Source organism: Mixophyes fleayi, chromosome 4 (assembly GCF_038048845.1).
Source record: "Mixophyes fleayi isolate aMixFle1 chromosome 4, aMixFle1.hap1, whole genome shotgun sequence".
Taxonomy (NCBI): domain Eukaryota; kingdom Metazoa; phylum Chordata; class Amphibia; order Anura; family Limnodynastidae; genus Mixophyes; species Mixophyes fleayi.
In genome coordinates, this window is record NC_134405.1 from 169,400,693 (window position 1) to 169,472,781 (window position 72,089).

General features: G+C 43.5%; 1 protein-coding gene and 1 long non-coding RNA gene across 2 annotated transcripts; one reads left to right on the forward strand and one right to left on the reverse strand.

Annotated features, from left to right (window-relative positions):
• Positions 1-20,133: 20,133 nt before the first annotated feature.
• On the forward strand, positions 20,134-20,904 carry LOC142150020 (uncharacterized). Its single transcript, XR_012690974.1, has 3 exons — positions 20,134-20,263; positions 20,354-20,471; positions 20,672-20,904. It is a non-coding gene; the product is annotated as an uncharacterized LOC142150020 (long non-coding RNA).
• LOC142150019 (uncharacterized) lies at positions 20,626-21,894 on the reverse strand. Its single transcript, XM_075205281.1, has 2 exons — positions 21,507-21,894; positions 20,626-21,040 (listed from the first exon to the last, which is right to left on the reverse strand). The coding sequence occupies exons 1-2, from the start codon at positions 21,850-21,852 to the stop codon at positions 20,712-20,714; spliced, it is 675 nt and encodes a 224-aa protein (XP_075061382.1). The 5' UTR covers positions 21,853-21,894; the 3' UTR covers positions 20,626-20,711.
• Positions 21,895-72,089: the final 50,195 nt, after the last annotated feature.

Consider the following 72,089-nt stretch of genomic DNA (forward strand, 5'->3'; position numbering starts at 1 on the left):
TAGTTTGGGATAAGAACCAAAATAGAGTTACCATAAATGGAAATAATCTTACCTGGGCACATTGAGCAGGTTTGAAGAAGATTACCAGCTTCTCCACAAAGCAAGCAAGTGACCTCCTATATATGTATAGGTTCTGGCTCTTTAGTTGTACTGGCAGGGGGTTGAATAGAAGTGGTAGATGATGAATAATATTCATTTGAACATTATCAGTCTATACCTTTGACTTTGTCCGCAATATCAGCTTTGTTTCATTTGCAGGACTTTGCTCGTGACCAGCTTAGTTATGCAACTTTGGAGCATGCATTTAAAAATGTGACTAAGGTGAATGGTGGACACTGCTTGAGAAAGTCTGCATTAAACGGATGAAACGCATCGCTATATGTATGTTTCAAGACTTTTAATCCAACCAAGATTGCGAGACGGTGGACAAACTGAATAGTGGCAATATCAGCACTTCTTCTGGCTAACTTGGATTTGCTGGCTATAAACCTTGTTAAGTGCGTATTGTCGCTAACCAATAACAATTGTCGAATCTCGATTTGCGTTTTCAACGCACAAAGATTTATTCTCTTAAGGTAGCAGAATATATTCAAGCAAAATAATAATAAGTACAGCCGTTACTTATCGCAGGCGCTCTGGATCCAGTGTACAGTCATTCAATCCTGAAGTCTGGGGACAAGATGTCTGAACACTAGATGAGGAGCTGCTGCTTATATGCACACAGAAATACAGTAAAACAATGCAGATGGTATAGCTTGCTTCTATTGGTCCAGGTTTCAGGAAGGTCCAAGGGGTTGTCAATCATTGGCTAGTTTAAGCTCAGGAATCCAAAGGAGGGGGTCATCTCTCCAGGGGATGAGCTCTGATCTTCCCGCCAAGATTAATCAGTCATAATAGTCCATAATTCCTTAACATTAATAGCTTGCGTATGCACTCTGCGATTCCTTTGCAGAGTGAACAAAAATGACTATGTGTTGCAACTACCTTTAATGTGTACTATTTTACAGGTGTGAGTGTTTCTGCGAATGTATGTAAAAGACTAAATACTGTTGTTGCCACGTGTTGCAGCTGCGTACGCCCTTCCACGCCGTAGCGTGCCCTTTCACGCCGTAGCGTACCGTATGCATCTTTTCAGACAAAGACAACCAAGTTTGCTCGATTTTAATTGAAATGACTTTATCCAATATGCTGACTTCGCAAGCTCCACCCTTTGATAGTATAATAAACTATCACCTAATCACCGTTTCAAGTTCAGGGTTATACAATACTTCTTCACATACCATGATCTCGGTGTCTTGCACCACCCTTTCTGTGTCGTTCTCAGTGTTTCTCCTAGAAGACTGTTTTCCACACTTCAACACAGTAGGAACACATTTGACAAATAAACCAATTGCTAAGATGACACCCAGTATAAGGAGAAGGAGCTTACCTACACTAGCAACCATTTCCTGTACCCATTCCCCCAAACCAGAGAACCATTTCACAGGGTTCAACCATGAGAACCAACCTGCCACCTTTTCCCCGACCTCATATAACGAAGAATTATGGTTCCTTCGAAATTCCCATTTCAGTTGCAGAATTTCATCCATCTTCCGGTCTATAACCTCCTTAGGGTCATCCGTATTATTGGTGATGTACGTGCAACATTTTACACCGAACTGGGTGGCCAGTGTCACACAGTACCCACCAGTAATAGAGGTGAGATAATTTAGTACCAGTCTATGTTGCACCAACTCCTTCTTGTACGCTTGTAGCTCCCTTCCAGTATACCTGAAAGTGTCATCATGCATCTCGGTGATATTGTCTATTAATTTAGCTAGGTCTTGGATATATTTAAAGTTTAATGTTCCCCGAGCGGTCCTGGTGAGATCTAGAGCAACCATAACTTGAAACCCAGCGGTTTCACTTATCAATTTTGTAGCTATGGGCTCCTCACCAGGAATCATATTTCTCTTGCCACGGTGTTCATACTGTGTGTGTATGTATGGTGGTGATGTAGTCTTGTGAATACCAACCATTTCTTCATGAGTAATAGTCATGATTTCAGGAACCAGTTTAGCTAAAAAACACAAGCCCTTGGAACTCGCAGTCACCCAGGAATAAGCTTTTCTTCCACAAACAAAATACACATCATCAGGGAGAACATAAGGAACAGTATGCCCATTAATTATATCACACAGAGTTTTGATAAAACTACCCATGCCAAGTGTCTTCATTTGCTCAAGACACGTGTCCGCATGGATGACATTCTTACAATTATCTATAGAGACTTTTCCAATGGATACCTTCTTATGTTTGGTTATACGCCCTAATTTGTGACTTCCATCAACATTCCTGCCTATTGGTGACCTTGTGAGTCTCCCTCTAAAATGAGTGTGGCGAGCCATTGTCTGATCTGATGGGTCAGCTTCCCAATTCTCCAGACGTTTTGCATGAGAGATATTCAGGCACAGCAAAGATCTGTCTACAGAGTATTGTCGAAGCGTTAGACTAGGGGACCTAGTGTTATTGTATCTTCCCTCTATGGGCCTCCCACCCCTCAATTCGAGTACTTCGGAGATGTTTAAAGGGAATGGCACTAGTCCTATGTTATGCTGCCCCTGTGGCACATGAGAGCACACCCAGCACTCGGTTTGGTTTAGCACCTTACCCACCAGGGAGTGATAATCCTCCAAAGGATGCCCGCCCACATTCAGATTACCGGTGGTCTGGCATCGCTGGATGCATCTCTCTTCATCTAGGGAGTCACAGAACTTGCAGATGCAATACTCATCAGACAATAGCCCCTCACACTTTCTCAGAGTTCCTGAGCTAGCAGACCTTTTCATAACCCCTGGACCAAGCTTGACAATGGGCTGCTCTGAGTATTCTAATAACTTTTCCTCTGCCTCCATCTCATCCGCTTCACTACCAGAACCCTCCTCCGTCCTCCATCCTCCTTCACAAAAATAGAATGTCCTAGAAAAAGTAAAAACAAGGAAAATCCTGGAACAAAAGAAAAACAAAAACCGCCACTCCATCGCTGGAAAGATAGTTCTGGGGCAACGTCTCTGGTTCAGGTGTCTCGACTACAGGCCGGATCAGACTCACAAGTGACAGATCTATGTAGTCGGTCTCAGTTTTATCTTGCACTTTCTCCGGATTACGGACTCTCCTGCAGTGGGTGGAATGGACCCAAGTGTCTCTCTCTGCAACCTTCAGTGATGTAGTACTGGTCAGCAGCACTTGCTACGGGCCTTCCCAACGGTCTGTTAAACAATCTGAACGTAAGAAATTGCGGATCATAACATAGTCTCCAGGTTTAACATCATGACAGTTCATTTCTGGCATACCAGGTGACAGCATTTTTAGTTTTTGTTGTTGTTGCTTTAGCTGTCTACTCATTCTTATAAGATATTGTACAGTCACTTCATTATTACACTTCAAGTCGTCTTGTGGACTCACGATCAAATGAGGTTGTCGTCCGAACAGTATTTCAAAGGGGGACAGATTAAGAGGAGGTCTAGGAGTGGTCCGAATGCTATGCAGGAACAATGGCAAAGCCTCAGGCCATGCCAACCCAGTTTCAGCCATTACCTTACCAAGCTTGTTCTTTATAGTACCATTTACTCTCTCCACCTTACCACTGGCTTGTGGTCGGTAAGGGGTGTGAAGTCTGCTACCGATTCCCATGAGTTTACACATATTTTGGAAGATATCACCAGTAAAGTGGGTACCCCTATCACTTTCAATGATTCTAGGGATACCGAACCTACATACAAAATCTTGTATAATTTTCTTTGCAGTGAACACAGCAGTATTAGTGGCTGCCGGATATGCTTCTACCCAACCGGAAAACACATGAATACACACTAACACATACTTTAGATTCCTGCACGGTGGTAATTGGATATAGTCAATTTGTATTACCTGAAAAGGTCCGTCTGTAGGAGGGATGTGGGATGGCTCAGTTGGAATAGTTTTCCCGACATTTTTCCTCAAACAAGTAAGACATGACATTGCTTTCTTACCAGCCTGAGAGGAAAATCCAGGAGCACACCAGTATGCTCTCACCAGTTTGCACATACCTTCTTTACCCAGGTGAGTCAGACCGTGTGCTGCTTCAGCCAGGCTTGGATAGTATGTTCGGGGAGCTACAGGCTTACCTTGTCCATCCCTCCAGAGTCCTGAGGACTCTTGACCACATCCCTTCGCCTTCCAGACCGCCTTTTCCTGCAGGGAAATCTTGCATTTCAATTAATTTCTGCATGTCTAATGTCTGAAAAACCATCATAGTCTCGGTCGATACAGTCATAGGTTGCCCTGCTGCCCATTTAGCAGCTTCGTCTGCCCTGTTGTTGCCCAATGACACTGGGTCTTCTTCAAAGGTATGGGCTTTACACTTTATGACGGCTACTGTCCTGGGTAACTGTATTGCTGTCAGAAGTCCTTTTATGTGTTGTGAGTGTGCCACTGGCGTACCTGCTGCTGTCGTGAAGTTTCTAAGACGCCAAAGGGCCCCAAAATCACGCACCACCCCGAAGGCGTACCCGGAGTCAGTATATATATTAGCTGATTTACCTTTTGCCAACTCACAAGCTCTCCTTAATGCTACTAGTTCCGCCACCTGGGCTGAGTGAGGTGGGCCAAGGGGTTCAGCTTCTACCACATCCTGATCATCTACAACAGCGCAACCAGTACATAGCTCTCCCATCTCTGTCTGTCTATGACAACTTCCGTCTGTATAAAACGTAAAATCTACATTTTCTAAAGGGGTGTGACGTATGTCGGGCCTTGCAGTAAAGGTCTGGTTCAGGTGTTCCATACAATCATGCATGTCAGTACTCTTGCCTAACTCATCATCGACCAGGGTCTGCTCACCTCCCACCCTTTGTGTCTCTAGAGACACATATGGAAGGTATGTAGCTGGATTGAAGGTGCTACATCGTTTGATGGTGATGTTTGAGGGTGCCATCAGGGCTAGTTCCCACTTTGTGAATCTAGCTGAAGAAACATGTCTGGTTTGGGCTGAATTTAACAGAGCTGATACAGCATGAGGTGTATAGACAGTTGAATTATGTCCTTATACTACGTCCTCGCTCTTACTTACCAGAAGAGCCGTTGCTGCTACACTTCTGAGACATGTTGGGAGTGTTCTTGCCACAGTGTCTAATTGTGCACTGTAGTATGCTACCGGTCTGCTAGCGTCACCATGTTTCTGTGTAAGGACACCTGCTGCACAACCATCAGCTTCCGTACAGTATAGCTCAAAACTCTTTTCATAATCAGTTATTCCCAATGCAGTTGCTCTAGTCAGACTATCTTTAAGATTAAAGAACGCTTGCTCTGACTCTTCTGTGTGTACAACACGTTCTGGTTTTGAGGAAGAGACTAGCTCCTGCAATGGTAATGCCAGAATAGAAAAACCTGGGATCCAGAATCTACAGTATCCACACATCCCCAGAAAAGTACGAATCTGCTTCTGGCTCTGCGGCAGAGTCATGTGTTGTATGGCCTCAATCCTGTCGGTTGTCAGGTGTCTTAGCCCCTTGGTGAGGCAGTGTCCTAAGTATTTGACCTTAGTCTGACATGGCTCTAATTTATCCTTTGCCACCTTGTGCCCTGTTTGTGAGAGATGAAGCAACAACAATTTAGTATCATGTAAACATGACATAAAAGAATCAGAGCACAACAACAAATCGTCCACATATTGAATTAGAACAGACCCATTGCGGGGTTGAAAGGATTGCAAACAGTCATGTAAGGCTTGGGAGAAAATACTGGGGCTGTCAATGAACCCCTGAGGTAGTCTGGTCCATGTGTATTGCACTCCCCAGTAGGAGAATGCAAAAAGGTATTGGCAGTCAGGGTGTAGAGGGACTGAGAAGAAGGCAGAACATAGATCAATGACAGAAAAATGACTAGCAGACGGTGGAATCTGCATGAGGATGACAGCTGGATTCGGCACTACGGGGAATTGGCTCTCAACAACTTTATTAATTCCCCTTAAGTCCTGGACTAATCTATAGCCCCTCCCCCCACTCTTCTTCACAGGGAAAATGGGACTATTTGATGTACGAATTAAAATCCCTTGTTGTAACAGCCTTTCAATAACAGGATATACCCCTAGTTCCACCTCTGGTTTTAATGGATACTGTGGGATTTTTGGAGCTATCCTACCACTCTTTAGATTTACCATGACAGGGGCTACGTTTGCTATCAGTCCAGTGTCTTGTCCATCTCTGGTCCATAGTGAACCTGGTATTTCCAGCAACATCCCCTTTACTTGAGATGGACTTGGTTCTATAACAGTAGAGTGTAACATTAACCTTTGAGGGGTGTCCAATATGTCCTGTACCTCATGAGCGACCTTCTCGGGTATATCTAGGAACACACCATCTGAAGTACAGTATATGACACATTCCATTTTATATAACAAGTCTCTCCCTAGCAAGTTAGTAGGAGCCGCTGCAGCCAAGAGAAACGAATGCTTAGTATGCAGAGGCCCGATAGTAACTTCAGCGAGTTTAGTTAGAGGATAATGTAACACTCTTCCCGTTACCCCCATAGCTGGAATAGTTTTACTGGTCACCTGTAGATTAAAAGGAGAGATTATCACAGAACCTCTAGCATATCTACAAGAAAAGTTTGTTTCCTACCAGCTATGTCAACTATCATTGTTGGTTCTTCTCTCTGACTCTCAGTTAACCTCACTGGCTGTAGACTACAGGTATGACCTGACCCCTAGCGCTGACTATTGCTTTCCCGCGCAGCATTTGCTGCTGTAACATGCGCGGGCAGGTGTGAGTCTTCTAGTCTATGTGACCCTTCATTAGGATTATACCTTCCCTTTGTACAATCTTTTCTCATATGTCCTTCTTCTTTGCAATTATAACATCTCAACATTCTGCGTTACCTGTTATGTGGGTTATATGCTGGTGGTCGTGTATGCATTCCCTCTAATGCTTGTATACTCACCGTCATCAACTTGTCACTCTTTTCTTCCCTTTTCCTAAAAATATTTTTGTCATGTTCCACAGCAATTTCTCTAAGAGAATCTACTGTGCTGCCTCTCCAACCAGGGGTTGAGGTTTGTACTCCCTTTTTTAGATTTTCCTTTAAACTATCCAACAGTACTGTTACCTCTACTTCCCTATGATGTGGGTTCTCCCTTATATCTGATACCCCAGTAAACTGTGTCATTGATGCAAGAGCTCTACCAAAATAGTCCGCTGCAGTTTCACTATCTTTTTGTTTTATGGTGAAAATCTTACTCCAATTTACCACTACTGGAAAATAGATGGCTAAATATTTGACAATTTGTTCTATATTCTCTTGGTTAATCTCATCAGTCAAGGTGTCATCTTCGTCCAACAAACAATCTTTAATAAATTTTTGGATGTCAGTATTGGGAGGAAGACACGCCCTCAACACTACACGCCAATCCTTATTGGTTGGTTCGTGTGCATTTCCTAAGTCTTTAACAAATTTCTGACACTTAGCCAACTCCTTTCTAGGGTCTGGGAATTCAGTCATAATGGAACGTAATTCTTATCTAGTCCAGGGACAATGCATTGTAACATTCTTTAAAGGGACTACACCATCCTTATCCGCTTTCCCATTGGGAACTGATATTGTGCGGACTGGGTACGCACCCACTGGTTCACTGGCTCCAGAAGTCACTACCGGATCTGCTGTTTCAAGACTTAGAACGCTATCACTCCTAGTGATCACACTACTCTCACCTATCTCAGCCATTGCTCCTTTCCCATACTTACGCTGAACCTCTAGCATATTAACAGCATGAGCAATGGCCGAAATCACAGTGGGTTCATCTTCATCTTCTAAAACACTTGTTTTAAACTGACTTAAAACAGGATATAACTTAGCAATTTCTCTTTTTTCAGTTTTAATAATGGCTGTACTTACCCCTCCCGCCACATAAGGTGGCGGGGGCGCGCTTGCGCTGAGTTCGCCACGCTTCTCAACGGCTTCTTCTGCCGTGCGCACGCTTTTCGCCACGCCTACTTCCGCTGTGCATTCGCTGCTCTGCCACGTGTTACCTTCCATTTGCCACAATTTTAAACAATCATTATGTCTATTTCTCTTTTTCGTTAACTTAATCAACCATACTTTATCTTTTACAGTATTTAGTACCTCAGCATTAAAACTCCCTATTTTTGGGAAAGGCCTATCACAATCTTTGGTCATCATGACCCACGTGTCGCAATACGCAGTTGCGTATGCACCATATTTCTTACACATGAGAAATCTCGCTGAACCAATAGGCCCTTCCTTAGGCAGTACCTTAGCCTTCTCTAGCGTTTGCTTAGCACCCATGTTGAACAATAGGGTCCCAGAAATATCACAATATCCTGCCACAAAATAGGGTTCCAGAAATAACACAATATCCTGCCACTAATTTCAATACTACCGCTAGAGATATTTTACCGGCCCGTGGACGTATTTGCTACAAGCCACGTCCACTCGCTTCCTCTCGTATTAAACGAGGACCCCTAATACAGAAATATCAATAACTAAAGGGTTATCCCCCAGCTCCCTGATCACCCCTGACTCTCCAACAAAATCTGTTGAGTTTATTACAACTGGTAGCATCCGGTAAAGTCAATTACCAGCCTTACCAACGTAATTCCTCCCCGTTACTCCCAAGTCACAATCAGGCTTTCCTTGCCGTGCGGCGCAATCGCAACGCTTAAAGGTTATCAGTAAGCGATGCGATTACCCTTGGGTGTACGTTGCGAAAACTAGCTTAGTTTCCACCCCCGGTATACCTGCCTTGTATACCGTACACCAGTGTGGCACCTGCCTCGTCAAACAGCAACTGACACTCTATTTTACAATAGATAAAACCTTAGTGTATTTAAAGTCAACAAATCACACGACATACACCTTTTCTGCGCAGAAAATCAAAGTTCCCAACAATAGTAATAATGTCCCTGAGGTTTTCACAAGTAATTATACTATGCACATATAATAACTGTCAAAACGATTGTTTAACCACGTGGAAAATCTACCGGAAGTTTGCGTATGCACCGCAGGAAATACACATACGCTAAGCAATGCAATACAGTTAAAACACACGACAGTAAAAAGAAACAGTTTTCTCTTTTGTCCCTAGGTTCTAGTTAGCGTGCCCTAGACAATGCAAAACGGACATTCGGTTTCACAACACAGAGTAAAATTCAGGTTTTGAACACATAGCGTCCTTACCCGTATATGACGCGTCTCCACCCTTTGTTGCGGAACCGAAATCCGTTGGTCTTGCATATCGTCCAGCAACAAAACCTCCAAAGCTCACGAGCCCCCAAATTGTTAAGTGCGTATTGTCGCTAACCAATAACGATTGTCGAATCTCGATTTGTGTTTCCAACGCACAAAGATTTATTCTCTTAAGGTAGCAGAAAATATTCAAGCAAAGTAATAATAAATAAGTACAGCCGTTACTTATCGCAGGCGCTCTGGATCCAGTGTACAGTCATTCAATCCTTAAGTCTGGGGACAAGATGTCTGAACACTAGATGAGGAGCTGCTGCTTATATGCACACAAAAATACAGTAAAACAATTCAGATGGTATAGCTTGCTTCTATTGGTCCAGGTTTCAGGAAGGTCCAAGGGGTTGTCAATCATTGGCTGTTTAAGCTCAGGAATCCAAAGGAGGGGGTCATTTCTCCAGGGGATGAGCTCTGATCTTCCCGCCAAGATTACTCAGTCATAATAGTCCATAATTCCTTAACATTAATAGCTTGCGTATGCACTCTGCGATTCCTTCGCAGAGTGAACCGGACAGTCGCAAATGCAAAGAGGATTAGTATGATACCACACATGACTAGATTCCTTCAACGTTTACCATATGTTTTACTGATATGCATATAATTTATATTATTACATATAAATACTACTATATTTCGACATAAATGACTATGTGTTGCAACTACCTTTAATGTGTACTATTTTACAAGTGTGAGTGTTTGTGCGAATGTATGTAAAAGACTAAATACTGTTGTTGCCACGTGTTGCAGCTGCGTACGCCTTTCCACGCCGTAGCGTGCCCTTTCACGCCGTAGCGTACCGTACGCATCTTTACAGACAAAGACAACCAAGTTTGCTCAATTTTAATTGAAATGACTTTATCCAATATGCTGACTTCGACAACCTCTATGCGGAGAAACTGACTTGTGGATATACCATCTTCTGTCCGGACAGTAAAGTTTGGTGTGCACCACAGAGGAAGTTTTGATTGGCTACTGCCAGTGAGCCGATACAATGCGAGAGGAGCATATAAATGGAAGATCTTTTTATCCAGCTCCTATCTCTGGGTGAGCTCTTAATAACAAGATACCGCATATTCATATTAACAGCAAACAATTGTGGTTGAGGTCTAGAGGGTGTGTGGATTTTGTCCATTTACTCACGCTCAATCCACCTGCTGTTGTCAGGAACTGTATTGCTCAATCTGAACATACTCACCCTCTATTGATTTGGAACTGTCTCTATTGGATTAAGTAAATCCAAACTAACTTCAAAGCTCTTAAAGTAGCCTATTACTGACTATTATTCACTCCATCTGGTTGGTTATTAGTGAAACAATACTCTCCCATTGGTGGTAATTATCTGTTGCTGCTAATCATCAATATGTTTTATGTTTTGTTTAATTTATTATTTACTATTAAATAATTTATGTTTTTTTTATATGTTTAATTGATTTTACTTGTGTATTTCTACCATTCATGGTGTTTCATGCATAGTTTAATATGAGATTTAGGTGGTATCTGTGCAGTTCATTGTTTTGTCTTATTTGTTATTTACGATGGAAGATTAACACTGCCTCCTTTGGACAGCTGCCTATGAGACCATTTTTGAATTTATCTATCAATTTAAATTATAATCCATTTTTGTCTATCAAATTCTCTTATTTGTTATTTATTATTTACACAACATCTGTACATATTCTTAGCGCCCGAGATAAAGCTTAGCAAAAGTCGCTCAGTCTGCACAATATTATATCATGTTTTGTTATTCTGAATTATTTTCTGTATAGAACAGTTAATAGTTCTTCAGGTTCATATAACTCTAGTGTTAAAAGAAGCACATACATATGTCTGTGGACGACACATGGGGGAAGATAAAACATGGAAATGAGTTCTACTTAGGTTTTACTGGCCCTCAGTGAAATGATATTGCCAGTCATGGCCCATTTATCAGAGAACCTGTCCCAAACCCAAGACTAGGGCACCTCTCATACCAATACCAATAGTTCAGGTCCCCTTTGAAGGTATGGACCTTGTGGGACCTTTTTACATGTTTAATTCCCAAGGAAATTCTCCCTGTTCATGTATAAGTTGCTGAAGGACAAGTGTCAACTATTAGGGGTGGTGGCTCTTCACACCACCATGCACCATCCACAAACAGAAAGCTTGGTTGAAAGATTTAACGAACATTAAAACTCATGATGAGGTACTCACCTACTAAAATCTTAGATCCTCATCATTGCTCCTATTAGATCCAAAGATAGATGGAGTTAATGTTAGGTAGCTAGCAATACACCTTATATAGACAAACGGAGATTACTTGCTAGATTACCGTGCCTCATAGATCTATTGATAGCTAGACAGCCAAGGTTATTATCAAGTCAGCCAGGAGGGAAGTGTATGAACCGATGGCTATATTATAGTGACCTCTGATCTTACCTTTGGGATGATTTACCTTATATTATCGAAACCAGACGTGGTGAGATAATTGATCCATTGGGCTAGCTCATATTGCATGAGATACTATAAGGATCCAGCACAAGGATGCAATTACTGATTAATAGGATTTAGTAGAGCATCCAGCGAATTTTTAACTACACATCATGTTTAAAGATTTCCAATTCATTTTATATTTCGCTGATATGTCAGTAATAAAAGTTATGTTTTAGGTGATTCGTACTCCTTCTATAATTTAGAGCATTAGTGCACCTATTCAGCTCTTCTTTTATTAAACTATTCAACTGCTTCTCAAAGAATGGTAGCACCCCGTACATTCAATAAAATAATATTGTGAGTGGAAACACGGGATATGCTCTATCACTAGTGCGACTAACTTAGGCCCCCCTTCCCCCGTTCTTATACCTATAGCTACATTGTATGCCTTGGCACAAGAGAAAAAAGGTTGGGACACGGTTATCCCATATTTGTTGTTTGCCATCTGTGAGGTGCCTCAAGCCTCAACATGGTTTAGTGATTTTAGTTATTATTCAGGTGACATCAAAGAGGTATCTTGGATCTGATGAAAGCAGGTTGTGTGTAGCAAGGCCCTAGATGATCATGGTACAATTTGTGGGCCAAATGTATGAGAAGTTGGGAAAGATAGGGCCCATTGTATAATAACATGTAAATGGCAAAATATAAGTTATGATAAAACTGCTGTAGTTCAATCTTTCAATCCTGGTGACAAGGTCCTGGTTCTAGTCCTGCTCCCAACCTAGGAAAGCAAGCTTTTACGCCCACTGGGAAGGTCCATATGAAGTGCTAAAGGCTGTTAGCCCTGTCAATTACAGGGTCTGTAAGGGAGGAACAAATATACCATGGCAATCTCCTTAAACCTTGGTATGATGAGGACCCCTTTCCTCGTTTAGTGAGTGCAGTCATTGAAAAGACTGAAGTTCCCATAGAGCAGCTTTATCTGTTAGGGAAAAATAGCAGACTGAGGAAATGATTTGCCAGAATAGACATGTCTTCTTTCCCACTCCTGGGTGCACTACTTTAATTGAACACAACATTCTCACTACGCCAGGAGTTGACGTGAAGCAGAAGCCGTACTGCATTCCTGAAGCCAGACAGGCTGCAGTGAGAAAGGAGATTGAGAAGATAGTTCAGCTGGATGTGATTGAGGAATCCACTAGTGAGTGAAACAGTTCTATTGTGCTTGTTGGAAAACCCAATGGAAGTATTCAGTTCTGCAATGACTTTAGGTGTTTGTACAGTGTATCCCAGCTGGAAGCATGATGCCACGGGTGGATAAACTGGTAGAAAATCTAGCTGATAGTAACTATTTTACCGTTTGAGTTGCATGGGGTACCTGCTATCTTCCAAAGGGCCATAAATAAAATACTACAACCCCCATACAGCTTACACAGCCACCTACTTAGATAACATAGTGGAAGCCACATCTGGTCAAAGTCGAGGTGGTCTTCGCTTCATTGAGGTCCATGGGCTTGACAGCAAAGAAAGAAAATTGTGCCATAGCTATGAGTGGAGCCAACTATTTGGAGTAAATTATCAAGCAAGGGCAAGTAAAACCCCAACTAGATAAGATGGAAGAAGTCAAAAACTGTCCAGGACCAGGAAAGAAATCACAGTTCAGAACCTTCCTTGGCTTAGTAGGTTACTACCGAGGATTTGTAAGCCATTTTGCCACTAGAGCTGCTTCACTGATATGTTAAAGAAAAGTTGTCCAAACAGGTTAGCCTGGTCTGACTCTGCAGGGACTGCTTTGTCAGCTCTTCGCTTATCCCTGTGTTCTTCCTCCAAACTGATGCCTACGGTGGTGGCTTAGGTGCAGTCTTGTCGCAGGAGAAGAATGGAATAGAGGATCCTGTCCTGTATCTAAGTCAGAAGATGCTTGTGAAGAAACAAAAAATATGCATCCCTGGAGAAAGAATACCTTGCCATAAAATGAGCCTCAGAAGCTCTGCGCTGCTATCTTTTAGGCAGGGAATTCTCAGTTATAACATCATGTACATTGCAGTGGATGCAGAACTAATAGTAACCCAATGGTTCTTGTCACTGCAACTTTTCTGATTTACAGCAAAACATAGACCAGTGATTTTGCACAAAAATGCAGATGCAGATACATTGTCACAAACAATTGCACTCTTCTTGATGAATCTTACTTGACGACACTAGGGGTAGGGATATGTAACAAAGGAAGTGGTTTTCCAAAGGACTCTAACAGAAAACTTAGGTATTCAGCTGTTTGACACTTGTTGGACTTCCACTATTATGAGCAAATCATTATTAGTCATTAAGATGAGTGAGTACAATTTATACCTAATACAACAACATATATAATTTAGTATTCCTATAAAAGTAAATGCATTATAGTTCAGTGAGTAGATTAGTTAAATTTGATTCTACAAATGAAGAAACCCAGGTGTATCATGGAGAAGAGCTGGGCAACCAGTTGGTGTGACGGGATGGACCGCCTATGCCACCCTGTTTATTGTTGCTGGAAACCGGCTGGGCATACACCACCGTTCTTTTTCGTTATCCCAATTGCACCCTCGAACCGCAGTAGGCTTACAAATGCTGCCAACACTGGACTCCTTATCGGCATTCAGTACCGGGTTTCTTCTGGGTAACTGATGCTGCGAGTGTTCCCCATTACTGGTGTACCTGGGCTTGTACTCCTGACCTCTTACGATGGATCAGGGTTGCTGTGGATGGACCCCCCCCTTGCCTATCACACTGCCCAGAGCTGCTGCGTAGTGGGCAGAGCGGTGGTACTGGATGCTGTGTCTAAACCTCAGAAACAGCCAGGAACAGTTTAGATTTTGGGTCTAATCTGTAGGTCACAGGCATAGAGAAGTTTCTAAGCACGTCTTTGAAGCAAGTGATGTTTATTTGCTCGCCTGGTTGAAGGTACCAGGGAACAGGTCAGATGAAACAAGAAGAACAATTTTCAATACAAGACAGTGCTTTTTATACAGATTTGGACACAGCCTCATAGGGTAAGCCAACCCCTGAGGTCTGAGCTATTTTTAGAATCACAATGCAATTTGTTTACCCAAACATGGGTTTCTATGCAATGCAATGCTAACAATATTTACACATATCTGTGATATCCTAAAACATGCTGTGATTTCCTGCATTTTGTTTTATATGCAGGAAATCTAGTAGCAAGTCTTAATTAAACCTTCCTGTGCCTTCAGTTGCTAAACCCTCACACATCAAATGGTCTAATTAGCATGAAATTAACATGGGTCCTTTTTTTAGACAGCTGCAGAATACACATTCACAAAGAAAGTCACAAAACCCCAAACAAGTCATTTCCCTACTCCAAGATACACAAAAGACTTTCTCAACAAAGGCTTATTGTATCAGATATATACCTCAGAACTGATGCATTTCCTCTAGCAAACTTAAAACAAACAAATTTCTTCCCCTGGTCTCAGAAATAAAGATATCTCCTTTACCAACATACAACCAATATCAAAAATAAGTACTTTTGCAATTATATAAATAAGCGCCGTGCACTATTTCCTTTAATTAAATTTATACCATTAGTTATTTGTAAGGGGTCCAGTCACAGTTGGATAGAGGGGGGGGAGGTCTGAATTTTTGGATAATACTAAAAGGGAAGGAAAAGCTTAAAGTATATAAGGAATATGTATGCAAGAGAATTCTAGATGTAGGGCAATAGATAAATAGGTGACTCAGGTGCATTTAAGCAAGAATGTCACAGGATGGGAAAAAGAGAAGGAGAATAGAATATATAGGACTACTAAAAACTGTTGAAGATATCTATAACGCATTTGAGGTATGAACTCTTAACACATTCATTTTAAGCCCCCAGTTTCAGCGATTTCTGTAGCACATTCCAGAATTCCAGAGTGATGGTAGTAAGAATCCTATGGCAACTCCCCAAAATGCATTAGGACTTTATGCACTTTCAGAGGGCATATGATCCTGACATATTAACAATATGCTGAGGGAGTTTTACAGTGATACCTCTTTATGTCCAGAGAGCTTAATTTGTATTTGTCTCTAGTGTAGGGAGGTCCTACTTATGGCTGTCTGTATGCTTAGTGAGAATGCTTTGTGATGTCACCACTGGCAGTTGTCTAGCTGGAGGAACATTCACTAGGTTTATCCCAAAGTCCTAACATTTTACTGCATCTATTAAAGGACCAGCAAACCCTCAATGCATAACTGATTCCACTGTCAGCAGTACATGTACAGGCTGGAATGCACTTGTTGTTGTCAGTGCTTATTTGACAAAAATTGTGCTTTGTTTACAGAGCTTTGTTAGGTGGGATAGATGAGGGGGCATATTATGAATTTAGTAGGCATGTGTACAAGAGTGGTGCTTGGACCCTCTCATATGTGACAAAGGGAGAATGGTGCAGGTACATATGTGACAAGGGGACAGTAGGGAGGACATATGTGACATGTGTTGGTTACCATTAGTATTATTCTTATTATTATGTATCTTTTATTTATAAAACACCAGCATATTACATAGCACAGTATATGGAGGGGGATTATGACACAAAACAAATCACATGCAATGACATGAAACAGAAGGTAAAGACGGCCCTTCCCAAATGCGCTTGCAATCCAAAAGGCGTAGAGAACACGATATATAAGGTAGCTGAATAACAATTATAATGTTGGGGAAAGTGCTTGTGGCTATTCTTAGGCAGCAGCATTAGGAGCATTTGATAATAAAATAATAAAGCAGTCATTGGCGTTTCTGTGCAGCTGCCGTGTGGTGTGGTATGGTTGAAATGATGAAAGACAGTGTGCAAAACGGTAATAACAAATGCAACACATCTGTTTCTTTGATGCCTGGTAGTAACATTTGAATCACTGTCTCGATGCTGTTTATATAAATAGCAGAATTACTGTGTAATCATGTTTCACTGCTACTATAGTACTGTACTTCAGTTACCAAGAGACCCACATAAATAATTTATACAAATTTTCATTCAGTAGTGTGTCTCCTCACACCTGCATCTGTTGTCATGACGACACAAGCAAATGCTCACATTATTAAGCCAATGGATTTCCTATTCACATGGGGCTCATTTACACATATGTGCTGGCAAAATGGGGAAAAATGCATGAAAATTGCCATGTACTGTAGATGCATTTTGTAATGTGTTTTCCATGGTGGTTTTATGCATTGTGCTTTTACCAATATAATCTATTGCACTGGCAGTGCACATTACCAGATAATAAACAGGTTGTGCTACATTCTAAAATATTTCTGCATTCTAAAAATATAATGGTGGGAATGAGCCCATAGAAATTATTCATCCTATTTTTATGTGCTTTTTGGGTATTAGTTAGCCAGGTCTTTTGTTCCAAAGTGTACAGGGAAAGACAAGGACGAGTTAATGATAGTAGGGGAGAAATCTAGTTGTGGAATTAGTGAGCATATAATGGGGATTGCATGAGGCATGCATTGAGGAAGACTTCACGAGCAGTCAGGAGCACACACTTATAACAAATACATACTTAGCGGAAACACACTAAATTCTAGGGGCCTTATGTAAAATACAAAATGGGCCTTCCCCCAAGTTTAACAAGCACGGTGCTAAATAGTACTGGGTATTCCCACACCCTTGGGTTGATGGGTGTGGGTTAATTTGGTAGAAATAGATTAAAGTAAGAATTTTTGTCTGTGGTGTACTACAGTTCCCAGCATACCCAGGCTTACCAATTTGGTTGAGTCCTCTGTGCTGCTCCTTGTGTGGTACTTTCTGCTGGATCTTCTTTCAATGCCTCTAGATAAAATTAATTCAAAATACAAGTTGAGACTTGGCCCTTCAAATTTATATAGAAATGTGTTTATTATATACTATGTGGCTGCCACTATAGCTAAATGGACCTGAAATGGATATCATCATGTCATCACCACCAGAGAGGAGGTTCTGTGATGTTTTGGGTTTGCTGTGCTGCATCTGTCACTGGATGCCTTGAACATGTGTGTGGCATTACAAAAACTACAGATTACCAGGCCATTTTGGAGTACAATGGTAAACCCAGTGTCAGAAAGCTGGGTATCCAGCAGAACAATGGCCCCAAACACACTTGGAAAAGCACACAGGGATCACATCATCATCATCACCATTTATTTATATAGTGCCACTAATTCCACAGCGCTGTACAGAGAACTCATCCACTTCAGTCCCTGCCCCATTGGAGCTTACAGTCTAAATTCCCTAACATACACACACAGACAGAGAGAGAGACAAGGTTTAATTTTGATAGCAGCCAATTAACCTACTCAGGGGAGGGCTGGCAGACTTTAGCCCGGGGGGGGCAAGCACACAGCACTGGCCCATAAGTAGCGGCCCATCCTTAAAGGGTGGTTTTTGGTACAATATATATTTATCTATATACAAAGAGGCTATTTGCGTTGCTTAATCCATATATATATATATATATATATATATATATATATATATATATATATATATATATATATATTTATGCCCAGGCCCAGAGCTGGATCAAGGCTCTGGGGGGCCTGGGCACTTTAGACAGGGTAACCCCCTATGATGTAGCATGGTTATTATTTCAGAGGAAAAAATACACAGGCAATACTGTGTGCACTACAGTTAGGTGCACACAGTTCTGCCTTCACGAGCAGTACACGGTGAAACGGGACATACCTCCCAACTGTCCTAAGCGAAACAGTCAACTAAATTTGGGACTGTCCCACCAGATTCAGGACAGTTGGCAGACTGTCCTGCTCTCTCCTACCTGTTCTTGTCACTGTCACCACTTGTGGCTGCTGGTTTCTTTGGCTTTGGATCCTTGGAGGTCCTATTTGGTAAAAAAATGGGTACATAAAATTTAGAAAACTTCAACAATCCCTGGCATTAAATCAATATATCACCCAAGTTTTATAATTAGGCCCCCCTTCTGCCCACATGCTTTAGCCACACATGTCCCCCTCTGTCCCAGCACCTTTAGTCACACATGTCCCTCTCTGTCCCAGCACCTTTAGTCACACATGTCCCTCTCTGTCCCAGCACCTTTAGTCACACATGTCCCTCTCTGTCTCAGCACCTTTAGTCACACATGTCCCCCTCTGTCCCAGCACCTTTAGTCACACATGTCCCTCTCTGTCCCAGCACCTTTAGTCACACATGTCCCCCTCTGTCCCAGCACCTTTAGTCACACATGTCCCCCTCTGTCACAGCACCTTTAGTCACACATGTCCCCCTCGGTTCCAGCACCTTTAGTCACACATGTCCCCCTCGGTCCCAGCACCTTTAGTCACACATGTCCCTCTCTGCCCAGCACCTTTAGTCACACATGTCCCTCTCTGCCCAGCACCTTTAGTCACACATGTCCCCTCTCTGTCCCAGGACCTTTAGTCACACATGTCCCCTCTGTCCCAGCACCTTTAGTCACACATGTCCCTCTCTGCCCAGCACCTTTAGTCACACATGTCCCCCTCTGTCCCAGCACCTTTATACCACTTTCATACTGCCGCCCCTGCAATATCCCGGGTTTTTGAAGCCGGGTTTTTGCAGGGTCTCGGAGCGTCCCAGCTCAGAAACACCATTCATACTGCACCTCGGACCCGGGAATTTTACGGGTTGACCCCATTCATACTGCACAAGTCTGTGCCCTGGCAATTTGTGGGATTCATCACCAGAGCAGTTTTCATTGGCTGAAAAACGGTGATGTCATTGAAAGGTGACTGGTTTGTTGACGCATAAAGATGATGCAAAAGTGGGTGGTGACTGTTTACATTACTTTTCATCATGGCCGACGACTCACTTTTGTGTAGCCCAGAGGTCATGTTTACTAGTATTTTTTTGCTGTTTTATGCAGCAAATGAGAGTTTGCTGCAGCTGCTGACACTGTGCACTCTTGCACAGTCCCAGTTCAGGAGGAGGAAGGCGAAGTTTATGGCACAACAGAAGAAAACTCGGTGTCTGTATATGCGCAGGAGAAGAGCGTTTCTCAGGCCCAGCATTGCCTCAATTTTGAGATTCAATGCTGCCAGTAACCGAACCATGCGTGCCAGAGAGCGTAGCCACGGAGAAGCTTTCTGGTCTACTGTGGAAGCGTTTGAGGAACAGCAGTGGATGCAACACTTCAGAATGTCACGTGGGACATTTAACTATATGCTTGACCTTATTACCCCAGCACTTTCCAGGAAGGCAACTAACTTTGGGAAACCTATTCCACCATGTAGGCGCCTTTCTATTGTGTTGTGGTGGTATGCTACCCCTGGAGAATACCGGACAATCTCCTGCTTGTTTGGAGTGGGGATATCCACGGTGTGCACTCTAGTGCATGAAGTCACTACGGCATTGCTGGAAGCCCTGTATCATCGCTTCATCTCCTTACCGCAAGGTCAGCGCCTGGATGATACAATTGCAGGATTCCTGAAGCGTGGATTTCCACAGTGTGCTGGAGCCATAGACGGGACACACATCCCCATCATTGCCCCCACAGACAACCATGCGGATTACTACAACCGCAAAGGCTGGCATTCCATCATTCTGCAGGCTGTGGTTGACCACAACTATTGGTAAGCATTTTTTATGGGTTTTTTTATGTGACTGTGCCATGTGTAATGCGTATTGTAAAACATATTTATATATGGGTTTTTTTATGTTAGTTTCACAGATGTTTTCATCGGGTGGCCTGGACGTTCCCATGACGCCAGAGTTCTAGCAAATTCGGACCTTTACCAAATTGCTGAGGAAAGACAAGATGGCTGGCTGTTCCCTAGAGAGGTAAATATAGGTTTAATGTTGTATGATGTTTTTGTAATTGAAGCATAAAAACTATCAATATTGTATGTATTTACTGCCCCTTTTTATATACAGATGTAACACTTGCAAAATGCATTTTTACCATATAGTACCAAGTGTACTGCGTTATTTGACCAATATTTTTAACATGGTGACGTGAAACTGCATGTTTTTATTTACAGAAATCTACGTTTGTTGATGGTGTGGAGATACCGGTACACATCATTGGGGATGCTGCTTACTCTTTGAGGCGCTGGCTGATGAAGGGGTTCTTGGAGGAGGTGCCTGCACTCGTGAGAGGAGTCTGTCCATGAATCCCATAATACACTCACGATTTTCGCGTAACACGCGTTCCTGCATGTTCATGATTTGCATGAGGAAAGAGTCCTGCAGTTCCCGCTCATTGTCCATGAAACGCTGCAGTTGTGTATTCTCGTGTTCCCTCAAGGTGCTGTCCATCTCCCGCAGTTGATCCATCATGACAGTTGTCATTGTTTTAGTTGCTTGGTCCATTTTGTTGGGCCTTTTGCGTTTTTTAGGAACGTTGTAAACTGTACGTAGGAAAAAACACAGTAAAACATACATTAGAATATATAATGTGGCAGAACAAAAAAGCAGTGTTGTAAGCTGATATGTGCTTGAGGCCTCCGCCCTCTTGCCCAGTAGTTTTGCACTGCAACATATGCGTAGAGATGTTTTAATACTTTGGAGTGTATTATATTTGTCTTTTGGGCTTTTTGCTGATATAGTTCTCTTTTTAAAGTTATGTAGAAACATTGGTGTTTGGTTTGCATTTATGTTGATATAGTTCTCTTTTTTTTACAGTTATGTTCAAACATTTTTTTATTTTTTTAAAGTTATGTAGATATATTTTTTGGTATTTGGCTTGCATTTTGGTTGATATAGTTCTCTGTTTTTGGGACTTTTATTTATACAGTTCTTTTTTTTACCAATTATGTAGATATAAATGTATGTATATATGGTTGGTTATTATGTGAGATTATTAAAAATACTTACTGTTGGAGCATAAACTGGGACCTGGCATAGACTTTGACACCGGCACTGGTTCTGGCTGCGTTTCTTGCGAAGTCTCTGTAATGACTTGCGCAGTAGGGAATGGCTGTGAATCGTTCAATTCCTCCCAAGACATGTTGGTGTCATCTGTTGTGGCAGAGCACTCCAGTTCTGGGGTGTCTTCAATAGAATCTTCTATTATTATGGTTGCGGTCTCGCTTGTCTGTGTGCTCTCTGGTGGTGTTGGTATAGCCGCATCCACATTGCTAGAAGATGACAGTGCAATTGGATTTGTCAGAGGAGAATGTCCAAAGACCATATTGCACTGGTCATAAAAGGGCCAGTCCATTCTTTCAGCGCCACTTTTGCGCCTGTTGTGGTCATGGACTTTAGTGTACTGCTTCTTCAGGGACTTCAATTTGTTCGGGACTTGTTGCTGTGTCCTCTTTATGCCATGTTGTGTGAGTATTTTGGCAATGTTGTAGTACACTGTGGCATCCTTCACAGTCCCAGTCACTTGCCTTCTAATTTCTTCCTCCCCTCTGACATTCAGCAGCTCACGCACCTCTTCCTCCATCCAGTGTGTCATAACTGCTGTAAATAAACACTGTTTTTGTAAACTATTAAAAGCAATTTTCTCACAAAAAAACGCTTCTGCTTCAGCTTTAGCTTGAGAACACCATCCACCATCTCTCCTAAAAAGCTTCTACAATGTTCCACGGGCTTCCAACGATGACATCATCCTCCAGAGACAGGCAGACAGCCAATCAGCATATTTTCTGTGCAACCCGGGTTGAAAAACCCGGGTTGCACCATTCATAGTGCAGGCGACCCGGGTCTGACCCGGGAATTACCCCTCGATAAATCCCGGGTTGAAGACCCGGGTTTTTAGACCTGGGATTTTGGACTTGTACCATTCATACTGCACCAAGACCCGGGTCGTTTGAGCTCGCCCCGGCAAAAACCCGGGATTTTGGAGCAGTATGAATTAGTCACACATGTCCCCTCTCTGTCCCAGCACCTTTAGTCACACATGTCCCCTCTGTCCCAGCACCTTTAGTCACACATGTCCCTCTCTGCCCAGCACCTTTAGTCACACATGTCCCTCTCTCTGTCCCAGCACCTTTAGTCCCACATGTCCCCCTCTGTCCTAGCACCTTTAGTCACACATGTCCCTCTCTGCCCAGCACCTTTAGTCACACATGTCCCCCTCTCTATCCCAGCACCTTTAGTCACACATGTCCCCTCTGTCCCAGCAACTTTAGTCACACATGTCCCTCTCTGCCCAGCACCTTTAGTCACACATGTCCCCTCTCTGTCCCAGCACCTTTAGTCACACATGTCCCCTCTGTCCCAGCACCTTTAGTCACACATGTGCCCTCTCTTTCCCAGCACCTTTAGTCACACATGTCCCCTCTGTCCCAGCACCTTTAGTCACACATGTCCCTCTCTGCCCAGCACCTTTAGTCACACATGTCCCCCTCTCTGTCCCAGCACCTTTAGTCACACATGTCCCCTCTGTCCCAGCACCTTTAGTCACACATGTCCCTCTCTGCCCAGCACCTTTAGTCACACATGTCCCCTCTGTCCCAGCACCTTTAGTCACACATGTCCCCTCTGTCTCAACACCTTTAGTCACACATGTATCCCTATACCCTGCAGCTTCAATCCCCCCCAATACACACACTAACTCCCCCTTCCTCTTACCTTTTTGTACACTAGTGGCTCCAGGGACATAGAGAACTGCTGCAGCTCTGCACAGACCATAGAGTTCCAGCAGCCCCGCCTACACTTCCTACCATGTGACCACGGAGGTCACATGACTTGGTGATATAGCTGTTACTGAGATGCGATGGAGACAGCCTTTGCGGTCTGTGCAGGGGCTGTTACATCGCAGAGTACTCACTGCAGCCGCATCATTCATTCACAGAAGGAAACCCACTCAAACACAGGGAGAACATTCAAACTCCTCACAGATAATGACATGGTTGGGAATTGAACTCATGATCCCAGTGCTGTGAGGTTGAAGTGCTAACCACTTAGCCACTGTTCTGAAAACTTCATGCTGCATCAATACATTAACACATTAAAATTAGCTATGAGATATATTTATCTTGGAAAAAAATAAATTCTTAGTATCTGGACATATGGTTGTAGTTGAAAATCTAGGCATTTGGGGATATTACTGCTGTTGAGCTATGATGGGATGGCTAGGTGGTTTAATAGCCTTTTTGTAAAGTTTGGGTAGTTACTAAAACAATGGTATTCTAAGATGTGGAATATATATAAATTGTTTTACTAATAGTGAAATAATTCCATCAGAATACACAGTGACAGCATCCTTAGAAGGATTATTAGTCAGTTGATTGCAGGTGAGATTATTTATAAGGATTGGTAAAGATTAAGAAATATATTTATTGTTATCCTGAATTAATACAGCACCACCTTTATCTGATGAATTTTTTATCTGATCACTATGATAATTAAACTAAAATGACAGTTTGTTATACCGTGACTTGCGTGCAATATTATAATGTGAAATTAAAAGTGTTACTGTAATCACATTATATTATGACAAAAATTTGTATAAAATAAAACACAAACTGAAGACAAAACATGGTGGTAGAATTAAATCTAATGTATTGAATAAAGGAATTAGTACAAAGTAACATAGCAACACATTCCTAAGGATAAAAAACACAAATGCAGTCCTTCCTTTGTCCTTTCAGCCCTCCAAGCTTGTTGGATACTTCGAATAAATGATTACAGAGATACAGAGGAAGCATGAGAGAATAATACTTTCACAAATATATTATTTTAATATGTCTGTATCAATCAATCAATCAATCAAAATACAAAATGATAGCTTCAGGTTAGCAGTGCAGTTGAAAATAAATATCTAAAGAAATTCTTAATTTGCCTTACAAATCCTAAACTCTTTTCTCTTTGTATGATTATGAAGTCCATGAAAAAATGGGCATTTGGAAAGAGTTTGAGCACCGAATTTTTTAGTGTACATATGTAGGTGCAAACAAATTGTCTAGATAGAAAACACACCGTGGGGCTCATGTAGAGTTGGATGCTTCTGAGCACCGAAATGTAAGCAGGAAAAGATGCACAGATGAAAAACACATTTACATGCATACGTTCAGTCAGACGCATCTCTCAATGCATATGTGCCAGGTTTACCTCCGGAGCAAGTGTACACTTAAGCAATGTGATAGCGTTTCTTGTCACTGAAATGCTTGGGTTGTTAAACTGTGTGCATGTCCTTTTCACCAAATGAGTGGGTTGGTGGGACAATGCCATCTTGAAAAGTAGAGGTGTCGCCCATAGCAACCATTCAGTTTCTAATTATCATCTAGTACATTCTAGAAAATGATAACTAGAAACGGAAATATCCACTTTTCCTTTTTAAAAGGGTTGATAAATCTACTGCGTACAGTCATTTAAATTATGTTGGGTTTTTTAAATGCTGACATACATAAGGATAAAACCTTAAAAAATGAAAAGAGGAAGCAAAAGGCAGCCTGCTACTTATGCAAATCTGCCCATCTGGGCCTATGTGACCTTGCTAGAAATGCAGGTCTGCAGCAGACTAATCATTCCTCAGGTGCTTATTTATTATGTGTGTATATCCTCCATTAGCATCTCAATTCCCACTAATGGGTTATAGTATCACCTGTATGGAGAAGATGCTTCAACCTTTCCTACCAATACCTACATTTTTATGTTATTTTTAAAAGTCTTAGGTTGTTATTCTGCCCTTTCCAATTTATCTAATATCCCAAAGCCTCTATAACTCCCACATCCCAAACCACTTCCAACTCTGCCCTATCTGCCCCTCAGTCAATCTTCAAGTCTTGTCAATTCCACCTGCCTGAAGCTAGATGCCATTAAACAAATAATCTACTCTCTAATAAGATCTATCATTTGATACTGAACCAGTCTGCCACTCCTACACCTACTCTAGTCTAATTACAACACCACCAGAATACATACCTCTGGTCAATCCTTGTGTGCCATCTTTCTGTTCCAGGCTATGCTCTGGATCCCTTTAGCATTCTATTCCTTATTTACAAAGCTCTCTCCCAATTCTTCCTAACATTGCTAACCTGATTTCCAAATACAATCCTACATTCACTTTGACTTTATGCATTTTTTACACAGTGCTTGATGCACTATGTATGTGGGAAATAAAGCAAGTTCCTCTATGTGCCCACTGCTGGAGGAAGTGCATAGAAAAATAGCATGCTCTGTATGCAAATATCCTGATTTGGTTTGAAAGTTGTCCCCCATGGTCCTCTATCCTCCATTTGTTATTATGCCGTAATATTTTCAATGCTTTACTATAACTGAAAACAGATAATAGAATCTGTTTCCTGTCTTATTGAGTGTCCCATGTTTCCAGATATACTTGTCTCAGATGATAAATGATTATCTTAAATTCACAGCCTCAGATTTTTACATTCTCCAACCCTCATATATTTGGGATAATGTAATCTGTGTGCTAGTCTTGCATTCTATGCCAATTAGATTTTTTTTTATCCTCTTGGTTAAAAATAGCTTATAGTGTTTTATGTTATGCCTAAGCTAAAACAAGACAGAGTGGATAAATGGCTTTATGTTTTTTTGTTATAAAGTACTTAATTAGGTCATTAAAAATAAGTTGGTTATACCTTTTTGGAAACCATCTGCAGCTGCTCTCCATTTAGTACAGTAACAATCTCAATGCTGTACTCACCATGTCATAGCCCACACTAACACTATTCTTCCCCATAACTTCACATTTGAAGTCGATATGGGTTATAAACTGCTTCTTTCCAAATTAAGTTATCAAGTGAGCACACCGGAAATTTCACTAAAGTCTTGCACAGTATGTACCATATAACTTAAAGATTATGCCACAAACAGGTTTCCTTCTCTGCTAGTAAGGATGAGATGTACCCCACACCATGTGACATTTGTGGAGAGATTTTCAATTGCAGCAACTTTTATGGACAAACATAGCCATTACTATTACTAGTAGTACTATTAATAGTATTCATTTCTATATAACTATATTCATAAATGTTGTAAGGTCTGCAGCTAAAGAAATCCACTAATAGTATGCTGTTTGGGAAAAGTCCCTGGGTGTAAGGAAACTCACTCATCATTCAGATAGAAAATGTAATTCCTAACAGTCCTGGGGGTAAATGTATCATAGTCCGTTTTTTTCAACTCGCCGGAAATCGGCGAGTTGACAGCTAAAATTTAAAGCGGTGCTGGCTTGTAAGGGCAAGTTTGCCTTTACAAGCCAGCGCTGCTTTAAATTTTAGCTGTCAACTCGCCGATTTCCGGCGAGTTGAAAAAAACGGACTATGATACATTTACCCCTGATGTCATTTCATTGCTTTACTACATAGGTTGAAAAAGAGGGATAGGCTGCGCTTCCTCCAAATATATGAAGCAGCCAAATGCGAACCTGAGAGTGTATGGGGGACCCCTAAACTCCCAACAATGTTAGATACGTATAAAAATAGTCAGGTTCTGGGCGCTTGTAAAGGAAAGATATATCAATTTAATATGGATAGGTCCACAATACGCTCCGGCCGGAACGAGACAGCTTAGATGTGTTAAACAATTAACATGCATCAATTGACACTGCTGAAAACAATGATAATGGTAAAAAACACTACAAACTCAGTGTGATTGCAAATATGGTTAGAGTGCACTTGCAAGCTACTAAAATATGAAATGACAATTGATATGAACCGCAAAAAAGAAAATGTAAGGAAATATAATGTCCAGAGTTGTAAAATAAAAATGTTGGTGATGATGAAAAAATGCAAGCAAAAATGAAATATGTAGCCGTTACTCACATGAAGCAGGGATGTCTGGCTGTCTATAATGCAGACAGGCACTTAGTAGCGGTCCCAGAGTCTGTGCTGATGAGGTTAGATATAACGTTGATTTCAATGATAAAAAGCACCCAGCAGAATGCCAATTATTAAAACAAGAATGAGGAAGAAAGTTCTTCTAGTTCCTAAAAGGAAATCCTCTCCTTCTTGTTGAAAGAAAAAATGATCCCGCTCAAATAGCGTGTGCACGCTGCGGGATATCTCCGTGTTGAGATTAAATGTATGGATATCAAAAAAGCCTCCAATAATGGACAGGTACCCAGCAGAATATAGGTGGTATTGATCCAAATGTAGTCCTCCTAATCCCCAACGTAGTCTCTCTCTTTCTCATAAAGTTGAGGCTAAACAGGGGAAGCGGTAGTGCCGCTGCGGATGAGCGCATACACGCTACAGGCTGGTCTCCGATGTGGATGTCTGTATATGGTAATGTAAGATGCTAGCATGCTAGTAAGTTGAATAAAACTGAGTTGAGGGACAGTCTCCAACGCGTTTCGCCCGGTGGCAATGGCCAGTGGGCTTCCTCAGGGATAGTAATGTTCAACTGGTCTTCCTAGCCAGTTTTTAAAGAGATCCGGATGTGCCAATCAGCCAAGAGGCAATGAAATAATTAAGTAATTAGTGAATAAATCTGAGTACTGGTGATTGCACAACGATCCAACAGGCATGATGGAAAAAAACAAAAGAAAACAATAGTGCACTAGTTGCAAAACAAAAAAGAGCATGTTTGAACATATATAGAAAAATATATATAAATAGATCTGGTTGCATAAATATTAATGGGTGATGTACATGGTATATATATATGAAATGAACAAAAAAAAAAATATATATATAAAAAAATGAAAAAAATAAAAAATAAAAAATAATATAAAAAAAAATAAAAAAAATAATAAATAAAAATAAAAAAATATAAAAAAATATAAAAAAATATAAAAAATATATATATATAAAAAAAAATATATATAAATATATATAAAAAAATAAATAAATAAAAAAATAAAATAAATTAATAAAACAATAAAAATAAATAAATAAATAAATAAAAATAAATATAAAAAAACCTCTCTAGTTACATTGACACTTTTTTACAACCCGCAGTTATCACACAGAGGAGTTACCTCCGTGATACTGGTCATGTCTTACAGATTTTACAAAATATAATTTGGCAAACTGGATATTTACTTATGACATGTGACGTCTGTTCACTCTATACCATCATTGACCATGAGACAGGCTGTGAGCATGTCCAGCACATTCTCACAACAGAAACAAGTATCCCGACTGATCAGATACAGTTTATCATGCAAGCTATTTAATTTACATTACATCACAACTATTTTTGGTTCAATGGAGGATACTATGAGCAGGTTCGCGGGACTGCGATGGGCGCGAAGTTCGCGCCCAGTTACGCGAACCTGTTCATGGCCCATTGGGAAAATCTTACCATTTGGCACAACAACCCATATAGTTCACACATTCTTGGATGGTACAGATACATAGACGATGTGCTATGTATATGGACCGGTAATGTGGACACACTCCAAGAATTTCTTAAATATCTAAATACGAACGATCTCAACCTCAAATTTACCGCTCAGTTTAGTGATACCAGAGTTGAGTTTTTAGATTTGGACATTTCTATCGTCGACAATTGTATACAAACTAAAACTTATCTGAAACCTGTAGATTGTAATTCGTACATCCCAGCATCTAGTGGACATTTGAAGAGATGGCTCACTAATATACCAAAAGGACAGTTCTCTCGAATCAGACGGAATTGCTCTAATCTGGCACTATATAAGGAACAATCTGAGGTTTTAAAGACTAGATTCCTTGACAGAGAGTATAATGATGTTGAAATACATAAAGCATTCGAACAAGTTAGAGACACGGACAGAGCTACTGTCACGGGCACTAGGAGTCTTTACCCAGGGATCACCAGGTGATAGGCTTACCAGAGCAGTATAGGTGGTAATATGGTACTCTGGTAGCAGGGTGATCACGGAACAGGAAATAGCAGGTGATGAGATGCTCAGGAAAGTCTATGACTAGCAGCACTGGCAATATGGAGGTAGTAATACACGAGGAACTGTATGGACAAAGGACACGTGAAGGTAGTCAGTGGTCTGCGGTAGCAAGTTGTACCACTGCTATAGTGAGGAGGAATGTCCAACAGAAACGAGGGGGTGATGAGAGTCAGCGGTCTGCAGATAGCAAGTTGTACCGCTGTCTGAGTGAAGGAGTGGAATCCAAGTGGAGGTATCCGGGTAGTCAGTGGTCTGCGATAGCAAGTTGTACCACTGCTATGTGAGAGGATACTGGAACAGGTGATACAGGAAACAGGGATCAGAGGTCTGACATCAGCAAGTTGTACCACTGAATATATATGTGAGGAGGTGCACGGGGGAAGACTGCAACACAGGATATACACAGGCACCTTATACACGATCCACAGTAATATGCACAATATAGATATATATATGTAAATGACTGATCAGGTCTGCAATCTAGAAAGTCTCTTGAAGTAGTCCAGCACAATGATAACACAGTCAATGATGGCAATAGACTCAGCGGATAGCAGACTCCAGAGAGAACCAAACACAGTCCAGCAAGATATGCAATACACAGCACAGTCAATGAGAAGTATGCATACCGTGGTTCAGCAGTAGCAGTCAGATGGGATTGCAGCGGTACCTGAGCGGCTGGAGGCCGACTGGATAGGAAGTCCCTGGATAGGTGAAGCAGCGGTCTAGCAGGTGCAGCGCACAGGTGAGTAGACCGACAGGGACACGAATCCACAGGAGTCAGCAACACGTGGAACTGGACTCATAGGAAACCCAGGAGAATGGAGATGATCCAGCAGAGGGTAGTAGAAGAGATACAAATCCAATGCTGACAGGAGGGTAGAGACCAGTGGAACACGTGAAGGCGTGGAGAGTGGATCAGCAGGAGATGGACGATAGCGCTGACCACAGCGGCAGGACTCAGCGGCACACGGAGGTAACCAGTAGCAACCACAGGAACCAACAGCGATGGGAAACAGGAGTGCAGCGCAGGGCAGGAGCTGTAGATCACGAAGTGTAGCAGATGGTAATGAAAAGCGGCAGTCTCGAGGAAGTCACAGCAACGATGAGATGAGAGTGTAGTGCACGGAGGCAGCGGATAGTAATCAGCTGGCAGTCACGATGTTGAACACGGGCGAGTTGCAAGCAGGAGACTGTAGTGCACAGAGGCAGCGGATAGTAGTCAGCTGGCAGTCACGATGTTGAACACAGGCGAGTTGCAAGCAGGAGACTGTAGTGCACAGAGGCAGCGGATAGTAGTCAGCTGGCAGTCACGATGTTGAACACAGGCGAGTTGCAAGCAGGAGACTGTAGTGCACAGAGGCAGCGGATAGTAGTCAGCTGGCAGTCACGATGTTGAACACAGGCGAGTTGCAAGCAGGAGACTGTAGTGCACGGAGGCAGCGGATAGAAATCAGCAAACAGACTTGATGAGAAGCAGGTGAGTGAGGTAAAAGCTGGAGTGCACGGGGGCAGCGGATAGCAATGAGCAAACAGTCACATTGATATAAAATAACGTTGAAGTGGTGTAGAAGACTGTAGTGCACGGAGGCAGCGGATAGGAATCAGCAAACAGTCATGATGATACAGTTGATGGTAGAAGTGGTATGGAACCACAGTAGTAGAAGTGGTTTGGAAACCACAGGAATCAGCAGCGCTGAATACACGAGTAATACAGGAACACCTTCAGAGACTCATGAGGAATGAGACTCCAAGATCAGGCAACGTGGTGTTGACCACAGGTGCTTAATATAGGGAGGTTGCCTGATCTGCCAATTAAGTTAAAGGAACATACACTGGAGGTATAGAAAGGGCTGCGCATGCGCAGTCCCTCAGGATGGAGGACGGCCACGGTTCCTAAATGTCCGGGAAGAAGCACTCACAGTCCGGTGAGTGACAGTACCCCCCCTTTTAAAGGTGGGCACAGAACGCCTGGAACCGGGCTTGTCCGGATTTTTGGAATAAAACTTCTTCAGAAGGGCAGGAGCATTAAGATCTTCAGCTTTGATCCATGAACGCTCTTCAGGACCAAAGCCCTTCCAATGAACGAGGAAACGGAGGACTCCTCGCGAAATTTTTGCATCCAATACCTCAGTAATCTCGAAATCCTCCTCCTGATGAACTTGAACTGGCTGCGGTGCTGAGGAAGGAGTCGAGAAACGGTTGATGATGAGAGGTTTGAGCAAGGACACATGGAAGGCATTGGAAATCCGAAGATTCTTAGGAAGAAGAAGTTTAACACATACTGGATTGATAACTTGAATGATCCTATATGGACCAATAAAACGAGGGGCGAATTTCATAGATGGAACCTTCAAACGAATATTTTTGGTAGATAACCAGACACGATCTCCAATTTTTAGTGGTGGAATAGCCCGCCTCTTCTTATCTGCGAAAGACTTATATTTGTTAGATGTCTTCTTTAAACAGGTTTTGACCTGAGACCAGATATTTTTGAAGGTCTGACAAGCAGTCTCCACAGCAGGAACTTGGGTGGGCGGGAGGGCAGGAAATTCCGGAAAAGACGGATGGTGACCGTAGACCACAAAGAATGGAGTTTTGGATGATGACTCATGGTACATGTTGTTATGGGCGAATTCAGCCCAAGGGAGCAATTCTACCCAGTTGTCTTGGTTGGCTGAAGAGAACATCCTAATAAAAGTCTCAAGATCTTGATTGACTCGTTCCGTTTGTCCGTTAGATTGCGGATGGTAAGACGATGAGAGTGCTAATCGTATGCCCAAGGTTTTACAAAGGGCCCGCCAGAATCTGGAAACGAATTGTACTCCTCTATCTGACACAATCTCAGACGGACATCCATGGATGCGGAAGATTTCTTTAATGAAATGTTCAGCCAGAGTAGACGAGGAAGGTAAACCGGACAGAGGGACGAAATGAGCCATCTTCGAAAATCTGTCTACCACTACCCAAATAGTATTGTGATTCTTACTTGGTGGCAAATCAGTAACGAAATCCATACTAATATGGGTCCAAGGCTTGGACGGAATGGGTAGTGGTCGCAGCAACCCTGCTGGAGTTCTGCGGGAGGATTTGAACTGAGAACATAAATCACAGGAAGCAATAAACTCTTTGACGTCTCTCCTCATTGAAGGCCACCAGTAACTACGAGAGAGAATCTCAAAGGTCTTATGTTCACCGGCGTGTCCAGAAAAACGAGAGGCATGGAACCACGAAAGGATTTTCCTCCTCAGAGTAGGAGGCACGAGGGTCTTCCCAAATGGTAGCATTTTGGTGGATGAAGCAGCCAGAGAAATACATTTGGGGTCTAGAATAGCATGGTTGGGAACCTCTTCTACATCAGAGGACGTCACAAAAGCTCGAGATAGAGCGTCAGCTTTCTTGTTCTTAGCAGCTGGTTTGAAGGTTATAATTAATTCAAAACGGGAAAAGAAAAGAGACCATCTTGCTTGACGAGGGTTCAAGCATTGAGCAGATTGCAAATATGACAAGTTCTTATGATCCGTGAAGATCGTCACCGGATGGCGAGCTCCTTCCAACAAGTATCTCCATTCCTCTAATGCAGCTTTGATGGCCAGCAACTCCTTGTCCCCGATAGTATAGTTTTTCTCTGCGGGCAGAAGACCCCGAGAGTAGAAGGCACAAGGATGTAATTTTTGTTGCTCCGAGCGTTGGGAGAGAATAGCTCCTAAGCCCACATTAGAGGCATCTACTTCTAGGAAGAAGGGGAGTGTCACATCAGGTTGTCGCAGAATGGGAGCAGACGAGAAGGACTCTTTGAGGATTTGAAAGGCTTGGAGAGCCTCAGATGACCATTGCTTAGTATTAGCCCCTTTCCGAGTTAAGGCCACAATGGGAGATGCAATGGATGAGAAGTCTTGAATGAAGCGTCTATAGTAATTGGCAAAACCTAAAAAACGCTGGATGGCACGAAGAGTAGTTGGCTGAGGCCAATGTAGTACAGCATTTACTTTGTCTGGATCCATCTTCAGGCCAACTCCGGAAACTATATACCCCAAGAATGGAATCTGGGGTAACTCGAATGAACATTTTTCCAATTTACAGAACAACGAGTTTTTCCGTAGTCTGGAGAGGACCTCTGCCACATGTTGGTGATGAGAAGGCAGGTCCTGTGAGAAGATCAATATGTCGTCCAGGTAGACAACGACACATACATATAATAAGTCCCGAAAGATCTCATTGATGAAACCCTGGAAAACCGCGGGGGCATTACATAGCCCGAAGGGCATTACTAAATATTCGTAATGCCCATCTCTGGTGTTAAACGCGGTCTTCCATTCGTCACCGGAACGGATTCTAATTAAATTGTAGGCACCACGAAGATCCAACTTAGTAAATATCCGAGCTCCCTTGATGCGATCAAATAGCTCAGTGATCAGCGGAATGGGATACCGATTCTTGATAGTAATGGCGTTGAGTCCACGAAAATCTATACAAGGGCGTAATGATCCATCCTTCTTTTTGACGAAGAAGAACCCAGCTCCAGCGGGAGAGGTGGAAGGTCGAATGAACCCACGCTGGAGATTCTCCTGTATGTACTCAGATGTGGCTTGAGTTTCAGGTAACGAGAGAGGATAGACCCGACCCCTGGGAGGAGTCTTGCCAGGTAGAAGGTCGATCGGACAATCCCAAGAACGATGAGGAGGAAGACGTTCAGACTGAGCTTTATCAAACACATCGGCAAATGAAGCATACTGAGGAGGGAGTCCCGGGGAGGAAGATGAGATGGAAGATTGCTGTACTTTAAGAGGAATAACTTGAGAGAGACAACGATGGTGACATTCAGGCCCCCAAGACGTAACTTGAGGGGTGCGCCAGTCAATCTGGGGAGAGTGACATTGAAGCCATGGAAGGCCTAAGACAATCGGACTAGTCGTAACAGGAAGAATTAAAAACGAAATTTCTTCATGGTGTAGTACACCAATCTGAAGGGTTACTGGAGACGTACTCTGGGTGATGAGACCATTGATGAGACGTGATCCATCTATAGCCGTCACAGTAATGGGTGTTTTTAAAGTGATCACTGGTAGGGACCATTGATTCACTAGTGATTTAGAAATGAAATTTCCTGCTGCTCCGGAATCAATCAATGCCTGTGACTCAAAGGATTTGGTAGCAAAGGAAATCGTAACATCGAAAGCGCAGACTTTAGATTTCATAGACAATGGAGAGGACTCCAGGGACCCTAACTTCACCTCTCCAGAACTAGTTAGGGCCTGGCATTTCCCGATTTCTTAGGGCAAGAACTGAGCATATGTGTGGAATCAGCACAATAGATACAGAGTCTATTCTTTACTCTTCGTTTCCTCTCTTCTAAAGATAATTTGGAACGTCCTATCTCCATGGGAATCACAGAAGGTGAAACTGGACGAAATTGAGGGTTTAAACGAAGAGGTGCTTTAGCAGAAGTTGTTTTCTCAGATTCTCTTTCACGAAATCTCATGTCTACACGATGGCAAAGAGAGATCAAATCTTCTAGTGACGAAGGAAGCTCTTGGGTAGTCAGTGCATCTTTAATTTTATCGGAGAGCCCCTGCCAGAAGGCGGCAACTAATGCTTCAGTGTTCCACTGAAGTTCAGAGGCTAAGATCCTAAATTGAATGACATACTGTCCTACTGTATGGGAGCCTTGTCGCAAACGAAGAATGCTGGAAGCAGCGGAGGTCACACGACCTGGTTCATCGAACACACTTCGGAACGTGGAAATGAATTTGGCACTATCTTGTAGAATTGGATCGTTTCTTTCCCACAGAGGGGAGGCCCAAGCCAGGGCTTGTCCAGAAAACAATGAGATAAGATAGGCCACTCTGGAACGATGGGTAGAAAAATTTTGAGGTTGGAGTTCAAAATGGACTGAACATTGGTTAAGGAAACCTCTACAAGTTTTGGGGTCCCCGTCATATTTTGACGGAGTAGGCAGGTGAAGCGTAGGAGCTGTAGACACCTGGGATGGCACTGGGGAAACGGAGGAAAGCACAGGAGCTTCAATACTAGCTGTAACAGTCTGTCCAGATGTTCCTTGGGAGGTTAACGATTGGTAACATTGAAGTAACAGCTGTTGGCGAGCATCCTGTTGCTCCACACGGCTGACCAGATGCTGCAGCATCTCTTTAGCAGTAGGTTCCGTATCTGGGTCTGTCATGGCCTGATCTTACTGTCACGGGCACTAGGAGTCTTTACCCAGGGATCACCAGGTGATAGGCTTACCAGAGCAGTATAGGTGGTAATATGGTACTCTGGTAGCAGGGTGATCACGGAACAGGAAATAGCAGGTGATGAGATGCTCAGGAAAGTCTATGACTAGCAGCACTGGCAATATGGAGGTAGTAATACACGAGGAACTGTATGGACAAAGGACACGTGAAGGTAGTCAGTGGTCTGCGGTAGCAAGTTGTACCACTGCTATAGTGAGGAGGAATGTCCAACAGAAACGAGGGGGTGATGAGAGTCAGCGGTCTGCAGATAGCAAGTTGTACCGCTGTCTGAGTGAAGGAGTGGAATCCAAGTGGAGGTATCCGGGTAGTCAGTGGTCTGCGATAGCAAGTTGTACCACTGCTATGTGAGAGGATACTGGAACAGGTGATACAGGAAACAGGGATCAGAGGTCTGACATCAGCAAGTTGTACCACTGAATATATATGTGAGGAGGTGCACGGGGGAAGACTGCAACACAGGATATACACAGGCACCTTATACACGATCCACAGTAATATGCACAATATAGATATATATATATGTAAATGACTGATCAGGTCTGCAATCTAGAAAGTCTCTTGAAGTAGTCCAGCACAATGATAACACAGTCAATGATGGCAATAGACTCAGCGGATAGCAGACTCCAGAGAGAACCAAACACAGTCCAGCAAGATATGCAATACACAGCACAGTCAATGAGAAGTATGCATACCGTGGTTCAGCAGTAGCAGTCAGATGGGATTGCAGCGGTACCTGAGCGGCTGGAGGCCGACTGGATAGGAAGTCCCTGGATAGGTGAAGCAGCGGTCTAGCAGGTGCAGCGCACAGGTGAGTAGACCGACAGGGACACGAATCCACAGGAGTCAGCAACACGTGGAACTGGACTCATAGGAAACCCAGGAGAATGGAGATGATCCAGCAGAGGGTAGTAGAAGAGATACAAATCCAATGCTGACAGGAGGGTAGAGACCAGTGGAACACGTGAAGGCGTGGAGAGTGGATCAGCAGGAGATGGACGATAGCGCTGACCACAGCGGCAGGACTCAGCGGCACACGGAGGTAACCAGTAGCAACCACAGGAACCAACAGCGATGGGAAACAGGAGTGCAGCGCAGGGCAGGAGCTGTAGATCACGAAGTGTAGCAGATGGTAATGAAAAGCGGCAGTCTCGAGGAAGTCACAGCAACGATGAGATGAGAGTGTAGTGCACGGAGGCAGCGGATAGTAATCAGCTGGCAGTCACGATGTTGAACACGGGCGAGTTGCAAGCAGGAGACTGTAGTGCACAGAGGCAGCGGATAGTAGTCAGCTGGCAGTCACGATGTTGAACACAGGCGAGTTGCAAGCAGGAGACTGTAGTGCACAGAGGCAGCGGATAGTAGTCAGCTGGCAGTCACGATGTTGAACACAGGCGAGTTGCAAGCAGGAGACTGTAGTGCACAGAGGCAGCGGATAGTAGTCAGCTGGCAGTCACGATGTTGAACACAGGCGAGTTGCAAGCAGGAGACTGTAGTGCACGGAGGCAGCGGATAGAAATCAGCAAACAGACTTGATGAGAAGCAGGTGAGTGAGGTAAAAGCTGGAGTGCACGGGGGCAGCGGATAGCAATGAGCAAACAGTCACATTGATATAAAATAACGTTGAAGTGGTGTAGAAGACTGTAGTGCACGGAGGCAGCGGATAGGAATCAGCAAACAGTCATGATGATACAGTTGATGGTAGAAGTGGTATGGAACCACAGTAGTAGAAGTGGTTTGGAAACCACAGGAATCAGCAGCGCTGAATACACGAGTAATACAGGAACACCTTCAGAGACTCATGAGGAATGAGACTCCAAGATCAGGCAACGTGGTGTTGACCACAGGTGCTTAATATAGGGAGGTTGCCTGATCTGCCAATTAAGTTAAAGGAACATACACTGGAGGTATAGAAAGGGCTGCGCATGCGCAGTCCCTCAGGATGGAGGACGGCCACGGTTCCTAAATGTCCGGGAAGAAGCACTCACAGTCCGGTGAGTGACAGCTACCTTACTTCCATCAAAAGTAAATAAGGACATTTCAAATCCTTTACCACCGGCCCTCATCACAAAATACAATTCCAATCATAAAGAACTTGAAAGAATTGTAAGGAAGCATTGGCACATATTACGCATGGATGAGCATCTGAAGGACATCCTTCCCGGACTTCCAAGGATCATTTATAGAAAATCAGATTCGCTTAACACTAAGCTCGTCAAGTGCTGCATTCCAAAAACAACTGCAGAAAAATGCCAACAGAGTTGGCTGGAAGAGAAAAGTGGGGGCTTTTATTATTGTAATAGGTGCCATGCTTGCAAAACTATTAATCATAAGGGAACAAAGCCCATCACCAACTTCCACTCTCATACCACAGGTGACTCCTTTCAGATCAAAACCAAAATCACCTGTGATACTATGGGTGTGGTTTATCTGTTGGAGTGCCCGTGTGGACTACAATATGTAGGGCGTACTATCCGGAAACTTCATGTTAGAATTTCAGAGCACCTTCGCAACATCACCAATCAGTTAGATAATCATACCGTATCATCTCATTTTCTTAAACATCATAACCACAACCACACTAAACTTCAGTTTTTAGGAATATGTAAAGTTCATAAACCTTGGAGAGGTGGAGATTTCATTTCCCTCATTTCAAAAGAAGAGGCGAGATGGATTTTTAATCTTAAAACCCTGATCCCAAAAGGATTGAATGTGGATTTTGACCTGGGTTATTTTCTCCACTCATAATGTATCCACTATATTTGTCCTTATACACATTGATACAATGGGAATAATATGCCAGCTATACCATATTCCCACTTTATTTTTATACTTATACTTATTTTTATTTTCATTTTTATACTTATTTTTATTTATTTATTATTTTATTTTTACTTATTTATTTATGTATTTATTTTATTTTTTATATTTATTTTTATTTTTATTTATTTATTTTATTTCTTATTTTTTATTTTTTTATTTTTTTTTTTTTTTTTTATATTTATATTTTTTATATATATATATATATATATATATATATATATATTATATATTTTTTTATATTTTTTTATTTTTATTTTTATTATTTTTTTATTTTTTATTTTATATTATTTTATTTATTTTTTTCATTTTTTTTATATATTTTTTTTTTATTTTTTTTATTTTTATTTTTTATTTTTGTTCATTTCATATATATATACCATGTACATCACCCATTAATATTTATGCAACCAGATCTATTTATATATATTTTTCTATATATGTTCAAACATGCTCTTTTTTGTTTTGCAACTAGTGCACTATTGTTTTCTTTTGTTTTTTTCCATCATGCCTGTTGGATCGTTGTGCAATCACCAGTACTCAGATTTATTCACTAATTACTTAATTATTTCATTGCCTCTTGGCTGATTGGCACATCCGGATCTCTTTAAAAACTGGCTAGGAAGACCAGTTGAACATTACTATCCCTGAGGAAGCCCACTGGCCATTGCCACCGGGCGAAACGCGTTGGAGACTGTCCCTCAACTCAGTTTTATTCAACTTACTAGCATGCTAGCATCTTACATTACCATATACAGACATCCACATCGGAGACCAGCCTGTAGCGTGTATGCGCTCATCCGCAGCGGCACTACCGCTTCCCCTGTTTAGCCTCAACTTTATGAGAAAGAGAGAGACTACGTTGGGGATTAGGAGGACTACATTTGGATCATCACCACCTATATTCTGCTGGGTACCTGTCCATTATTGGAGGCATTTTTGATATCCATACATTTAATCTCAACACGGAGATATCCCGCAGCGTGCACACGCTATTTGAGCGGGATCATTTTTTTTTTTCAACAAGAAGGAGAGGATTTCCTTTTAGGAACTAGAAGAACTTTCTTCCTCATTCTTGTTTTAATAATTGGCATTCTGCTGGGTGCTTTTTATCATTGAAATCAACGTTATATCTAACCTCATCAGCACAGACTCTGGGACCGCTACTAAGTGCCTGTCTGCATTATAGACAGCCAGACATCCCTGCTTCATGTGAGTAACGGCTACCAATTTCATTTTTGCTTGCATTTTTCATCATCACCAACATTTTTATTTTACAACTCTGGACATTATATTTCCTTACATTTTCTTTTTTGCGGTTCATATCAATTGTCATTTCATATTTTAGTAGCTTGCAAGTGCACTCTAACCATATTTGCAATCACACTGAGTTTGTAGTGTTTTTTACCATTATCATTGTTTTCAGCAGTGTCAATTGATGCATGTTAATTGTTTAACACATCTAAGCTGTCTCGTTCCGGCCGGAGCGTATTGTGGACCTATCCATATTAAATTGATATATCTTTCCTTTACAAGCGCCCAGAACCTGACTATTTTTATACTTTACTACATAGGGCCTCATTTACAGTAAGGAGTAAATTCAGTTCAGTCATGAGCCCGCTGCTGTTCTCAATATACACATGCACCTTGGCAAAACCATGTTGTGCTGCAGGGTGGGGTAAATTTAAAATGTGTAGAGAGATTTAGGGGTATATTTAGTAAACTGCGACTTTGAAAATGCGGAGGCGTTGCCTATAACAACCAATCAGATTCTAGCTTTCATTTTGTAGAATGTACTAAATAAATAACTAGAATCTGATTGGTTGCTGTAGGCAACATCTCCACTTTTTCAAACCTGCAGTCTAGTAAATATAGTCCCGAGAGATTGGGGTGGAATTTCACAAATCCACTTTGACCTGTATTTGTGTGCTACATGATAAATCTGGAAGTATATTCCCTGCATGCAAAAAAAATTATAGTCACAACATGGTTTGTCCAGGTGCAAATTTGCCCAGTTTAGCTATGACCCTATTTATCTAGGAGTGAGCATTCAGTATAGTGCACAATACAGCAAGTGAGGAGATATTGAGGAAGGTGAGCTGGGCTGTCAGCATAGAGAGATTATTCCCAAGCCTTGTTCCTTTATACTTTATAATTCTACTGCTGTGTGATCTGAAATGGACCAGAGTGAGGGCCACATGGGCCTGGGGCTGAAAATTCTAAAGGGCCTATTTTGATAAGTGCTGTCCCACCGGAGGTGTGGCCAGCTGTGTGTGGACGTGGACCATGGAAGACATAGCTAGCGATTCCCTCCAACCACCCACATCTCTCTCCCACCTTCCATTATATTTATATATCTATACATATATATATATATATATATATATATATATATATATATATATCTATAATATAAATGCCCAGTGGCGTGTGTTAGTCTGTCTGTGTGTGTGTGGAAAAAATAAAACCAAGCTGCAGCGCCACGTGCTGGGCGGAGTTATACACTGACCTACTAAATTCTTAGTGTGTGTGCCCTTTTCTAGTACAGCAAATCTATTTCTAGTCCGTGTTTCAAATCTTCTTGGGGGTTTAGGACTATTTATGTATTGGAAGGTGTTGTTTCTCCAAGGGTGCGGAGATGTAGTTCTGTCCGAGGGGTGCGGATGCATATATCTTTTCGTATTTGGAACTTTTTTCCAATTTCTAATATTTTCCTGTGCGTAATATTTTTTTATCTCTAAAGAATTTTCTTTCCTTTATTTTAACAACATCAGATTCAACTTTGTCTAGTTTCTTATTCAGGACAATTTCATTGGCTTTGCAGTCCTCCTTATCTTTGTGGGGTGCTAGGAGGGTTTCTTTATTAATAAGTTCATTTTCTATTTCATGAAATAATCGTCTCTTTTCATGTATAATAAGTTTGATTAAATTATTGGAATATATATATGCACATATATATATACATATATATATATACGCCTATATATTATACTTGCCAATCTCCCGCATCTGCCCACTTCCTAGTGAAGTGGGCAGAATTGGGCAGACTTAGGGCCAAAATGCTGCAATTCTCCGGGAATCGCAGCATTTGGCCCCGCCCCGGCTGTAAAATGACGCGTTTTCTGTCATTATGTTATGGGGCGGGTCCAAAATGACGCGATTTTGGAGCCCCCCCCCCCCCCCCGCACGCCCACCTGCCCCAGGGAGGCTCCCGGACACCAACGCTAGAAATGATTTTTTATCCCCAGCCCTGACACCAAAAGAGAGGCTGATACACAGAAAACATCCACTAAGAGAAAATATAAGATTAGCCTCCCCTTTGAGCCCCTGCACTATACCCCTGGAGAATACTATTTAACTACTGCTGTACCCTGAGATGAACATTCATAGATTGTCCTGCACCTAGCTTTTGTATGGAGCCGGCTGAGGGACCTTTATCATAACAAGGGAATTAACTGCAGACCAGTTATTTACAGATAAGCTTATACAAAATATACATATTGTGAGTTTGTATTCTTATGTTTTACTCAATTAAAATGTCTATTTGAAAATACTACACCATATGGCCTTTCTCATATATTTCCTCCCTATGATGAGCGGATGAGGTTGGTGTTTGCGGTTGAGATACTACTTAGAACATACTGTATTTCCATCACCAAGGAGATTTGGTACAGACCTAATTGTTTGGGATGCCTGAGGAGCCACTATACAGATAAGCGGTTTATTTATATATATATCTGGTACGCACGCTATTATTTATATACTGCACGACCATATTATATGCCTATACATAAACCATCACCCTGTGCATCAGTCTTATGAACTATCTACGGTGTATGCAGGGGCGGATCCAGACTTTAGGGGGGTGATTTAGGCCCCGCCCCCTTTCTAATTTCTAATGCTGCCGGCAGCTGCACAGTATGTGCAGGTCCGCTCAGCAGTGACAGTGTGCTGCCCCGCTGCTCTGATTGTGTTTAAAACACAATCAGAGCAGCCGGGCAGCACACTGTCACTGCTGAACGGACCTGCACAGTGTGCAGCCGCCGGCAGCAAGCCCCGATCGCCCCCCCCTGGATCCGCCACTGGGTGTATGCACATAGACATTGTGTAACTACACACCCTCTGGACTATTCTGTGATTATTGAATATACACTGTATACACCTGAAGGCGCCGCCCTTCTATATCTGCATTACTATATATATATATATATATATATATATATATATATATGTATATATATATATATATATATATATATATATATATATATATATATATATATAGTAGAAATCACCAAATAAAGACTCCTTGCTCTACTTCTTAAGCAGTAGCTGTTTTATTTGCAGCATAAAACAGCACATCACAAACATAAATAATCCATGGCTTCCTTCCCATAATTCTTTTATACACACACACCACAGCAATTACACCCATGTTGTGCACCAGTGTGTCTGTGTGCTGTGGGGAAGACTAAGTGGGAATTTAACCCTGTCTGCAGGTTGTACCTGCAAACTCTCTGGGATTTTACCTTTCCCTATGCAGGAAAGGTGTAGAAAATAACCCTCTTTGCCAGAGAGAGAGAGAGAGAGAGAGTGCGAACCACTAACTGGTTCACACAGCATGTATGTAAAGTGAAGAGTGGAAGTATGTCCCTGCTGCCTCTCAGGCCAGGTCAAGCTCCTGGCTAATCAGGATAGTCCACTAAAATCAGGACTATCTTGATGTAATTAGGGCAGTTGAAAGGTAAAGGTATGTCATTTTATTGACCATTGAAGACAAAAATACAAACAATGGTTGATTATGTTTATGTATAAAGTGCTTTAACAGAAACATACTTGCTTTTCAGGTTTTTAACATTGAACAGTACAGGGTGCTGAAAACTTGAAAAATGAATACAAAAATAAAACTGGAATCTATGTATAAATATATAAAATTCACTGTCCACTTTATTAGTTATACCTGAACCAAAGGGGGAACTAGTGAGCTGTGGGTCCCGATGCAGGGAAGCAGGGAGGAGGGAATGTGATCTAAGTGACTTTTACTGTGAAATTATTGTTGGTGCCATACGGGTTGTTTCATACCTCAGAAACTGTTGATCTCTTGGGATTTTTGCACACAACAGTTTCTAGAGTTTACAGAGAACGGTGCTCAAAACCAAAACCATCCAGTGAGCGTCAGTTTGGTGGGTGAAAACGTCTTGTTAATGAGAGACATCAGAACAGAATGGCTAGCCTGATTCCAGCTGACAGGAATTCAACAGTAACTCAAATAACCATGGGTGGTATGCAGAAGAGCATCTCTGAATGCACAGCACATCCAACATTGAAGTGGATGTGCTACAGCAGCAGAAGTCCACACAGCACCGGTGTGATCGCCACATAATGCACAGCACACTTGGGGCCACCATACAATACATAGCACCCTTGTCACCGCCACACAATACAAAGGGCAGCCATGAGATCGCCACCCAATACAGAGAGGAAAAAATGATTTTCATTGATACAAACAAACTGTGCAGTTAATGTGTGAGAACGTGATTATCAGCTGTTGGTTATTTTCATACCTCCTAACACCTCAAAAGGCTACAGGGTATGTATAAGATTTGTTATAGATAACTAATCTTTTTTCAAGTGTTCATACATCTGAGCAAGCTTCAAAATACAAATAGTCAAACACAAGTAACTGTCAGTGGCACCAGGGTATAATCTCCATTGAAAAAGTTGATAATTTTGTTGTAAAAAAAATAATTGATCCCTATGCTAATACAGAGGGGACATTCACACATGCATATTATATTTTCACATGTCCCTTGTTGGGCTTGTTTTTATATATCCCCTTTTAGGCCAGTTGTCACATATCTCGTTTTGTCATATATCCCCTGTTGGTCCTGTTGTCACATGGCCCCTGTTGTCACATGTCCCCTGTTGTCAAATATCCCCTTTTGTCACTTGTCTCCTGTTGTCATATATCCCCGGTTGACCTGTTGTCACATATCCTCCTTTAAAAATAAATTGTTCCTACCTGTTGAGTTAAGCGCCGCTGACCAAAGTCTGGGACTGGATGAAAGTTGGTACAGCATGAGTCACACAGCACAAGTCACACACAGACTCTGTAGGCGCAGCCCCCACTCCACTCAGCAACAGGCAGCCTTGCGATTGGCTGCCTGTTGCTCTCAAATGACGCGACCACTTCCTGGCAACCAGGGAAGCCTACAGTGGGTGGACCGCATCACCACCCCGCACCACTCATTACCCAAAACCCCACTCCGCTTCCCCACCCCAGGTTTCCTCACAAAAACAAATTTCCTCCTGATTGGCATTGGGCTGCAGTGCCATCAAGCCCATTTTTAATCCAGAGCATAGTGCATAGAGCATGTTGGATCTAATGTGCATTTCCAGTCAAAAGGGGTCCTGGGGAAAGACAGTTTTAGTTTTTATTAACTACATCATGCAGAAGATTCTATATAGTAAAGCAATAAAATTACAAAATAGACTTGGTGATAGACTTTCTTACATAATGAGAGAAGGATTGCTCTGGTGAATGTAAATTATGAAACATTCTATCAGTATTACTTAAAATTAGAGATTCTCGGAGAACCAAGCCCACCTGAACTTCGCCAATCCGAGTAAGCTCGGTACTTTCGCACGCCCTTGAAATTAAAAACAAGGCAAAATGTCATTGTTGCGTCGTTGGATCTCGCAAGTTTTGGATTCTATAAGTACCACACTGCACGGCAATCCAGCACCATTTTACAGAGAGACATAGAACGGGTAGCACGGTTCTTGGCAGCAGGGCCGGACTGGGACTAAAAATCAGCCCTGGCATTTAAAGCACACAGGCCCACGTTGTCACTCACCGGACCGTGAGTGCCTCTTCCCGGACATTTAGGAACCGTGGTCGTCCACCATCTTGAGGGTCTGCGCATGCGCAGCCCTTTTCTATACTTCAGTGTATACCCCTTTAACTCAATTGGCAGATCAGGCAACCTCCCTATATTAAGCACCTGTGGTCAACACCACGTGGCCTGATCTTGGAGTCTCATTCCTCATGAGTCTCTGAAGGTGTTCCTGTATTACTTGTGTATTCAGTGCTGCTGATTCCTGTGGTTTCCAAACCACTTCTACTACTGTGGCTCCATACCACTTCTACCATCAACTGTATCATCATGACTGTTTGCTGATTCCTATCCGCTGCCTCCGTGCACTACAGTCTTCTACACCACTTCAACGTTATTTTATATCAATGTGACTGTTTGCTCATTGCTATCCGCTGCCTCCGTGCACTCCAGCTTTTACCTCACTCACCTGCTTCTCATCAAGTCTGTTTGCTGATTTCTATCCGCTGCCTCCGTGCACTACAGTCTCCTGCTTGCAACTCGCCTGTGTTCAACATCGTGACTGCCAGCTGACTACTATCCGCTGCCTCTGTGCACTACAGTCTCCTGCTTGCAACTCGCCTGTGTTCAACATCGTGACTGCCAGCTGACTACTATCCGCTGCCTCTGTGCACTACAGTCTCCTGCTTGCAACTCGCCTGTGTTCAACATCGTGACTGCCAGCTGACTACTATCCGCTGCCTCTGTGCACTACAGTCTCCTGCTTGCAACTCGCCTGTGTTCAACATCGTGACTGCCAGCTGATTACTATCCGCTGTCTCCGTGCACTACACTCTCATCTCATCTTTGCTGTGACTTCCTCGAGACTGCCGCTTTTCATTACCATCTGCTACACTTCGTGATCTACAGCTCCTGCCCTGCGCTGCACTCCTGTTTCCCATCGCTGTTGGTTCCTGTGGTTGCTACTGGTTACCTCCGTGTGCCGCTGAGTCCTGCCGCTGTGGTCAGCGCTATCGTCCATCTCCTGCTGATCCACTCTCCACGCCTTCACGTGTTCCACTGGTCTCTACCCTCCTGTCAGCATTGGATTTGTATCTCTTCTACTACCCTCTGCTGGATCATCTCCATTCTCCTGGGTTTCCTATGAGTCCAGTTCCACGTGTTGCTGACTCCTGTGGATTCGTGTCCCTGTCGGTCTACTCACCTGTGCGCTGCACCTGCTAGACCGCTGCTTCTCCTATCCAGGGACTTCCTATCCAGCTCGGTCTCCAGCCGCTCAGGTACCGCTGCAATCCCATCTGACTGCTACTGCTGAACCACGGTATGCATATTTCTCATTGACTGTGCTGTGTATTGCATATCTTGCTGGACTGTGTTTGGTTCTCTCTGGAGTCTGCTATCCGCTGAGTCTATTGCCATCATTGACTGTGTTATCATTGTGCTGGACTACTTCAAGAGACTTTCTAGATTGCAGACCTGATCAGTCATTTACATATATATATATCTATATTGTGCATATTGCTGTGGATCGTGTATAAGGTGCCTGTGTATATCCTGTGTTGCAGCCTTCCCCCGTGCACCTCCTCACATATATATTCAGTGGTACAACTTGCTGATGTCAGACCACTGATCCCTGTTTCCGGTGTCACCTGTTCCATTATCCTTTCACATAGCAGTGGTACAACTTGCTACCGCAGACCACTGACTACCTGGATACCTCCACTTGGATTCCATTCCTTCACTCAGACAGCGGTACAACTTGCTACCCGCAGACCGCTGACTCTCATCACCTCCTTGTTTCTGTTGGACATTCCTCCTCACTATAGCAGTGGTACAACTTGCTATCGCAGACCACTGACTACCTTCACGTGTCCTTGTCCATACAGTTCCTTGTGTATCATTACCTCATTATTACCAGTGTTGCTAGTCATAGACTTTCCTGAGCATCTCATCGGCCATCATTTCATGTTCCGTGATCACCCAGCTACCAGAGTACCCTATTACCATCTACATTGCTCTGGTAAGCCTACCATCTGGTGATCCCTGGGTAAAGACTCCTAGTGCCCGTGACAGTAAGATCAGGCCATGACAGACCCAGATACGGAACCTACCGCCAAGGAGATGCTGCGGCATCTGGTTACCCGTATTGAGCAACAGGAAGTTCGCCAACGGCATTTACTGCGGTGTTACCAGGCGTTAGCCTCCCCAAAGACCGTCTGTGCAAGATGCCACAACTACTGTTGATGCTCCTGTGCCTTCCTCCGTTTCCCCAGTGCCATCCCAGGTGTTTACAGCTTCCACGCTTCACCTGCCTACTCCGTCAAAATACGATGGAGACCCCAAAACTTGTAGGGGTTTTCTTACTCAATGCTCAGTTCATTTTGAGCTCAACCTCAAAATTTTTCTACCCATCGTTCCAGAGTGGCCTATCTTATTTCATTGTTTTCTGGACAAGCTCTCGCATGGGCTTCCCCTCTGTGGGAAAGAAACGATCCTTTGTTACAGGATAGTGCCGAGTTCATTTCTACATTCCGAAGTGTGTTCGATGAACCAGGTCGTGTGACCTCCGCTGCTTCCAGCATCCTCCGTCTTCGCCAAGGATCTCGCACTGTGGCTCAGTACGTCATTCGATTTAGGATCTTAGCCTCTGAACTTCAGTGGAACACTGAAGCACTAGTTGCCGCCTTCTGGCAGGGGCTTTCCGATAAATTAAAAACGCACTGACTTCACAAGAACTACCCTCCTCTTTAGAAGATTTGATCTCTCTTGCCATCGGGTAGACCTGAGGTTTCGTGAAAGAGAACCTGAGAAAACAACTTCGGTTAAAACACCTCTTCTCTCAAATCCTCAATTTCACCCAGCTTCATCTCCGGGGATACCCATGGAGATAGGTCGCTCCAAATTAACTTTAGAGGAGAGGACCGAAGAATAAAGAATAGACTTTGTATCTATTGTGCCGATTCTACGCATATGCTCAATTCTTGTCCCAGGAAATGCCGGGCTCTAACCAATACTGGGAGATAAGGTTAGGGTTCCTGGAGTCCTCTCCATCTTCTACGAAATTAAAAGCCTGCACTTTTGATGTTACGATTTCCTCTGCTACCAAAGCCTTTGAGTCACAGGCATTGATTGATTCCGGAGCAGCAGGAAAATTTCATTTCCAAATCATTAGTGAATCAATGGTCCCTACCAGTGATTACTTTGAAAACACCGATTACTGTGACTGCTATGGATGGATCACAGTCTCATCAATGGTCTCATCACCCAGAGTACGTCTCCAGTAATGCTTCAGATTGGTGGGTTACACCATGAAGAGATTTCGTTTTTAATTCTTCCTGTTACGACAAGTCCGATTGTCTTAGGCCTTCCATGGCTCAGTGTCATTCTCCCCAGATTGACTGGCGCACTTCTCAAGTTATATCTTGGGGAGCTGAATGTCATCATCGTTGCCTCTCTCAAGTGGTTTCATTCAAAAGACAGCATTCGTCTATTCCACCAGGGCCTCCTCCACAGGATCCTTCATCTAACGGATCTGTGTGATAAAGGTTCAGTCTGACGCCTTCCTCCTCATCGGGCGTTCGTGACGTCATCGGACGTTGAAGATGGATCTCAGGAGTCATCTTCAAAAAGTCAAGTGCTGGTGGTTCACGGTCACCATCCGTCTTTTCCGGAATTTCCTGCCCTCCCCGCCCACCCAAGTTCCTGCGGTGGAGACTGCTTGTCAGACCTTTAAAAATATCTGGTCTCAGGTCAGAACCTGTTTAAAGAAGACATCTGTCAAATATAAATCTTTCGCTGATAAGAAGAGGCGGGCTATTCCACCACTAAAAATTGGAGATCGTGTCTGGTTATCCACAAAAAATATCGTTTGAAGGTTCCATCCATGAAATTCGCCCCTCGTTTTATTGGTCCATATAGGATCATTCAAGTTATCAATCCAGTATGTGTGAAACTCCTTCTTCCTAAGAGTCTTCGGATTTCTAATGCTTCCATGTATCTTTGCTCAAACCTCTTATTATCAACCGTTTTTCAACTCCTCCCTCAGCTCCGCAGCCAGTTCAAGTTCATCAGGAGGAGGATTTTGAGATTACCGAGGTACTAGATGCAAAAATTTCGCGAGGAGTCCTCCACTTCCTCGTTCATTGGAAGGGCTTTGGTCCTGAGGAGCGCTCTTGGATCAAAGCTGAAGATCTTAATGCTCCTGCCCTTTTGAAGAAGTTTTACTCCAAAAATCCGGACAAGCCCGGTTCAGGCGTTCTGTGCCCACCTTTAAAAGGGGGGTACTGTCACTCACCGGACCGTGAGTGCCTCTTCCCGGACATTTAGGAAACCGTGGTCGTCCACCATCTTGAGGGTCTGCGCATGCGCAGCCCTTTTCTATACTTCAGTGTATACCCCTTTAACTCAATTGGCAGATCAGGCAACCTCCCTATATTAAGCACCTGTGGTCAACACCACGTGGCCTGATCTTGGAGTCTCATTCCTCATGAGTCTCTGAAGGTGTTCCTGTATTACTTGTGTATTCAGTGCTGCTGATTCCTGTGGTTTCCAAACCACTTCTACTACTGTGGCTCCATACCACTTCTACCCATCAACTGTATCATCATGACTGTTTGCTGATTCCTATCCGCTGCCTCCGTGCACTACAGTCTTCTACACCACTTCAACGTTATTTTATATCAATGTGACTGTTTGCTCATTGCTATCCGCTGCCTCCGTGCACTCCAGCTTTTACCTCACTCACCTGCTTCTCATCAAGTCTGTTTGCTGATTTCTATCCGCTGCCTCCGTGCACTACAGTCTCCTGCTTGCAACTCGCCTGTGTTCAACATCGTGACTGCCAGCTGACTACTATCCGCTGCCTCTGTGCACTACAGTCTCCTGCTTGCAACTCGCCTGTGTTCAACATCGTGACTGCCAGCTGACTACTATCCGCTGCCTCTGTGCACTACAGTCTCCTGCTTGCAACTCGCCTGTGTTCAACATCGTGACTGCCAGCTGACTACTATCCGCTGCCTCTGTGCACTACAGTCTCCTGCTTGCAACTCGCCTGTGTTCAACATCGTGACTGCCAGCTGATTACTATCCGCTGTCTCCGTGCACTACACTCTCATCTCATCTTTGCTGTGACTTCCTCGAGACTGCCGCTTTTCATTACCATCTGCTACACTTCGTGATCTACAGCTCCTGCCCTGCGCTGCACTCCTGTTTCCCATCGCTGTTGGTTCCTGTGGTTGCTACTGGTTACCTCCGTGTGCCGCTGAGTCCTGCCGCTGTGGTCAGCGCTATCGTCCATCTCCTGCTGATCCACTCTCCACGCCTTCACGTGTTCCACTGGTCTCTACCCTCCTGTCAGCATTGGATTTGTATCTCTTCTACTACCCTCTGCTGGATCATCTCCATTCTCCTGGGTTTCCTATGAGTCCAGTTCCACGTGTTGCTGACTCCTGTGGATTCGTGTCCCTGTCGGTCTACTCACCTGTGCGCTGCACCTGCTAGACCGCTGCTTCTCCTATCCAGGGACTTCCTATCCAGTCGGTCTCCAGCCGCTCAGGTACCGCTGCAATCCCATCTGACTGCTACTGCTGAACCACGGTATGCATATTTCTCATTGACTGTGCTGTGTATTGCATATCTTGCTGGACTGTGTTTGGTTCTCTCTGGAGTCTGCTATCCGCTGAGTCTATTGCCATCATTGACTGTGTTATCATTGTGCTGGACTACTTCAAGAGACTTTCTAGATTGCAGACCTGATCAGTCATTTACATATATATATATCTATATTGTGCATATTGCTGTGGATCGTGTATAAGGTGCCTGTGTATATCCTGTGTTGCAGCCTTCCCCCGTGCACCTCCTCACATATATATTCAGTGGTACAACTTGCTGATGTCAGACCACTGATCCCTGTTTCCGGTGTCACCTGTTCCATTATCCTTTCACATAGCAGTGGTACAACTTGCTACCGCAGACCACTGACTACCTGGATACCTCCACTTGGATTCCATTCCTTCACTCAGACAGCGGTACAACTTGCTACCCGCAGACCGCTGACTCTCATCACCTCCTTGTTTCTGTTGGACATTCCTCCTCACTATAGCAGTGGTACAACTTGCTATCGCAGACCACTGACTACCTTCACGTGTCCTTGTCCATACAGTTCCTTGTGTATCATTACCTCATTATTACCAGTGTTGCTAGTCATAGACTTTCCTGAGCATCTCATCGGCCATCATTTCATGTTCCGTGATCACCCAGCTACCAGAGTACCCTATTACCATCTACATTGCTCTGGTAAGCCTACCATCTGGTGATCCCTGGGTAAAGACTCCTAGTGCCCGTGACACACGTGTTGTGGGCTCCATGCACTATATTGTTGCACACTGATGCTGGCGCAGTACAACATGATGTAGTATGAGTGTGTGTGGGGGGGTATTTATTTCTTCTAATGACCCTCAACATTACATTATTAGCACCCCAATTACATCAATAAATACCATGACAATACATTATTAGTACCCAAATTACAGCAATAAATAACCCCCCACACACACTCATACTACATCAATCACCCCCACATTACAGCAACCGGCATCACCCCCCACATTACAGCAACCGGCATCACCACCCACATTACAGCATCCAGCATCACCCCCCACATTACAGCGTCCAGCATCACCCCCCACATTACAGCGTCCAGCATCACTCCCCACATTACAGCGTCCAGCATCACCCCCCACATTACAGCAACCGGCATCACCCCCCACATTACAGCGTCCAGCGTCACCCCCCACATTATAGCAATACCCTCTCCTACTTATTAGCAATACTAAGCACCAAACACACTACAACATTGCCACCAGCACGCCACCCCATACTACAGCACTACCACCAATTATACAGATGCCATTGTAGGAAACAATGTTTTGCTTTTTTCAAATCTCCCACAAAATAGCAATAGCAACGAACAGAATACTTACACACATATAGGTAACAGGTACCCTTTTCCTCAATTAAATAGTAATGGCAGAATTTTCATGAATCATTCCACATGAAATAAAACTAACATATATCTAAAAAAAAACATAACTATTGAATGATCAGTTGAACCCACACGGCCGCATCTACAACAAAAATGTCAGAGAAAAATATTTTTGTTTTACTACAGTAATTGGATATGCGTCTTTTCTATTCATTTTAAATAACACAGTATATAAATTAAGGGGGATAGAGGAGGTGGGTGAGAAATAATTGGATGTGGTCTATCAGTTTGATTAGATAGGAAACATTTAGATTATTTACCTGGAGACGTCTACCCCCTTGACTCACAGGCAGGACTGACAAGAGGAATTTTGGGCCCCGATACAGCAACTTCTTTTGGCTCCCATCATATTCAACAATGAAAGACTTGCCTTTGGCAGAAGTTCATATTATGCCACACCGTAGTGTGCCCAGTTCATATTATGCCACATCATAGTGCCCCAAGGTCATATTATGCCACATAGTATTACCCTCAATTCATATTTGGTGATGCAGAAGTGCCCACAAATCATATTATGGAATAGTAGTGCCCCCAAAACATATACCATACAGTAGTGCCCATAGATCATATTATGTCACAACAGTGCCTCCAAATCATATTATGCCACAATAGTGACCCCAAATAACATGCCATAGTAGTGCCCCCAAATCATTAGTAAAGCTCAGTCAAAAACTCAGTCACAAATAAAAATTGGTACGGCATATCAGATACTGAGTGTGAGTCCCAAGAGCAGCTTAATACATCATTTACAATGCAAACAAAAATAGATATATTGACACAATTACAGATAAAATTTATGACAAGCAATGTTTTTTCCTCTTAATTAAAAATCTCTGTACAGATAAATATGCAAAAAACATTACAGCGCAATAATGAGCAATACATAGTGTTAAACATTATTGGATATGCTGTAGTGTCCCCAGTTCAAGAAAGGATGGTTAAAAACATATTGCACACGAGAAAATATATGAACTTACCTGATTATGGCATCCTGTGTTCTGTTCTCCTACTGGGAGCGCTGGGCGAGGAGGGATCAGCAGCTGTCAGCTCACACAGGCAATCGGGAGGCAGGAATAGAGGGCAGTGGTCAAAGCAGAAATTTAGGAGTGGGGGTATAGAAAATATAAGTGAATGGAGTATGAAGGCTTGATTTTTTATTTTTTTTAACACTTGTCCCCTCTGTGCATTTCCATTCTTCATTATTACTTGTGTTTTATGATAGCTACATCCCTGACATTCGAATTCTTAAGATGTCTCTACCTTTACACTTTCTTTACCTATGCCCCTGCCCCATCTTCTCCTTTGTCCCTCTCTCCTTTCTTCGCTGGCTTTCACACATTTTCCTGTACCACCTACTCCCCTGGCTCTCTCACACATCTTCCTGCACCCTCTACCCCCAGGCTCTCTCACTCCTCTTCTTGCACCCCCTACCATCCTGGCTCTCTCGCCCCCTTTCCCACCGCCCCCATCCCCCTGGCTCTCTCACCTCCTCTCCCAGCGCCCCCTTCCCCTTTGGCTCTCTCATCCCCTCTCCTAGCGCTCCCTTCCCCTTTGGCTCTCTCACCCCCCTCTCCCAGCACCCCCTTCCCCTTTGGCTCTCTCACCCCCTCTCACAGCACCTCTTCCCCTTCGGCTCTCTCACCCCCTTTCCCAGCACCCCCTTCGCTCTCTCACCCCCTCTCCCAGCACCCCCTGGCTCTCACCCCCCACTCCCAGCACCCCCTGGCTATCTCACCCCCTTTCCCAGCACTCCATGGCTCTCACCCCCTCTCCCAGCACCCCCTGGCTCTTACCCCCTCTCCCAGCACCCCTGGCTATCTCACCCCCTTTTCCAGCACCCCATGGCACTTCCACACTTTTGCCCCCCCCCCACGCGAGAATGAGGGCACCACCGCTACCCCCCCCCCCCCGAAAATCGCGGCACCCCCGCGACCTCCCCCTCCCCCCAAAAATCGCGGCAGCCCCGCGAAAATCGCGGCATCCCCGCGACCCCCCCTACCCCCAAAAATTGCGGCACCCCCGCTAAAAATCGCAGCATTCTCCCCCCTCTTCAGTAAAAAACAAACAAACAGGAAACTCACCAGTGTGACAGTGCACCAGTGCACAGCATAACGGGGGAGGGACCTGAGGAGTGTGCAGCAGAGGTGGCTGGTTCCTGGGGAGGAACCAGCCACCAAGAAGACGTGAGGAGTCAGGCCGGCCCATCCAGCCATCGGCCCTTTTGGCATTTGCCAGAAGTTCCAGATGGCCAGTCCGGCCCTGCTTGGCAGTCTCTAGTGCAGTTGGGCAGCATCACATCTAAAACAGAAAGAGGAGGGGGTGGCAGTTTTTTTTAAAAGTCTCCAGTGACATTCTAGCTCACACAGAAACAGGAGAGGTCCATTGCTCCATTGCTAATTGTCATTGCTGAAATAGAAATAATAGGGCTGGCAGTGTTCTTCAAAATCTACAGTGACATTGCACTGTGTTATATAGCTCACACAGAAACAGGAGAGGTCCAGTGCTCCATTGCCATTGCTGAAATAGAAATAATAGGGCTGCCATTGTTCCTCAAAACCTGCAGTCACATTGTACTGTGTTATATAGCTCACATAGTAACAGTAGAGGTCCATTGCTCCATTGCTAATTGTCATTGCTGAAATAGAAAAAATAGGGCTGGCAGTGTTCTTCAAAATCTGCAGTCACATTGTACTGTATTATTAAATTGGATTCACAGCAGTACACAGAAGACCAGGGGCACCAAGCAGCTGCTGGCACCAGTCATGACAATAGTAATCCGTCTAAGCCATCTGCTAAAGCCTATGTTAAAGTGCATAGTGTTTTTAAGTCAGTGAAACAAAACTTCAAAAAAACACCTTTTACCTTGGTAAAGATAAAAAGACCTGTAATCCAGACAATGTTAACTGCAGAAAAAAATTAAATTACCAACATGCCATTCTACACTCGCAGTGTCAAGGAAAGAATCAGGCCTTCGCCTTTCTCTATGATTGCTAGTTCTGCAAATGTCACTGAGGCATCTTCTTGTAAGGTCAGTCATGACCAAGCAAGACCTTGTCAATCTGACTCAAAAAGTGGTGCCCAAATACTTTTACGTGTAAAAGTCGAGCTGGAAGAAAACAGTAACGCATTAGAAGAAAATATATGTTCAGATTCAGAAATGACACAAATCCCTGAGAGAAGTCATTCCACGAGTGCTATGTGTAAGCCTGACCTTTTTTATACTGTACTAATAAAGAAGCCTCCTTTCAGCATTTCTGCAGTTGTGTGGATGAGCAGCCCAAGTGTAGCCGGTGATACACAACTTGAGGATGCCACTTTAGAATTGAAACACGATGAGGGGGATATTTGTGTAGCTGACCAGGGCGCTAATGAGGATATTGATGAAGATAATGTTGTTTGTGTAAGTCCTGCACCAGTGAAAGCATTTTTTGCCCATGAAAAGAAGACCATTGTCATGCCTGGACATAAGACCAAAAAATCCACTTCTTATGTGTGGAATTATTTTTACCCAAATCCTGACAACAGTTGTCTAGCCATTTGTAGCATTTGTAAAGCCACAGTCAGTAGAGGAACCATTTAAGAACCTCATCCATGTTACGCCATTTGAAGCGAGTTCATGGCAAGCTGTTGGGAAAATCTTAAACTTAAAAAAATAGCAACAAGCAGTCCAGCATCAGCTAGGTCCCTTCTCTCAGCTAGATCCCGGCACCTGCAATCTACACTCACAACACCTTCCTCATCAATATCCTCAGTAGCGATCCGAGTTAGTCTTACATCCAAGTTGCTAAGGCTAGATGACCCCTCCACTATCCTGGATTCCTCAGAAGAATTCTTGAGCGTTAGTCCCACTACTGCTGCTACTGCTGGGGGTGGATCTTCATCCCAGAAGCAGACCAAAAAAAAGACTACTAGTAGTTTACAATAATTGACTGTTAAACAATCCTTTGCAAGAGGAAGCAAGTATGAAAGCTGTCACCCAGTCGCAAAGCGGATCACAGACGCTATGGCGACTATGCTAGAATTAGATCTGTGTCCAATATCCACTATTAATGCAGCTGGTTTTAGACAGTTAGTTGAGGTCTGGTGTCCCCGTTACCAAATTCTATCACAACACCATTTTACTAGAGAAGCCATTCCTCACCTCTACCAGAAGGTTCGTAAAAATGTAATTATTGGGCTACAAAATGCCATTCTACCCACTGTACACTTAACCACAGATATGTGGACAAGTGGAACTGGGCAAATTAAAGATTATATGACTGTGACAGCCCAATGGGTTGGTGATTCGCCTTCACCAGCAGGAACAGCAGCAGCATGTACCCAACTACATCACATTTTTCAGAGTCTGGCTACTCTGTGTATCACCGGCTTCACTAAGAGGCATACAGCTGACAATCTGTTACAAAAACTAAGGGATGTCATTGCAACATGGCTTATCCCATTTGGACTCTTCTAAGGATATGTCATTTTTGATAACGTCACCAATATTGTGAGAGCATTACAGCTTGGTGAATTCCATCACATTCTCTGTTTTGCTCACACAATAAACTTGGTGGTGCAGAGCTTTTTTAAAAATGACAGGGACGTGCAGGAGATGCTGTCTGTGACCCATAAAATATGTGGACATTTCCGGCATTCGGCAACAGCATGTAGGAGATTGCAGCAGCTACAAGAACAATTTAATTTGCCCTGCCACCAACTGAAGGAAAAGGTGGTAACAAAGTGGAATTCCACCCTGTATATGCTCCTGATGGAGGAACACCAAAAAGTCATCGACGCTTACTCCACAAGCCATGACAGTGGGAAAGGAGGGGGGATGTATTTTACTCAAGCACAGTGGAGAATACTTTCCGTGTTGTGCAAGCTGAAATCATTCGAAGTAGTCACCTGAGAAGTGAGTTAAGACACTGCTAGCGTAAGCCAAGTGAATCCCTTAATTAGAATTTTGGAAAAGCAGCTTGAGAAACTGAAGGAGGAGATTGAACAAAGCAATTACGCTATGTATGTTGAACTTGTAGATCAAGTACTTTATTCGCTTCACTAGGATCCAAGAGTTATCAAAATCTTGAAATCGGATCACTAAATTTTGGCGACTGTGATTGATCCTAGGTTTAAGAGCTATGTCTTCTCTTTGCTTACAACTGACCCAAATCTCACGAGATGCAAGGAGCTGCTGGTGAGCAAGATGACAGCTCAAGTGTTGCATGGCAGGACGGCGACTCCTCCTTCAGTTTCTCAGGCAACTGCTGCTTGGAAAAAACTTAGCTTCCCAAGAGACCCAGGGATGATGCAGATGACTCAGCACAACATTTTGACATCTGGTCTGGTCTGAAAGAATTGACCAATAAACATGACACCTCTGCCGTAACTCCACCTGATCTTACTATCAACATCCAAAGGATGGTGGAGGATTATTTTAACAACAGCATAGAAATAAACACATCAGACAGTCCCTTTACATACTGGGAGGAAAAAAAGGGAATTTGGAGACCCATTGTCACTCACCGGACCGTGAGTGCCTCTGCGCTGGGGCATGTTTCTCTGGCCTTCCTGCCGGCGCCTGTCCTGAGCCGAGGCCATCCGCCATCTTGATGGACTGCGCATGCGCAGCATCCAAGAACTCTTATGACCTTTGCTTTTAATCTAATTGGTGGATCAGGCATCTCTCCCTATTTAAGGCACCTGTGCTCATTACATCGTTGCCTGATCTTGAGTCTCATTCCCTGTGAGTCTCTGAAGGTGTTTCCTGTGTCCTGCTCGTGTCTTCAGCTTCCTGCTGATTATCTGCTCTACTCATCGGTGGATCCCATACCCGCTACTGACTTCTGTATCCTGCTCGTGTCCTCAGCTGTCTGCTGGATTACCTGCTCCGCTCATCAGCGGTTCTCATACCCGCTACTGACTCTTGTATCCTGCTCGTGTCCTCAGCTGTCTGTTGGATTACCTGCTCTGCTCACCTGCGTTTCCCATACCCGCTTCAGCCGTTCAGCGCTCCTGCTGTGCCTGCATATCTTCGTGGACAAGCTTCTCTACTCATCAGCGGTATGCTTACTTGTTATTGACTATCAACTGTTACCTTGCATATCCGCTTAGGACAAGCTTCTCTACTCAGCAGCGGTATCCATACCCGCTAGAGACTATTAGCTGATACGCTGCATATACGCTTTGTACAAGCCTCTCTACTCAGCAGCGGTATACATACCGTCATAGACTATTAGCTCTAACGCTGCATATCTGTTTGGAACAGTTCCTCTGTGCTTTCATTGTCTTCATACAGTTATTGACTCTTTTCATTCCTCCACTTATCCGCACCTGGACAAGTCCTCACCTACTCGCAGTGGTACAACTTGCTATCCGCAGACCACTGACGCCTTGTCACGGGCACTAGGAGTCTTTACCCAGTATCACCCGCTGTTGGTCTTATCAGAGCAGTAGAGTTGGTATATGATACTCTGGTGGCAGGGTGATAATGGAACTGGAAACAGCAGATGGTTAGAGAATGCTCAGAAAGTCTATGACTAGCAGCACTGGTAAACAATAGGTAACTGAACACGAGGATCCGGATGGACAAGGACACGTGAGGGTAGTCAGTGGTCTGCGCACGGCAAGTTGTACCACTGCTATAGTGAGAAAGAATGTCCAGGAGTAATAAGGAGGTGGAAGTCAGCGGTCTGCGTATAGCAAGTTGTACCGCTGTCTGTAGTGAAGGAATGGAATCCAGGTGAAGGTAACGGGGAAGTCAGTGGTCTGCGTGTAGCAAGTTGTACCACTGCTTATGTGAGAGGATAATCTTAAAATAGGTTTCTTAGATTTTCAACCTTACCTGCAGGAGGTTGGATTTTCTTTGTGGAAAAGAAAGTTTAAACACTATTAACCATGCGTAGATTACCGATAGTTAAACAATATCACTATCAAGAAGAGATACCCATTTCCATTTATTTCAGAACTCATTTAGACTGTACGAGGAACATAGACTCCTCATAAAGTCACTAAAGGAGGCTGTTCACACTGATAATTCATCACAGTGTAGTTAGAACTTCAGTGACTATATAAGAAGGAAAACAATGACGGTTCATAGAAGTAAAGGTATGCCTTGATGAGGAGAGGTCAAAGGAGTGGGTTTGGGAGGCAGGAGCAGATCGGATGACAAAGGGAGCAAGAACACTACTGGAGATTGGGATCTGGTTGTGAACCCTTACTGTGCTTTTCAAATAAAACCTCCTCATGGTAAGGTGTAAAATTCAAGTCTGTTAGTGCTTTGAAAAATCTCTGCAAACCCATGTAAATGAAGCGTATTACAGCTTTGCTAAATCTATACTGGCATCACGATAGGAGTGGTGCTATGACAGCTATCTGTCACAAATCGGGGTCTTAACTCTGTTTACACCACTCGGCGATACCATATCACTATACATCTCCCTCCTGCTAGAAATGCTGCATTCTATCTTGGGACATGCCTGACCTCTGTCTGCAGTACTGGAGGCTGCCATCTTGGGTGAGACATTTGCTAAACATCCTGCTGAGTCTGAACACCTGATCTCATCCACCAATTGGCTTCCTCTGAAGACTGTCACGAGCCGCAGCGGTACTGTCACGGGCACTAGGAGGCTTTACCCAGTATCACCCGCTGATGGTCTTATCAGAGCAGTAGAGTTGGTATATGATACTCTGATGGCAGGGTGATAATGGAACTGGAAACAGAAGATGGTTAGAGAATGCTCAGAAAGTCTATGACTAGCAGCACTGGTAAACAATAGGTAACTGAACACGAGGATCTGGATGGACAAGGACACGTGAGGGTAGTCAGTGGTCTGCGCACGGCAAGTTGTACCACTGCTATAGTGAGAAGAATGTCCAGGAGTAGAAAGGAGGTGGAAGTCAGCGGTCTGCGTATAGCAAGTTGTACCGCTGTCTGTAGTGAAGGAATGGAATCCAGGTGAAGGTAACGGGGAAGTCAGTGGTCTGCGAGTAGCAAGTTGTACCAATGCTTATGTGAGAGGATATATGCAACTGGTGACACAGGGAAACAGGAATCAGTGGTCTGCCTCTAGCAAGTTGTACCACTGAATATATATGTGAGGAAGGACACGAGGAGATAAATGCAATGCAGAGTCTACACGGGTGCACTGAACTTGATCCCATGTTGAACTGCACACAATAATAAAAATGAATGAACAGCACTGCACAGATAAACAAAGTCACTAGAAAAGTCCAGCAAAAGGAAACACAGTCAATAATAGCAATAGTCTCAGAGGATGGAAACTCCGGAGGAGAACAACTCAGTCCAGATGGATATGCAATACACCAGCACAGTCAATGAGAAGTATGCATACCGTGGTTCAGATGAGCAGGCTGTTAGAGATAGCTGCAGGGATACCTGAGCGGCAGGGAACTGACGAGATGAAAAGTCCTTGCAGAATTGAAGCGGCAGGTAGGTGCAGCGCACTGTAGGTAGGCCAGCAAGGACGACAAAATACTCAGGAAGCAGTAGTATATCGAATTGAACAGCAGGAGACCACGGGAGAGCTGAAGCGATGTAGCAGAGCTGGAAACCGAGGAGCGTAGACTCGATGCTAACAGGCAAGTTGACACAAATGGACACACTGTAGAAGCAGTAGGCAGCGGGTCAGCTGACGGCAGGTAGAATGCAGACTGGAGCGCTGAGACGAGCAGGACTCTGTAGACACGCTGAATTAGCTAACAGGAATCAGCTGGAACAGTAGCGATGTAACACAGGAGAGTTGGAGAGATCTGTAACTTGTTAGACACACGGAGGCAGCGGATAGGAATCAGCTGCTGGAGTCACGATGAAACACAGGAGAGTTTGCAGTAATCTGTAACTGTAGATACACGGAGGCAGCGGATAGAATCAGCTGCTGGAGTCACGATGAAACACAGGAGAGTTTGCAGTAATCTGTAACTGTAGATATACGGAGGCAGCGGATAGGAATCAGCTGCTGAAGTCACTAGGAACACGAGGAGTAGAAGTGGTCTGGAAACCACAAACGGCAAACAGGAATCAGCATAAGCTGAACACACGAGGAGGCACTGGAACACCTTCAGTGACTCATGAGGAATGAGACTCCAAGATCAGGCAACGTGGTATTGACCACAGGTGCTTAATATAGGGAGTGTTGCCTGATCAGCCAATTAAGTTAAAGGAACAGAACTGAAGGTTAGGAGGGACTGCACATGCGCAGTACCTCATTATAATGGACGGACACGGTTCCTAGCTACCTTAGAAGTAGCACTCACAGTCCGGTGAGTGACAGTACCCCCCCTTTTAAAGGTGGGCACAGAACACCTGGAACCGGGTTTGTCCGGAAATTTGGTATAGAACTTTTTCAAGAGGGCTGGAGCGTTGAGATCTTCAGCTTTGATCCATGAACGCTCCTCAGGACCAAAGCCTTTCCAATGCACGAGGAAATGAAGAACTCCTCGCGAAATTTTAGCATCCAAAACCTGAGTAATCTCAAAGTCTTCCTCCTGATGAACTTGAAGTGGCCGAGGTGCTGAAGGAGGGACCGAGAAACGGTTGATGATGAGAGGTTTGAGCAAGGAAACATGGAAGGCGTTGGAAATACGAAGACTCTTGGGAAGTAAAAGTTTGAAGCAAACGGGGAGCAAATTTCATGGATGGAACCTTCAAACGCATATTCTTAGTAGATAGCCACACCCGGTCTCCGACTTTCAATGGTGGAATAGCCCGTCTCTTTTTGTCCGCAAAAGACTTATATCTGGCAGATGTCTTCTTTAAACAGGTTTTTACCTGAGCCCAAATATTTTTGAAGGTTTGACACAAAGTCTCAACAGCAGGAACTTGGGTGGGCGGGAGGGCAGGAAATTCCGGGAAAGACGGATGGTGACCGTAAACCACAAAGAATGGAGTTTTAGACGATGACTCATGGTACATGTTGTTATGAGCAAATTCAGCCCAAGGAAGTAATTCTACCCAGTTGTCTTGATTGGCTGACGAGAAAATCCTTAAGAAAGTCTTAAGATCTTGGTTGACTCTTTCAGTTTGTCCGTTCGATTGAGGATGGTAGGAAGATGAGAGTGCTAATCGTATGCCCAAGGTCTTACAAAGAGCCCGCCAGAATCTGGAAACGAATTGTACTCCTCTATCTGACACGATCTCGGACGGACATCCATGAATACGGAAAATTTCTCTAATGAAATGTTCAGCCAGGGTAGAAGAAGAAGGTAAACCAGACAAGGGAACGAAATGCGCCATCTTCGAAAATCTATCCACCACTACCCAAATGGTGTTGCAATTCTTACTAGGAGGAAGCTCAGTAACAAAGTCCATACTAATATGGGTCCAAGGTTTAGATGGAATGGGTAGTGGCTGAAGCAACCCCGCTGGAGTTCTGCGGGGGGTCTTGAACTGGGAGCATAAATCGCAAGCCGCGATAAATTCTTTGACATCTCTCCTCATAGAAGGCCACCAATAACTTCGAGAGAGGATTTCAAAGGTCTTGCGTTCACCAGCGTGTCCAGAGAAACGAGAAGAGTGAAACCATAAAAGGATTTTTTTCCTAAGAGCAGGAGGCACGAGGGTCTTCCCAAATGGTAGCACTTTAGTGGAAGAAGTAGCCAGAGAAAAACATTTGGGGTCTAATATAAAGTGGTTAGGAATCTCTTCAACGTCTGAGGACGCCACAAAGGTTTGAGATAGAGCGTCTGCTTTTTTATTCTTAGCAGCTGGTTTGAAGGTTATGATTAGATCAAAACGGGAAAAGAAAAGAGACCATCTTGCCTGACGAGGATTTAAACATTGAGCAGACTGTAGGTATGACAAATTTTTATGATCCGTAAAAATTGTCACCGGATGACGAGCTCCCTCTAACAAATATCTCCACTCCTCCAATGCTACTTTAATAGCCAGCAACTCCTTGTCCCCGATGGTGTAATTCTTCTCCGCAGGCAGAAGACCCCGAGAGTAAAAGGCACAAGGATGGAATTTTTGTTGCTCCGATTTCTGGGAGAGAATGGCTCCTAAACCAACATTAGAGGCGTCTACTTCTAGGAAGAAGGGAAGCGTCACATCAGGCTGTCAAAGGATGGGAGCAGAGGAGAAGGACTCTATAAGAAATTGAAAGGCTTGGACAGCCTCAGATGACCATTGCTTAGTATTGGCCCCTTTGCGAGTTAGAGCCACAATGGGAGATGCAATTGAAGAGAAGTCTTGAATGAAGCGTCTATAGTAGTTGGCAAAGCCTAAAAAACGCTGAATGGCACGAAGAGTAGTTGGCTGAGGCCAAAGTAACACAGCATTCACCTTTTCTGGATCCATTTGTAGACCAACTCCGGAAACAATATAACCCAAAAATGGAATCTGGGGCAACTCAAATGAACATTTTTCTAATTTACAGAATAATGAATTTTTCCGGAGTCTGGAAAGAACTTCGGCCACTTGTTGGTGATGTGAAGGCAGGTCTTGGGAAAAGATGAGTATGTCGTCCAGATATACTACGACACATACGTATAACAAGTCCCGAAAGATCTCGTTAATGAAGCCCTGGAAAACAGCAGGGGCATTACATAACCCGAAGGGCATTACTAAGTATTCATAATGCCCATCTCTGGTGTTAAAAGCTGTTTTCCATTCGTCACCGGGCCTGATTCTAATCAAGTTGTAGGCACCACGAAGATCCAACTTAGTAAAAATCCGGGCTCCCTTGATCTGATCAAACAACTCAGTAATCAGAGGAATGGGATACCGATTTTTGATAGTGATAGCATTAAGTCCACGAAAATCTATGCAAGGGCGTAATGATCCATCTTTCTTCTTCACGAAGAAGAACCCAGCTCCAGCGGGAGAAGTAGAAGGTCGAATAAATCCTCGCTGGAGATTCTCTTGGATGTATTCAGCAGTAGCCTGAGTCTCAGGTAATGAAAGTGGATACACGACCCCTAGGTGGAGTCTTGCCAGGTTACAGGTCAATCGGACAATCTCATGAACGATGAGGGGGAAGACGTTCAGACTGAGCTTTATCAAAGACGTCGGCAAATGAAGCATACTGAGGAGGAAGTCCCGGTGAGGAAGGTGAAATGGAGGTTTGCTGTATTTTACGAGGAACAACACGAGAAAGACAATGTTGGTGACATTCAGGTCCCCAAGACGTAACTTGAGGAGTCCGCCAGTCAATCTGGGGAGAATGACATTGAAGCCATGGAAGGCCTAAAACAATCGGACTTGTAGTAACAGGAAGGATTAAAAACGAAATTTCTTCTCGGTGTAGAACACCAATCTGAAGGGTCACTGAAGACGTACTTTGGGTGATGAGACCGTTGATAATACGTGATCCATCGATAGCAGTCACCGTAATAGGAGTCTTCAGGGTAATAACTGGTAGGAACCATTGATTTACAAGGGATTCAGAAATGAAATTTCCCGCAGCTCCTGAATCAATCAGAGCTTGGGACTCAAAAGACTTAGTAGCAAATGAAATGGTAACATCAAATGCACAGATTTTTGATTTCGTAGAAAATGGAGAAGACTCCAGGGACCCTAACTTCACCTCTCCAGAACTAGTTAGGGCCTGGCATTTCCCGATTTTTTTGGGGCATGACTGGAGCATATGTGTGGCATCAGCACAATAGATACAAAGTCTATTCTTAATTCTTCGATTCCTCTCTGCAGAGGTTAGTTTGGAACGTCCAATCTCCATCGGTATTACCGGAGGTGAAGCAGGACGAATTTGAGAAGTGGAACGAAGAGATGTTTTAGCTGAAGTAGTTCTCTCAGAGTCCCTCTCACGAAATCTGAGATCCACACGATGACAAAGAGAAATCAAATCTTCTAAAGATGTAGGGAGTTCTTGAGTAGTCAGTGCATCTTTAATTTTAACCGAGAGCCCCTGCCAGAAGGCGGCAATTAACGCTTCAGTGTTCCACTGAAGCTCAGAGGCTAAGATCCTAAATTGAATGACGTACTGTCCTACTGTACGAGAACCCTGTCGTAAACGAAGAATGCTGGAGGAAGCGGAAATAACACGACCTGGTTCATCGAATACATTACGAAACATGGAAATAAATTTGGCACTATCCTGTAACAACGGATCATTTCTTTCCCACAGAGGGGAAGCCCATGCGAGAGCTTGTCCGGAAAATAATGAGATGAGATAGGCCACTCTGGAACGATGAGTAGAAAAGTTTTGAGGTTGGAGCTCAAAATGTACTGAGCATTGGTTGAGGAAACCTCTACATGTTTTGGGATCTCCATCATACTTTGACGGAGTTGGCAGGTGAAGCGTGGAAGCCGTAGACACCTGGGATGGCACTGGGGAAACGGAGGAAAGCACAGGAGCATCAACAGAAGCTGTAATATTCTGCCCAGACGTTCTTTGGGAGACTAACGTCTGGTAACATTGTAGTAATAGTTGTTGACGAACATCCTGTTGTTCCACACGGGTGACCAGATGCTGCAGCATCTCTTTAGCTGTGGGTTCCGAATCTGGGTCTGTCATGGCCTGATCTTACTGTCACGGGCACTAGGAGTCTTTACCCAGTATCACCCGCTAATGGTCTTATCAGAGCAGTAGAGTTGGTATATGATACTCTGGTGGCAGGGTGATAATGGAACTGGAAACAGCAGATGGTTAGAGAATGCTCAGAAAGTCTATGACTAGCAGCACTGGTAAACAATAGGTAACTGAACACGAGGATCCGGATGGACAAGGACACGTGAGGGTAGTCAGTGGTCTGCGCACGGCAAGTTGTACCACTGCTATAGTGAGAAAGAATGTCCAGGAGTAATAAGGAGGTGGAAGTCAGCGGTCTGCGTATAGCAAGTTGTACCGCTGTCTGTAGTGAAGGAATGGAATCCAGGTGAAGGTAACGGGGAAGTCAGTGGTCTGCGTGTAGCAAGTTGTACCACTGCTTATGTGAGAGGATATATGCAACTGGTGACACAGGGAAACAGGAATCAGTGGTCTGCCACTAGCAAATTGTACCACTGAATATATATGTGAGGAAGGACACGAGGAGATAAATGCAATGCAGAGTCTACACGGGTGCACTGAACTTGATCCCACGTTGAACTGCACACAATAATAATAATGAATGAACAGCACTGCACAGATAAACAAAGTCACTAGAATAGTCCAGCAAAAGGAAACACAGTCAATAATAGCAATTGTCTCAGAGGATGGAAACTCCGGAGGAGAACAACTCAGTCCAGATGGATATGCAATACACCAGCACAGTCAATGAGAAGTATGCATACCGTGGTTCAGATGAGCAGGCTGTTAGAGATAGCTGCAGGGATACCTGAGCGGCAGGGAACTGACGAGATGAGAAGTCCTTGCAGAATGGAAGCGGCAGGTAGGTGCAGCGCACTGTAGGTAGGCCAGCAAGGACGACAAAATACTCAGGAAGCAGTAGTATATCGAATTGAACAGCAGGAGACCACGGGAGAGCTGAAGCGATGTAGCAGAGCTGGAAGCTGAGGAGCGTAGACTCGATGCTAACAGGCAAGTTGACACAAATGGACACACTGTAGAAGCAGTAGGCAGCGGGTCAGCTGACGGCAGGTAGAATGCAGACTGGAGCGCTGAGACGAGCAGGACTCTGTAGACACGCTGAAGTAGCTAACAGGAATCAGCTGGAACAGTAGCGATGTAACACAGGAGAGTTGGAGAGATCTGTAACTTGTTAGACACACGGAGGCAGCGGATAGGAATCAGCTGCTGGAGTCACGAATAAACACAGGAGAGTTTGCAGTAATCTGTAACTGTAGATACACGGAGGCAACGGATAGGAATCAGCTGCTGGAGTCACGATGAAACACAGGAGAGTTTGCAGTAATCTGTAACTGTAGATATACGGAGGCAGCGGATAGGAATCAGCTGCTGGAGTCACTAGGAACACGAGGAGTAGAAGTGGTCTGGAAACCACAAACGGCAAACAGGAATCAGCATAAGCTGAACACACGAGGAGGCACTGGAACACCTTCAGAGACTCATAAGGGATGAGACTCCAAGATCAGGCAACGTGGTATTGACCACAGGTGCTTAATATAGGGAGTGTTGCCTGATCAGCCAATTAAGTGAAAGGAACAGAACTGAAGGTTAGAAGGGACTGCACATGCGCAGTACCTCATTATAATGGACGGACACGGTTCCTAGCTACCTTAGAAGTAGTACTCACAGTCCGGTGAGTGACACGCCTCCTCTATCTACCTGCACCTCGACAAGCCTTCTCATCACAGCAGTGGTACAACTTGCTATACGCAGACCACTGACTTCCCGCTACCTACCTGCACCTGGACAAGTCTTCTCTACACAGCGGTGGTACAACTTGCTGAACGCAGACCACTGACTTCCCCACTACCTACCTGCACTTGGACAAGTCTTCCCATCACAGCAGTGGTACAACTTGCTATCCGCAGATCACTGACTCTCCCATTACCTTCCTACACCTGCTCACGTCCACCCTGCTCTCCGTGGTTGAAACCTGCCTTCCACTATAGCTGCAAGTCGCTGACTTATCTACCAGTATAGCTGCAAGTCACTGACTATCATCAATTCCATTGGCATCCTCTCTCCATCTGCTGTTTTATACGTTCCACTATTCACCCTGCTGCCAGAGGACCGCTGTGCAAACTCCGCCCCTCTGGTAAGCATAGTCAACTGGTGAATCCTGGGCAGAACTCCAAGTGCCCTTCACACCCATGTACTAACTCGCTTTGCACTAACTAAGCTGCCCACCCTCCAGTGTGTACTCGTAAAGAGTTTTCAGCAGTCGGAAACCTTTGGCGTATGAGACTACTTCCTCAAAATGTGTAAAAGATGATGTTCATCAAAATTAATTACCATTTCCACGAGGAATGCCTTTCCCGCCAATTATATCAAAGTACAGAGACTTCTGTAATGGTGGATTCCAGCGGGGATAAATTAACAATGTGTGAGGATGATGTGCACACTGATGAGGGTGAGGGTGAGGATAAAGCTGAGGATGATGACAACAACATCTTGCCACAGTAAAGTTCATTAACAGCACTGTTAGCTTAAGGCCATTGTTGGCTTGTTTTGTGGGGGCCCAAACAAACCAAGCACTTCAGCCACAAAAGTGGCACTCCTTGTCACTGAAGTGCTTGGTTTGTTAAAGTGTGCATGTGCTTTTTAAGATCCAACATAAGGGTGGGTGGGAGGGCCGAAGGACAATTCTATCTTGCACCACTTTTCTTTTTTGCCACTGCTGTGTGGCAGTGTTTCCTAGATGTGCTATGCAGGGCCGGTGCTAGGTTTCTGGGCACCCTAGGCAAAGCTTCAGCCGACTCAATTGCTGATCCAGGTCAATTCATAACATGCGCTGCGGCCAACGGCAAATAGATCATCTTAATCATGTCCGCGTCTGATGCTAGCATTAAGGGACATTGTTAACTATTATATCTGGCTTGAGTGTCGCCCCCCCAGAGCACGGCGCCCTAGGCAGCTGCCTAAGGTTGCCTAATGGAAGCACCGGCCCTGGTGCTATGAGCTGCCGTGTGTTTGTGTCGTTGCTCTGTCGCTTAGCATCCAGCCAGGTCGCTGCAGTCTTTGTCCAAAAGTGTATGAAAATAATATTGTGACCTGTGAGGTGGTCAAAATTGACCGCATATGACTGGAAATTAGTGTTATTGAGGTTAATAATAATGTAGGAACAAAAAAAAGAGCAAAATTATGTGATTTTAGCATATTCTAGCTATTTTTCTAAAAAATACAGATCCAAAACCAAAACATGTGAGGGCTAAAACCAAAACCAAAACACAAACTTAATCCAGATCCAAAACCAAAACACGGGGGGTCAGTCTACTTAAAATGACCTAGATTCCAGTATCTAGTAGAAATGTATAAAAAAAATATTGTATAAATATTTTTAGCTGGAATGTTGAATTTCCCCTTACCTTTGCTTTTAGAAGCATAAATTGTAGTAATAAAGCGTATTGCTCAGTGTAACCTTTGGCCATACATTTTATGTCATGCAAAACAAGATGAATAAAGCAAGACTAAAGAGTCCATCAAAGCATAACGGCAGTGTTAATGCTAAACTTTAGCCATTTAAAGCAATAATGGTGTCACAGAAGTCATGTAAAATATATTTACAAAATAAGCATTAGAAATATAGTTTATTGTCTTCTCTTATACATTAGAATGTGAATTGTTAATTTTATTTTAATCATAAAGATCATCATATAATTTATGTAATTACAGCATCTTGTCATTTTCATGTCCAGCATCTTTAAATCTAGCATTGTTAAATAATGTTTGACCCATCATCATCATCATCATCTATTTATATGGTGCCATTAATTCCGCAGTAATGTACGGAGAACTCATTCACATCAGTCAGTCCCTGCCCCATTGGAGCTTGTAATCTAAATCCCCTAACACACACACACAGACCGAGAGAGACTAAGAGCAATTTAATAGCAGCTAACTAACCTACCAGTATATTTTTGGAGTGTGGAAAGAAAACCAAAGCACCCAGAAGAAAGCCACGAAAATACAGGGAGAACATACAAACTCCGCACAGATAAGTCCATGGTCGGAAATCAAACTCATGACCCCAGTGCTGTGAGGCAGAGGCAGAAGTGCTAACCACTAAGCCACTGTGCTACCCATGTTTGTGAATCAGATAAATCATACAATCAGAGTGGCTGGGTAGGATTCTCTGTCTGCCTCTCAGCCGACAGGGTCATGTACCCTGTAATTCTACCCTACCAACATCTTTATTGTGCACCAGTGCAAAGGTGCCTGTTCACCACTGCTCTGCCATGGAAATAGAACATACTTGCCTACTTTTGTCACTGAAGAGGGGTGTGGGGAGAGGACAGAAGGGGGTGGGGCTTCATTAATTGCGTCATTTTCGCCCTGTCCCCATGTGACGTACTGCCTGTTTTGGGTAAAAAGACCAAAAGCAGACATTACGTCACTGGGGCAGGGCCAAAATGCAGCGATTCGCTAAGCCTCACCCTCTCCGCCCATACACCCATCCATTCCGGCTTTGAAGTAGGCCGATGCAGGAGAATTGCAAGCTCTCCCGGGATTCTGGGAGAGCTGGCAATGTATGAATTAGAATGTATGAATTAGAATGTAATTTTAAATTAAGGCTACAGACACAGTTTTTGCAGAACCATTTCCCTTTCAAAAATTGGATTTAAAAGGTAATTTTTCAGCCCGCTGACGTGATAACAGTTGAAAGTATCAAAACCAGTAGCTACCATGCTGGGACTTTTAAATAACAATTGTGTCCAGCACTCTAGAAATCAAACAATATATAAATCCCTATGTGTCAGCATATACATTAATACTGGGGTAAGCTCACCTGGCACCATCAAGACATCTCATGTAGGTGAGACCCTAGCCACTGTTACAACAAGTGTACTCAGGATTTTGCAGTTAAAACCTTCCTGAGTCCCCATTTTTAAAGTATGCAGCACCTGTGAAGGAGGTGGGTTTAACTTCCACAACAATTTAGAAATCAGTGAACACAAGGAGAGGACCTTATTTTCACCAATTTCTAAATTGTTTTGGGAGTCAGACAGATCCCCTTCATAGGTGCTACATACTTTAAAAATGGACATACAACTTGTTACCACTTGTTACAGGAGATGCCTTGACATTGGCAGGTGAACTTTCCCCAGTAGAGCTATACTGTGAACAACATTTCCTACTTGTGCATAATCTGACACATGGTTATTTACATATTGTTTAACACTAGACTATCTTTTATTTTCACATACACAGTGGGACTTTTAAATGTAATTAACTGATGGACTGAAGTGGTGGAATGACCTGATAGGTGGTGGGTATTACATTTATATTTTATTGTGGTATGCTCTGTACATTGAGTCCTCCTTTGTGAAGGCCTGAGTTCATATGGGGTCTACTCCTGATGCAGGTGAGGAGGTTTCAGACGAGAGACCTGAAAAATGTAGGTAACAAATGTTTATTAATGGTTAGATAACATAACACAGCAAGAATCAAATACATTTTACATCATGCAGAGTGCATAAGTTGAAGAGCTCTCTGTGAACCGGAAAGGACAGAAATCAGATCCTTTTAAATATATGGGAAAAGGAAGACTGGTAGTTCTTCTTGAATTAAGAAAGACACAGAGCAAGAAAAGGAAGAGAGAAAGAAAGAGAAACAAAATACAAAAAAAGGAAAAAAGACATTATTATACCCCCATTATAATGAGCCAGGTATGTGTAAAAACAAATAAAAAAAATAAAGTCCTGTAGGGAGAAGGAACATAGAAAATAAAATGCAATATAAAGTGAGGTTTGTTTTTTGCCTCATTATTTGTTTTTATTATTTAACATTTATCAGTTATAATAATAAAGTATCGCTGGCTTAAGCAACACTGCAATAACCTTTTTTATATTGATAAATATATATTGTACCGAAAACCCACTTTAAGGGTGAGCCGCTACTTATGGGCCAGTGCAATGAACTTGCCCCCCGGGCTAAAGTCTGCCAGCCAGTCCCTGTAGGAGGGTGGTGTGTCAGGAACCACCCCAGGGATAAGAGATGACATCCAGGGATCCCAGACTTTGTTAAAGGTTTTGGAGGAGTTTTGCAAAAGTAGTACAATTTATTAACTGATAAGTTAGTATGATACATGTATGTTTAATAGAACGCTGAACATATTTTTATTTCCCCTGCCACATTATTCCAAGTATAAATACTGCAAGTAAAATGTAAAATATTTATTTTAGCAACT

Coding starts and splice junctions, on each gene's coding strand:
- LOC142150019 (XM_075205281.1), bottom strand. CDS start 21,852: ATGGACTGGCCCTTTTATGACCAGTGCAATATGGTCTTTGGACATTCT. Junction 21,041..21,506: donor TCCCAGTTTATGCTCCAACA/GTAAGTATTTTT, acceptor TCCTACGTACAG/TTTACAACGTTCCTAAAAAA.